Source organism: Patella vulgata, chromosome 2 (assembly GCF_932274485.2).
Source record: "Patella vulgata chromosome 2, xgPatVulg1.2, whole genome shotgun sequence".
Lineage (NCBI taxonomy): Eukaryota > Metazoa > Mollusca > Gastropoda > Patellidae > Patella > Patella vulgata.
The window spans coordinates 9,668,389-9,729,336 of NC_065880.2; the positions used below are offsets into that span (position 1 = coordinate 9,668,389).

General features: G+C 37.8%; 6 protein-coding genes across 6 annotated transcripts in view; 4 read left to right on the top strand and 2 right to left on the bottom strand.

Moving 5' to 3' along the window:
• LOC126809754 (sphingosine kinase 2) overlaps positions 1-2,258 on the bottom strand; it is a 9,879-nt gene extending 7,621 nt beyond the window's left edge. The window contains exons 1-2 of the mRNA XM_050534510.2: positions 1,718-2,258; positions 1-60 (exon numbers count right to left, since the gene is read on the bottom strand). The exon at positions 1-60 is cut by the window's left edge and continues 90 nt beyond it. Of these exons, the coding sequence (XP_050390467.1) occupies positions 1-60; positions 1,718-2,117 (460 nt within the window). The 5' untranslated portion in view covers positions 2,118-2,258. The remainder of the gene's footprint in view (positions 61-1,717) is intronic.
• Positions 2,259-2,562: 304 nt separating this feature from the next.
• On the top strand, positions 2,563-6,178 carry LOC126810641 (60S ribosomal protein L18; the record flags this gene model as incomplete). Its single annotated transcript, XM_050535821.1, has 5 exons — positions 2,563-2,646; positions 3,401-3,508; positions 4,206-4,304; positions 5,018-5,141; positions 5,994-6,178. Coding segments are annotated over 5 exons (561 nt in total), but the record flags the coding sequence as incomplete, so codon positions are not given.
• Positions 6,179-13,536: 7,358 nt separating this feature from the next.
• On the bottom strand, positions 13,537-22,754 carry LOC126810640 (putative ZDHHC-type palmitoyltransferase 6). The gene is made up of 9 exons (XM_050535820.2): positions 22,514-22,754; positions 21,223-21,469; positions 20,472-20,604; positions 19,755-19,933; positions 18,800-19,048; positions 18,407-18,489; positions 17,254-17,346; positions 15,840-15,946; positions 13,537-14,133 (listed from the first exon to the last, which is right to left on the bottom strand). The coding sequence occupies exons 1-9, from the start codon at positions 22,644-22,646 to the stop codon at positions 13,654-13,656; spliced, it is 1,704 nt and encodes a 567-aa protein (XP_050391777.1). The 5' UTR covers positions 22,647-22,754; the 3' UTR covers positions 13,537-13,653.
• Positions 22,755-22,866: 112 nt separating this feature from the next.
• LOC126809753 (la-related protein 7) lies at positions 22,867-41,830 on the top strand. Its single transcript, XM_050534509.2, has 12 exons — positions 22,867-22,939; positions 25,529-25,679; positions 26,610-26,688; positions 27,299-27,399; positions 29,600-29,686; positions 30,840-31,004; positions 35,338-35,437; positions 36,987-37,743; positions 38,532-38,742; positions 40,027-40,171; positions 40,676-40,770; positions 41,423-41,830. The coding sequence occupies exons 2-12, from the start codon at positions 25,542-25,544 to the stop codon at positions 41,489-41,491; spliced, it is 1,947 nt and encodes a 648-aa protein (XP_050390466.1). The 5' UTR covers positions 22,867-22,939; positions 25,529-25,541; the 3' UTR covers positions 41,492-41,830.
• Positions 41,831-45,082: 3,252 nt separating this feature from the next.
• LOC126809751 (tetratricopeptide repeat protein 22) lies at positions 45,083-52,131 on the top strand. The gene is made up of 2 exons (XM_050534503.2): positions 45,083-45,300; positions 48,681-52,131. The coding sequence occupies exon 2, from the start codon at positions 48,700-48,702 to the stop codon at positions 50,824-50,826; it is 2,127 nt and encodes a 708-aa protein (XP_050390460.1). The 5' UTR covers positions 45,083-45,300; positions 48,681-48,699; the 3' UTR covers positions 50,827-52,131.
• A 1,138-nt stretch (positions 52,132-53,269) lies between these two features.
• Positions 53,270-55,698, top strand: LOC126809756 (tubulin beta-4B chain). The gene is made up of 3 exons (XM_050534513.2): positions 53,270-53,326; positions 54,032-54,496; positions 54,883-55,698. The coding sequence occupies exons 1-3, from the start codon at positions 53,270-53,272 to the stop codon at positions 55,696-55,698; spliced, it is 1,338 nt and encodes a 445-aa protein (XP_050390470.1).
• The last annotated feature ends 5,250 nt before the right edge of the window (positions 55,699-60,948 follow it).

The window sequence follows — 60,948 nt, forward strand, 5'->3', positions numbered from 1 at the left end:
TCTTTGGATTCACCAATATCAGGAGCTTCTTTCTTAATGGTGGAACACATGATTCAAGATCTGGTGAGAAAAAAAATAAAACAGGAGTATTGTGTCTATTGACACTAGAAGATTTAAAATCATTCACTAGAATTCCTCAGAAAAAAATGTTTTAACAGATTAATTGGATGTCATTTATGTGTGGACAAGTCAAGCAATACGGTGTGGACAATAAGTCAACCAATACCGAGAGGATGACAACTATTATCGTGTGGACAAGTCAACCAATACCATGTGGACAAGTCAACCAATTCCATGTGGACAAGTCAACCATGTGGACAAGTCAACCATGTGGACAAGTCAACCAATACCGTGTGGACAAGTCAACCAATACAATGTTATTAGTTATTTATGCTCAATCTGCAATTTTCACTTGAGAAACATAGGTGCAATTCGTCATTTTCTGACAAATGAATCGGCAGCAATTTTAATCAGATCTTTGGTAATGTCACGATTAGATTACTGCAACAGCTTACTAACTGGTGTGTCATTGGAGCAGTTATCCAAATTACAAAAATTACAGAACAGAGCAGCCAGAATTGTGACCAGAACTAAACCGCGAGAACACATTACTCCAGTATTGAAATCGTTGCATTGGCTACAACTTCGTGAAAGGATTGATTATAAAATTCTGTCGCTCACCTACCAATCAGTCCACAAAACCTCTCCAGATTACATTCAAGATCTCACAGTACAATATGTGCCGAACAGAATGCTAAGATCTTCAAAGCAATCACGTTTATATAAACCTGACATCAATTTAAAAACATTGGTGCGCGATCGTTTGGTTATACATCAGCTGCTTTGTGGAATGAACTACCCGAAGATATCATAAGTTCCTCATCACTAGATATATTCAAATCAAGAATAAAAACTTACTTATTTAGACGCTATATATAACTCGTAGTGAGATAACTTTTTAATGCGCTTCGAGCATACTGAGGTGTGGTGTTACAGCGCTATATAAATATTATTATTATTATATTATATTATTATAATGTGGACAAGTCAACCAATACCATGTGAACAACCAATACTGAGTGGATGACAAGTCAACCAATACTGTGTGGACAAGTCAACCAATACCATGTGGATGACAACTATTATCATGTGGATGACTCATCCAATACTGCATGGACTACTCTGGAACTAATACCACGTGGCACGAGTCAATTTACCGATGAGTCAACCATGTGGATGACTTAACTAATACGGTATGTACGACTCATCTAATACTGTGTGGACAACTCAACCAATACTGTGTGGACAACACAACCAATACAGTGTGGACAACACAACCAATACCATGTGGATGGCTGAGGGGTCATGCAACCAATACCCTGTGGACGACTCAATCAATGCCATGTGGATGGACTATTCAACCAATACCTTTTGGACAACTCAACCAATGCCGTGTACACTCAACCAATGCCATGTGGGCAACATACACAACCAATATCATGTGGAGGACTCAACCAATGCCGTGTGGACGACTCAAACAATACCATGTGGGCAACATACTCAACCAATATATCATGTGGAGGACTTAACGAATGTGGACGACTAATTAACCATTACTGTGTAACGTATTTTGATATTTGTGGACGAGTTAGCCTGTGAACAAGTCTGCGTGTGGATGGATTTGCGTGCGGACGAGTTAACGTGCATTCTGTTATACCTGCAATGGTAACTGGAATTTCCCTGGCTAAACAATTAATTACATTCATCCATTTTTCTGCCAGTCTTGAATTTTCTTCAAAATCGTCACTGGTTTTAATCTGGAATGTAACTGTAACGCGGTGTCGTGTTCGTTTACCAGTGAAAACTTTTTTCCGAAACGGATAAGAAATGACAGTCAACCATGTGCCACAATTTTGTTCTCCAGAAGTTGGCCTTTCACATCGACTTCCAACACAATCGCTTATCTGAATAAAAGTCGTTTCTACGGAAGTTTCGGGGAACTGCACAGGGTGATAACCAATGCAATCTTTATTTACTGTCACTTTAAAAAGTCCGCCTTTCTTTGAAATTCGTACAAATTCACCGGATAATAATACTTCACTTTGACGGGTTGCCATTTTGACAGGTCCAGCGTCATGTGAGGTATAAAGTTTGTCACGTGACTTGGAAAACCAGTTCTTTTGTTTATTTTTTTGGTTTATTTTTTTTTTTTACCCTTTTCCCTTACTTCGAAAATAAAACATAATATTGCACTAACAATAATTGACAGATTTCCAGCTTGTATACATAAAACAAGACTTATATTTTACGTCTTCGTCCGAGAAATCGTTTCGATGTAAAGCGTGGTCAAAGGGAGGTAAGTCCATTTATACTTTCCAATATTTTACCCACAATCCCTCTATCCACTTCCTTTTCAAAATAAACCCAAAATGGTGAGCATGTTGATAAAGTACACCCAAATTAAATCCCATAACATCTTTCCCAAAATTAAAGAAAAATCAATTTTGAATAAATAATTTGAACGATAAATATTTATTGTGTGCATTTATTTTGTTTTAGGGTAAGGATATCTGCCATAAGTATGACCGAAAGGTCCACAGAACTGAACCCAGAAGCAATGATATCTATCTTCGTCTGTTGGTGAAAGTAAGTTGTCACGTTGACTGAATTCATAAATTTACATGTTCGTTTAAATAACAGGGTCAAGGTGTGTAAATCGTCCATTGGAAATATTCTAGGCTTATTCTCTAAATCGTTGAGCCTCAGAAATAAAAGAACTGTGTATTGGATCCGAATTATAATAAAATTGTCCAAAACTGAGTGGAGCATTGCATTCTGAATTATATTCAGAGGCAGGCACCAGAAAGGATTAGATAGTAATAGTAAGATCAGGAGAGTCGCACTTCACAAAAACTAAACAAAGTAGGACGCTAAACTCCCATTTGATAAACTAATCCGACAAGATAAATCTGCGAACAAGACATAAACGTGGACATTTTTTCAAACAATAAACAACAAATATGAAATTAAGTGGTTCTGATGGTTTTGAACTGGTAATTAGCCATACTTGAGTGCACAATTCTGATGTATCACAGAATGAAGTGATTTGAACGAAAAAAAAAAAAAGTTGCGGTATCATGAGACATGTGCGGGAATTCTGAAGTGCCTTGCCAGGAACAGTGTCTAGTTCCTCGGATTCTACAAAAAAATGAAGTCCAACCATTTACTACTGGTACGCATAGAGCATGGCTGTCTTTAATATAATCCCAGTTGCTGCTGGAATATTGGAATTTAAGTTTTGGAGTACTGATACCTGTGTACATGTAAGAATACCCTGGATCTCTACCCTTCAAGTCCCTTGTCTGTTGCCGATGGCTAATGTTATATATTTCTTTTCCAGCTTTACAGATTTCTGGCTCGAAGAACTAATGCAGGTTTTAACAAAGTTGTATTAAAACGTTTATTTATGAGTCGTATGCACAGACCACCAATTGCTCTCTCAAGATTGGTAAGTTTGATCTGTCATGAAAGTAAAACAATCCTGAATAATCTCTCGGAGAAAAAACAGGATGGATTACATATAAGAATATACGGTATAACAGTGGTCCACTGTCAGTGGATGAGAAAAGTGTAAATTCGTTATAATGGACTGAGGGGGAAAAGCAGCGACTCCATGCATCCGAGGCAAGGTGGTGTGGATATCGATTCATGTGTTGCCCAAGAAAGTTGGCATGCACTTAAAAGAACCCCTGATTGTTGACTTTCGACAAAGAGTAGCTGTAAATCATAAATGCGCATCTCCAGGCAAGATTTCTCCGACAGCACACTATATGGCTTATAGCCCTTTTCATTGACCCAATGGGTGCAGAAATGTACAATGTTAAGCCTCGTTTTATTAAAATTTAACCAGGCAGTTAAGATCCTTGTTAAGTAGCTTGTCGCAATCACTGCTCCTGCTCACATACTTTAACAATTCAGATATACCAGGGTATTCCAGGGATCAATACTTATTTTATAGCCCATTCTGGGGCCTATTTCACAAAATTTTAACTAAGATAAAATCCAAATTTTAGTAATTTAATTGGATAATATTAGATTGATTTTAGTGTTTAGCCAATCAAAATTGAAGTATAGATTTCGAGAAACCGGGCCCTGTTCCTTTCGATGTTTATAAAAATTGATAAGTAACATGATTATTATTTTAGGCCAAGTATGCTTCGAAACCAGGAAGAGAAGGTAAAATAGCTGTTGTCGTGGGAACAGTCACTGATGATGTTAGATTAATGGCCTGTCCTAAATTAACAGTAAGTTTGTTTTTCATTCAACATTATGGTAGCTAGTATGTATCAACCATTCATTTCTTAGATTAGTCGGGAGCCACGTTGGCTAAGTGAATAAGACGCTGGCTCACTAGCCTGGAGTTCACGGGTTTGATCCCAGTGTTGGCTGAGAAAGGTCATCGGGCATAGTTTCCCCCTTGTCAGTGGTGCAGGACAGAGGGCCTGGGAAGGACAGATGTCTAGTCGTTTGGATGGACAAAAAACTGAAGTCGTGTACACATTAGCGTGCACGTAAAAGATCCTTTGGCAGTATGAATTCGATAGGCTGTAGCTGTAGCGCCGCTTTCTGGGCAAAATTTCCCTCGTAGCACACTGCATGACATATTCCCGTATTCATTAGCCCAGTCGAAGCAGAACACCCGGAATATTCCATCCTGGTTTCTTTTTGTCCATGGTGTAGGACTTCACCCAGAAGGGATTTCAGTGTTTGAATGTAATTTGTATACAGTGTCTGCACAGCAAAGATCTCATGTCACTTGCAAAATTTCCATCAAAGCACAGTCAGCCTTATTGGTGTGAAAAAATTAAACAATCCACGAATGAAAGGTGTATACCAGCCTTATTAGCCCAGTTGGTGCAGAAAAGTAGGACATTAAATCCCAGTTCATTTCCTTGATGGTCTATGTTGAATTCTAATTTAAAGCGAATTATTATATTTTTGTTCTTTTATTCAATAGGTCTGTGCTCTTAGAATAACAGAAAGGGCACGTGCACGAATCCTGAAGGCTGGTGGTGAAATTATTACCTTTGATCAGTTGGCACTGAGATCACCGAAAGGTCAAAATACTGTCCTTATTCAAGGTAAGGAAGTATCTTAGTTCGTAGCGAGCTGAGGGGATGAGATATCTCACAGTGTATAGATTGATTAGGTTGATTCAAATTCACTTTTGCCTGTGAAAACGCAGCAAAATACATGTGTGCTGTATGAGCAAGTGTCACTTTTGATTCGAAAATTGTGCTACAGAGTAGGGTTGTCTGTCAAATACCATGGCTTTTCTTCTGGTTAATCTGTTTTTTCCATATTACAATTGATATTTTTCACAGACTTATGTTTTAAAGGGGAGTCGTGTGGCCGAATAGTTAGCGCATTTTCGTGTTGTATCATAAGGTCTTGTCATTGAGTCAACTGGCATGGTTTCGATTCCCTGGTTGTATGTGGCAAGGAGTAGGGTCGTCTCTCCAACCTCATGGCTTTTCTCCAGGTCCTCCAGTTTCCTCCCACTGTTAAAGACCCCTACGTATAAGCGAATTCTTGAAATAAAATTGAACCATGTGTTAGTCGCAAAATGACCTTGTTTATGTTGCGAGTGGATGTTGAACCCTCATTTCTCTGTGTCAGTTTTTGATAAGCAGCTACACAGATGTATCAGGAAGTACTGCCAATCCTGGTCATCTGTGGCTAAATCTATTTAAGGCCAGCTCAATTTTTGGCAAGGTCACCGAGATGTAAATATGGTTAGGGCAAGTGATTGTTGGCGAGATTGTAGGTTACGGTAAGCATTGTAGGTCCAGGGTTAGGGTTGGGATTAGCAACTAGCCCTGTTTACATCTTGTGACCCTAAGACGAAAAATTGAGCTGGCCTTATCATTTAGCACTATTCCGTCATCTGTATTCTATCCACCATCCATAACAATACTATTGATATTTTGCAGGAATTCGACAAGCTCGTGGAGCTAACAGACATTTTGGTCTTGCACCTGGTGTTCCTGGCAGCCACTCTAAACCATTAGTCAGAGCTAAGGGACGTAAATTTGAGAAAGCAAGAGGAAAGAGACATAGTCGTGGTTACAAGAACTAAGCTTCTGTTTATAATATCATTAAAATACAGACAGCTACATACTCGTGTTGCTTTATTTATTCACTCTCGGCATTAATTGTGTCATTCAGTCTTGTTCACTACAAATCGGCCTTTTGTGCCTGTCGGTTTGGAGTAAGACATTAATTGTTTCATTCAGTCTTGTTCACTACAAATCGGCCTTTTGTGCCTGTCGGTTTGGAGTAAGACGTTTGGTTCACTAATCTGGATGTCCCATTTTCGATCCCTTTGTTGGCCGAGAAAGAACATCAGGTTTTTCTGGCGTGGTTTCCCCCGTGTTGATGGTGCAGGAGAAGGGGCCTGGCAAGGGACAATGTAGTTGTTCAGATGGGGTTAAACATCAAGGCCCTGTGTATACATTGGCATGCACGAAAAAGATCCCTTGGCAGTTGGAATTCCATAAAAAGTAAGCGTTGTCTGGGCAAAATTTCTCTCATAGCACACTGTATGGCATAGGCTCGTCTTCATTAGCCCAGTCTCAGCAGGAATCTGTTTTACGAAATTTTGACTTAAGATAACATCCAAATTTTAGTAATTTGATTGGATAATATTAGATTGATTTTAGTGCTTAACCAATCAAAATTGAAGTATCTACTAAAGTTTGGATTTTATCTTAAGTTAAGATTTTGAGAAACAGGGCCCAGAGCAGTAGGATGTTAAGCCCCATTTCATTTTAATAAATATATATGCCAGTCACCCAAAACCAAGTCTTCGTTTCACTCATTTTTGCCAGTTCTTGACTGACAGTGGAATTGGCAGACTGGAGAAATAACCGGTCAGTCATTTTACAGGACAAAATTAGAATTTCAAATAATTGAACTTCAAAACAACGTAGTTGTTGGGTGTAAAATCACTTGAAAATTGAGATATAGAATTTAAATATATTTTGCTTATCCAAGGTCAGTGGCGGCGCCAAGGGGGGGCATTTGCCCCCCCATAAATCTGGTTTGCCCCCCCCCCCAATAATTTTAGAAAATAAAAAAAGTATTTGAGATACGTTTCGGTAATCAATACCTTCTACGGTGAATAAATCCCACATCCCCACTCAGTCATAAACTTGCATGTTGAAGAGCATTTCCGACAGTCTATTTTTCAAAATTTTCTTAGGGAGGTCCCCAATGGACTCGCTAGTTTGGCGCTCACAAGGGGAATTCGTTGAGGTTCGCAAGTCCGTTCGTTTGACATTTTGTTCTCTGGTCGGATAAACTAGTGATCAGGCGACGGACGGTATCTGGTCAGATCTATTTATCTCGACGATCTAACTGAATACTGACAGACAGCATTTCCAGCAGTCTATTTTTCTAAATTTTCTTGGGAGGTCCCCCATACCCTCTGTAAGGACTCCCTACTTTGACGATCAGTGCCTGAAATACTGCCAGGCTGCATTTCCAGCAACTTGTTTTTCAAAATTTTCTGGTGAGGCCCCCCTACCCGAGCAGGTAGGGCTCTCATATTTTCGTTACTAAATTAACTACCCCTACCCCTAGTTGAAGCTCGTGCCATTGCCCCCTGAACCTTGGACTTTGCCCCTCCAATCACACACGGCTGGCGCTGCCACTGTCCAAGGCAAACAAAAGGTCTTAATTTGAGCAACTGGCTAAATATTTGAAGGAAAAGCCTTGCCCCAACCCTAGAATTGTGTTCTATTATTACAAAGGAGATTGATAAAATGGGGTCGGTAGTTTATAGGGATGTGTGTGTACACATTTCAACAAGTTACTTGTAGAAATTACTCAGTCCACAAGTTGATGTATCTTTGCATCTTATATTGCTCAACAATTGTAAAACATAATGTAGCTCAAATTGTTTCAAATAACCCAAATATCTCACGTTGAGGGGAGATAACCAATACTATAAATATTGGATTTTTGTGTCCCCATGGGATGATGGGATGTTGTTCCTTGTAAAAATCGGCTGTGGCCACGCCCCTGTATTCAAGTAAAGGTTTTCATCTTCTCTGTTTCATGTGTTGAGTAAAACCAGAATAGTATTAATTCTACATGATTGGTGGAAATAAGTGATAAATAAACAGATGAACATGTTTTAATGCTTTAACTTTAATAAACAGATTTAAATGAAACACAAAATCCACAAATTTCTGGAGTTTTGTTTGTTCAATCGAAATACACTACAATAAGCTGATACGTGAAAACAAAATTAAAACCCGTAACATTGTTCATTAGCCGGTGTTACTTATATTTAAAATAAACAATAAATTTTGACCATAAAGTTTAAACTAGGCATATGTAATCTTTTAGAGGTATTAAGCAATTCTGTACTAAACTATTAACACATAATTACAGAAAACGGCCACAAATATATTTGGAAGAAAACGTTTGAGAGAATACTCTCACACAAATATTTTAGTAACTGTTTCTCATAAGTATGTATTATAATTTAATACATTTATAAATTTAAAAATCTACAAAATAAATATTAAATTTTATATGTACATCTACTTCTTACAAAAATAATTTCTGAATTTAAAGGAGCTAAATCGCTAACATTTGGGACCTAGAAATTGACAAAAGTGGGTCGCAACGCATATAATACTGTAATATGCAGGGCTTGCCACGAGCAAATTGGAGGCGAGTAGATGACTACTCACGCAAATATAGACTTGCGCGGGTGAGGCGAGTACATGTATTTACTCACGCAGAATGATGTGCGTGAGTAGCCATTTAAATTTCATTTGCCTAACGGCAATGCTCTTGTCACTTCGGTGGAAGCGGACGTTGAATAAAGCTATTTCACACACAATGGCAATGCGGGATCGAAGGAATTGCCATAGAAACGACAACATCCGCTCAATTTTTGATTATCCAGACACGGCAAAGGACATCCGCTTAAAAACCGCCTGGCAGTACGCGTCTCAAAGTATTTTTAGTAACAACAGGTGGCACTTGAAAGACACGCCGCATGCGCAAAAGTGCATCAATATGAAGGCATACAAATTGTTTACGGCTTTTTTATTACGATATTCCATTATTTCTGATTAAATTATTTTTTATATTTGCGCGAGTACTTAATCACTCACGTAAATTTGGTTTTACGCGAGCGTAGCGTGCGCGCGAGTAATTACTCGTGGCAAGCCCTGATATGAATGTGTATAAACTGAGTTATACACAATCGTTACCGTTTTTACTCAAATTTCAAATCAGTTATGTTCGGCGAAATAAGCCAGCAGTCTCAAGCGAGCGCAAATTTCTAGCGTCTGGTTATTCCAGTCTACATACGCCGTTTGATTTGGTGCAATGTGTCTAGCCTCGTCCCTCGAGTCTCTTGATGTAACTGGGGCTGATGCGCCTTATGGTACACGATTCGTGTACCAATGGTAAAATGTTTATTTTGTCTTAAATATTGGATATCAAAAGCCCATCTTTTCCCGGTAAGATCACAACATGAATGTTGATTTAATTTGACAAATAAATCGTGTTTTCAATGTTGAAGATTTTGGATGATATTGAGTTAGAGACTTAGCTACTTTAAAATCTACAAATCTGGCTAACTATGTTTGTATGGTATGATTTATTGATTAAGGTGAATGGTTGAGCAAGGGCAGTCATTTAAAAAAAAATTGCTTTATATTAATTGCCTTTAAGTAATATGGATGGATGAAACTAAAAAAAAACCCAAACATTATGCAAGGATTTCTTGTTCTATTAGTTAGCGTGGGGGTGGGGGGTGTACGGCCGAATGGTTCGCGTGTGCGCGCTGTATCATAAGGTCTGTCAATGAGTCAAATGGCGTTGTTTCGATTCCCTGGTTGTATGTGACAAGGGAGTAGGATTTTCTCCGGTTTCCTCCCACTGCTACAGACCCCCTACATGCAAGTGAATTAATGAAAAAAAAAATTGAACCATATGTTATAATAACAAGCCAACAGTGAGGCTGATGTCCCCCGCCGAAATCCCAAAATAAATATTAACAAGGCATTGACCTAATCAACACATACACCAAGTTTGAACATTCTAGCTCAATTAAAAGTTATCGTGTCCCAAAGCATCAACCAATCAAATTGCTTATCTCTGCTTACCCTAAGCGGAAAATGCTCATCTTCGAACTCCATCAAGGCATTGACCTAATCAACACATACACCAAGTTTGAACATTCTAGCCCAATTAGAAAGAGAGTTATCGTGTCCCAAAGCATCAACCAATCAAATTGCTTATCTCTGCTTACCCTAAGCGGAAAATGCTCATCTTCGAACTCCATCAAGGCATTGACCTAATAAACACATACACCAAGTTTGAACATTCTAGCTCAATTAGGAAGAGAGTTATTGTGTCCCAAAAAGTGTGACGGACAGACGGACAGACAGACGGACAGACGAACCCATTTTAATAGTCCCCTGCTTTCTTCGAAAGGCGGGGGACAATAATAATAATAATAATGTCCTAAAATCCAACCGAAGCTGCTCTTTGGTAACATTATGGTCAATTAAAACAAAATCAACAGTTAAAAGAAAACGTTTCTAAAAAGATGTGTTTTAAGATTCTTTTTAAAACGGTCAATTGATGCACAGTACTTTAGTTCTATAGGAAAATCATTAGAATTCCACAGTTCTGCTGCCGCAAAAGCAAAGGAGCGTCTACCGAAAGAAGAGTTTGCAGTTACTGATTTAATAAGGTACTTAGTTTCGGAACGAAGATTTCTGGTAGGGTTGAATTAATTCTTTAATATATAGATGAGAGTCATTACATGACAAAGCACAGAAAGTCAGCATGAGAATTTTAAAATCGATTCTGGTCTTAATCGGTAGACAGTGGAGTTCTTTCAAAACGGGGGTAATAATTTAGTTCTTGTAACAATTCTTGCGGCTTTGTTTTGAATCTTTTGTAGTCTATTAATTTGATATGCTGATAAGTTGTAGAGTAACGAGTTGCAGGTTAACTTTTAGGTTAACTTTCTATTACAAAAATTGTCCAGGCAAATTTTGGGCCCAGCTAAATCTATGCCGACCACAGTAAACATCACAATGACCAAAAGCGAATATTAATATGTGAGATAAACATCTGTAATGACTATCTAAAATTACACTCACATGATTATAAAAGTAATCGGAACACAAATTTTAATGGGAATCACAATTTGATTAAATTACATTTCGTTTTGTTATACTTTCGATGGCCTCTACAACATGAAGATCTGACCAGTTGTAGAGGGAGGTCACGCCAAGGGTTCATGCGAGCGGTCTTTGCCGTATGACGTCAGACATTGATTAATCAATCAGCGTTGCAAAGCACGCAAACAACTCCCCATAACAGACCGTTTCATTTGCTAATCCCTTACATCATCCAGAACACAGGTTATATAACAACTCTTCCAGATCCTAGTGTAGTAGAGACATATAAAACGAAATTTTGAACTATAAAAAACGAAACGAAATAGGATCTGTGTTTTAATCAGATGTGGGAATCAATCATGATACTGGTTTTATAAGCTGTAAATTGGATATTTGTTGAAACATATACAGTGCTTAAAAAATAATACCAAATTCCAGTAATACCAAATTCCAGTATACAGTGCTTGATAAGCCTAAAGAGGTTACTTGTTGAAATGTCGTGATTTTAGAATAAAACCAGTGATTGATTCCAATACAATTTGTGTTCTGTTAATGTGTTTCTCAATTACTAAATGTCACTTAAAGATCACAATATTACCGTACTCAAAATAAAATCTGAATTTTGATTATATAAATAAATATCACAGTACCAGTATTTTACATCAGATTATAAAAAAGGTAAAAAAAAAAACCTAATATAGGGAGAGACTGTTAATATACATGTACTGATAAGGAAGGGCCAAAAACCCTTGTGAAGTATCTATAAGTACTGGAAGCGACTATCGATATATATATACTGATAAGGTAAGGTGGAAAATACTGGTAATATACAGTTAGTTCTCAGCACCTGAACTGCGAGGGGTTAAATGTATCATTAGGTCTGTCATTGAGGCAACTGGTTTGGTTTCGGTTCCCCGGTTGTACGTGACAAGGAGTAGGGTCGCCAGTCCAACCTCGTGGGTTTTCTCCGGGTCCACCGGCTGCCTCCCACTGCTAAAGACCCCTACACCCCTCCAATAATTTGCTTGCACTTGAGATCTTTAGCAGTGGGGGAAAACTGGAGAACTCTGAGAAAACCCACAATGTTGGACAGGCAACCCTGCACCTTGTCAAGTATAAGCTGGGAATCGAAACCACACCATTTGATTCAATTAATGCAAAGGAGTTAAAGCATCTAGTCTCCCAGCCCCGAACTATTCAATAACCTTATAATTGGGTGGTTGGAAGCAGTCTACAGAGCAGTAGTTTCAAGCTGTTTTGAAAATGAGCTATAATTCTAAAAGTAAAAAATCACCAATTTTTCTCAAATTTTTCAAGGAACTGGAGGTAGTCAATATTGTACATGTATCAGGTGCTGAATGGTTACGGGCGGTTAAATTATCAAAAACATTAAATATAGATTGCTCATTAGTTATAATTAAACAGTTGTTTGATTGTTCTTGAATGTCATGAGTCACCAAGTCATATGAGCAAAATTATGACATAATCAAATATGGCAAACATGATACAGCTGTACTGATTGGTGGAGATATTTTCGAATTCAGTTGGTTCACCCAATCATCTTGATAGTCCCTCACTTTGAGATTCATGTCCCACTGTTCTACATCCACCACACTAATAAAGATGAGCATACGCCATGCAGTGTGATAAGAGGGAAATTTTTTCTGTACAGCATGGCATACTCTTATTTTAAAGGAGCTAAATCGCTAATATTTGGGACCTAGAAATGGACACAAATTGGTCACAACGCATATAATAATATAATATGAATGGGTAGCAACCCATATAATAATGTAATATGAATGTATATAAACTGATTTACATTCAATTGTTTCCGTTTTTATTGTAATTTCTAATCAGTTATGTTCGGCGAAATACGTCAGACTCAACCTAATGGCTATATCTAGTGTCTGGTTATTCCAGTCTACACCGATAGTATTTATTGTGCATGCTCTCCAGATGAGAATATGGCGTCACCGTTTAACATGACGTGTGGAATATGTATACAACAATTAAACATACATTATGCAAGAGCTAAATCTGCCTATTGCAGGTCTTTCTTTAGGCCTGAAGTGTTATCTAAATTATTAATTAGACATTAATTAACTCATCCACACCATAATCAACTCTCGATGGCATCGCTAGCCTGGGATATTTACTGGATTATGATCCCATTTGCTGCTCGACTTCCATTCATAACTTAATCATGAAATGGATAATTGAGACTATGTTTTGATCGAGGCTAGGCCGAAATTTCAATCGCTTAATTCTCGGTTCATAGTGGATCAATTTGACTGAAATTTTCAGTTTTTAACTATTATAGTGAGAACTGCCAGCTCTTTATCTAATCTCCTATAATGTATCTTTAAATGAAGCTCCCCCCCCACCCCCCGGTTACATTTGGTATCCAGGAATATGTGGTGTCAATTTCTCATACATGTATATGAGATTCTCTTTCTCCTTGGGGATTTTTAACAAATGGAGGTTTTCCCAGCATAAAATAAACAATGTTCAGCAGCTTTTCTTTAGCAGTGAGAACACTTTCATAACCAGCAGGTCGGAAATAATTTGTTAAACCTTCTGCTATCACGGTAAACTGAGTCCGCAGTAAATTCACGCCCCACACCATCGATAGAACATTCATTATCATCAAACTAAGCAGCCACGAATCGTGTAAAAACATCTGTCCGACCATCTCGTGGATCGGGAGTCTGTGATAAAAATTATGACAATGAAATAACGCGATGCAGACGAATATAAACATGGATAATAAGCAGACGCAGATGAACCAGACGAAATAGATCTGGTTATTTCCGGCAACACATCGCAATAAAAACAAACAATGATGATCCATATCCTGGTAGCATTCTCGACATAATTTACAGTGTTTCGTCAAACGTGGTTTCACAATCTGTAAAAGAGGAAATAAAATAAAACGGGGTTTAACGTCCTTCTGTTCTGCATAATTTACATTGTTCCGTCAAACGTGGTTTCACAATCTGTAAAAGAGGAAATGAAATGAAAAGAGGTTTAACGCCCTTCTGTTCGACATAATTTACAGTGTTTCGTCAAACGTGGTTTCACAATCTGTAAAAGAGGAAATGAAATAAAATGGGTTTTAATGTCCTTCTGTTCTGCACGATAGGGCTAATTAAGGCGGACATACGTCATACAGCCTACTCTTATTTGGATTTCCAATACTCGAGGATCTTTAACGTGCATATCTATATACAGCTGTTATTTGACTACACAGTAATGTCAGGGGTGTTCAAATTTGATAGTATTCAAAATTTCAGACAGTTGCTGAGATATGAAAGTTTTCAGATTCTGTCAAAAGGTCAACAGAGAGAGAGAGAGAGAGAGAGAGAGGTCAACTCGGAGAGAGAGAGAGAGATGGGGTTTAATGTCCACTCGACACAAACTAGGCCATTTCGGGATTAACATATGGGTCAATTTTATTTCAATAATTCGCTTTTGCATGGGGGTCCTACTCCTTGTCACGATCAACCAGGGAATCGAAAACCACGCCAGTTGACTCAATGACAGGCCTCACTTGACAGTCAATAGCAATAATATCGATGGCAGGTGGCGAGCTGGGTTTTTAAACTGGTTTATTTACCCCACATTTGCGTTCAGACGACAAAGTTAAACTGGTTTAACGATCCCCATGGTTTTTAAACCAGTTCAACTTAACATCGGAACAAATGAAATGAAATGAAATGAAATGGAGTTTAACGTCCTACTATTCTGCTCCTAACCTGGGCTAATGAAGACGGGCATACGCCATACAGTGTGCTATGAGGGAAATTTTGCCCGGGCAGCGGCACTACGGCCTACTCTTATATCGAATTCCAACTGCCAAGGGACCTTTTACGTGCACGCCAATGTGTACACGGGACCTCGGTTTTTCGTCCCATCCGAACGACTAGACAGCTTTCCTTGTCAGCCCCTCCGTCCTGCATCACTGACAAGGGAGAACCACGCCGGAAAATCAGGATGAACTTTCTCGGCCAATGCAGGGATCGAACACCCGACCTCCAGGCTAGCGAGCTAGCGTCTTACCCACTTAGCCACGTGATCCCCTAACATCATAACAGGCTCTATGTGTTATAGTTTATGCTCTATCCAGTTACTAAATGTTATTGAAGGATTTGGACTGTTCTCTTATCATTATCAGAGAGAGAGAGAGAGATGGGGTTTAACGTCCACTTGACACAAACTAGGTCATTTCGGAACTAACATGGTTCAATTTTATTTCAATAATTCGCTTGCGCATAGGCGTCTTTAGCAGTGGGAGGAAACCGTAGGACCCAGAGAAAACCCATGAGGTTGGACAGGCGATCCTATACCTTGTCACGTATCGAGACCACTCAAAGACAGACCTTATGATACATCGTGCATGCGCTAACCGTTTGGGCATTTTGAGATTCATTATTCTAGTCTGCATGAGATTCAAAATCATGCATTACCCTGGTCTTGCTTAAAACTTTAAAGACTGGCCTCCACTTGTCCACTAACATGCCTTGTATTTAAAAGAATAGGGGCAGAAAAAGGCGCTGTCCAGGGAAAATTCTTACCCTCACCCATTTTAGACCTTGTAATGGACAGTAAACTCACCTCGCATTCAATACAAAAATCTTCTACTTTTCTTGGTGGCTGGCACAGATCTAGAAGGGTTAACTCTCTTCTAAACTGGTAGTCATAACAACTACTCTTCACTACTCCTGTAACATTATCAGTCAAAATGATTAACATTCTAATTCACAGCCCTAGAGATTTAAAGGGACCATCCCAATTTAAACAGAGTCTCAGAAATAAATGCCTGTGTATGTATGAAATTTAAGCGCCAAAATATAGAGGAATGATGTATTTACCGAGTGTCAAAATGTCAGCTCAAAATATTGAGACCTTTGGACGTGAACGTCAAAACTGCTTATCCAGACACATAACACTTTTAAGATTTCGGGTCATTTTTTTTGCTGGGTGACCTTATAATTTATTGTCATTCTTTTAGAGGTCTATACAGTGCATGACCCACATGCTGTACTTGATATCGAAAGGTAAATTTCACCTACACATTATTTTTGTAAAATAAAAGTTTGGTTTTATCCAGACACCATATAATACAGCTTCGGACACTTTTCTCCATTTCCAGATGAAGGTTGACGGGTTTAAGTTGTTTGAAAATGTATCATGTATATTGATTTAGGTGCTCAGCCCTAAGGTAGAGGATTTTAAGGGATTTTAACACAAAAATAAGCAGTTTTATTCTAAAAAATATAATCGTAATTGACGATTTCAATATTACTACAAATTGGGATGTGACATTTGTAAGAGCTTAGAAATATCATGAATGATGATGATGATGATAGATGATGATGATTGATGATGATGGCTGTTAAGATGATGATGATGATGATGACGATGATGGTGGTGGTGGTGGTGGTTGTGGTGATGATGATGATGATGAATCAAACAAAATGTGGTTTAACATTCGAACAAGCTAATGAAGATCACGTGGGAAACTTTGCTTGGCTTGGACAGTGGCATTTCCAATCATTCTTCTAATTCTAACCTAATTCATGTTAATGGAACAATCAGTTGCCATGCAAGATACGCAAGAGATGGACATGTGGGCGTATAAAAACAGGAGCCATATTGGGGTTGGCAAATACTTCTAATTGTTTGGTAAGTAGAAAAGAAACAAGGTCTTGTGTAAAGATTGGTTCAGCGTTGGAATTATCCCCCCTTGCATTGCCATAGAGATAAAAAAAATCCCTGTATTTTAGTGTAGATGAAACTTTAAACTCCTCTTTATTGGTAGTGCATGGAAATGATTCCTCAGCAGTTGGAATTATTCCCCCTTGCATTGCACACGTAACCATAGAAATGAAAAAAAAATACTTTATATTAGCTTGGTGAGGAGACTTAAAAGTTTGCAGTCTCCTCACCAAGCTAATATAAAGTGATTTTTTAAAGTTTAAACCCCACTCCACTCGCTATCTTAATGTAAATAAAGCGTCTTGATTACCTGGGTCTATAGTCAGGACCTTCCAGTATAAATATAAAAGTACAGATAATAAAAGAGGAGACAATATTAATAATAGGCTATACTGTAAAACATCTGCACATTTTATTAAGGAAAATTTGTTAAAATAATATTTAAAACAAAAAAGAGAGAGAAAAATGAGGTTTAACGTCCACTCGACACAAACGTAGGCGTCTTTAGCAGTGGGAGGAAACCGGAGGACCCAGAGAAAACCTACGAGGTTGGACAGGCGACCCTACTCCTTGTCACATACAACCAGGGAATCAAAACCACGCCAGTTTACTCAATGAAAGACCTTATGATACAGCACGCTAATCATTCAATCATCCCTAACCCCTTCAAAACAAAACATTTTGGGTTGCAGGATGCAAGTCATTTTTCTTCTTTTCCTGCTTTATTTGTTAAAGCTAAATTTCGATATTTTGTGTTATATGATATTTTAAGTCTATTTTTATAACCAAGATGAAGAAGCCTATTGATTGTCATTTTAAACAACTTCTGGTCCTTAATCACTTTAATAGATAAAATCCTATGATCATTCTAGTTTTCTACGTTTCTTAAATTATCAGCTAGCGATGTCACTTAACACTGTAACCTGGGTATCATTTAATCTTGGGTATTTAACACTAATTTCTTTCACATTATACCGAGGTATTCTCCCTGGTCCATATTTTAAATACACTAAACTTGTGTAAATATGTTTGTTTTGTTAATTTATTGTTTATTAGTATCTGATATGTACATTTATTGACTTTGTTTCACTGACCACCTATAACAATTATATTGTATTGGAGAGGACTCTTTTGTAAGTTTTAGTAACTTTTGTCCGATCTGTTTACTTTAAAGTAATAAAAAATGTTTAAACATTCATCCAATATCAAATCTTTGTTTAAAGATAAAGTACAAATCATTTAAAATCACCACAAATCATCTAATTTGTACTTTTCTAGAGATTTTAAACGATAATTAGGAGTTTTAATCTGAATTTTATTTTTTTAAGTGAGATATTATTTAGGATGGGTTAGATTTATATACAGTGTATATAAATATCACACCTAACAACTGTCAATCAGGACTCTATCCGTCCAGGTAAACATATTTCAACAATCAAATATATGTATTTTAGAAAGGATACGAGGAAAGATTACAATAAAATAAGCCAGAAACGTATGAAATAAACCAGCTCCAAAAACACCAGCATACATCGGATTTGGCCACCTGCAAATAAACATATAATACATTAACTCTGTAGCATCTGTAAGGCACAAATTAAAGGGGAATTGGGGATTGGATGGCCAATGGTTAGCACGTGAGCGCTGTATCCAGTCCTCAAAAATTACACAGTAACAACAGTTCTGACCTTAAAATAGCACATACGAGGTACGAAATATATCCTGAGGACTGGACAAGGAACAGCGTCTAGTCGTTAGGATGGGACTAAAAATCTGAGGTCTTGCGTTCACAGAAAGGTTGACAGATTAAAATATGGAAGTATAAAAATGGTGAATCGAGTTTCAACATATCTTACCTACAGACATGTTGAAGACGATGAAGTTGTTTAGCCTGGGTAAACATGATGTAAAATAAACCAACGAGAAAAATAATTCCTTGAAACACAGGTGGGACGAAACGAGATAAAACTATTAATAGACCATAAATTCCTGCTGGCATCAATAGAAACCAGTACCATAGCAACACAGGGCCTTTAACTTGTATTGATCTGTTATACTTGGATAAATTGTAGAAATGTTGTAAAACTGGAGTTATCTCTCTATGCCTGAAATATAATGAAATGGAAATGAAAAAAAAATGAAATGGGGTTTAACATCCTACTGTTCTGCTGTGACTGGGCTGATGAAGACGGGCATACGCCATACAGTGTGCTATGAGGGAAATTTTGCCCGGCAGTGGCCTACTCTATATCGAATTCCAACTGTTAAGGGATCTTTTACGCGCACGCCAATGTAGCTCAGTTTTCTATCTCATCCAAATGACTAGACAACTGTCCAGAAATGAAATGAGGTTAGACGTCTGCTACTGGACTAATGAGGACTGGCATATGCCATACAGTGTGCTATGAGATATTATATGATCTAAATGAAAGGGTGTTTTAATGTCCTACTTTTTTGTTCTGGCTGCGATAATAAAGACATTGTGCGTGGACACATTGCTACAGCCTGCTTTTATTTCAAATTTAACATTATGCCAGTGGTATACATGGAATCTCACTGACATGGGGACACCACTCTATCAAGCACCATTGACATGGGCATGGGGACATCACTCCATGGAGCACCACTGACAAGGGAACATTCTGAGGAACCTCCACAACATCAGGATCAAATATTGGCATACATGTAAAGGAACTCCCCCCTTCTCCCACCTGGCATTGAACGTGTAACCATAGGAATAAAACTACCTTATGTTCGTCAAAAACTGATGAGACATTAAACTACTTTCATTTTAAGTTTTTAAAAACTTACCCAATTTTATCTCTTTGTTCAGCCAGATCCTTGGGATTATATCCAGCATTATTTACAGTGTGTAGAGCCTCACATCCAGTCTCACATAATAACAACCAACACAGATGACTGTGACCTTCTCTTGCCAGGATATGAAGGGGTGTGTCACCATCTATATTCATCTTTATGGCATTGTGTCGCTGAAACAGGAAATAAATGCAGTATGCTATGACTTATATTTTGCCTGATCTGCGGCACTAGGATCTACTTTTTCCGTATATTCCAATGAGGTTTAACGCCCACTCGACACTAACATATGGTTCCATTTTATTTCAATAATTCGCTTGAGCGTAGGGGTCTTTAGCAGTGGGAGGGAGTCAAACTGTAGGACCCAGAGAAAACCCACAAGGTTGAACAGGCGACCCTACTCCTTGTCACATACTCCTTGTCAGAATCGAAACCACGCCATGGTTTCACGCACACATTTTAAACCACTAGACTCCCTCCAACTGTCAAGGGTTCTTTCATGGACTATTCTTATTCCAATTTCAAAGTACTGCCAATGGTACATGGGACCATCTGAAAACTATACGCCTTTGCTTGTCAGGATCTCTGTAACACAGACAAGGGGAAATTTTCTAACCAATACCAGGATAAAACCCTCGGCCTCATGGTTAGTAGGCCAGCACCTTACTAGCTGAGCCACCCCGGCCACTCTCTATTAAATACTATAATTACCTGATTACGTAGGAAGTATTTTAACGTATCCATATGACCATACGTACACACAATATGAAATGGGGTCTGTAATCGTGAATCAACGACTTGAAATCCTAAATTACATACAGTATGTAGGTAATGAAGCAAACACCTGAAAAACAAAGATAGGTTGTCAGGCAATGAAATATACGTCCACAACAGGTAAGCCAGAGGCTGTCACATTTTTATTTTAAAAAGTCTATTGATAAAAATATGGAATCATAAATCAATCTAATTTCGATTCAATTACATGTACAAAAAGATAATTATAGCTTGTTGATTAAACATACATTATGCAAGAACTAAATCTGCCTATTGCAGGTCTTTATTTAGGCCTGAAATGTTATATAAACTATTAATTAGACATTAATTAACTTATCCAGACAATAATCAATTATTGATGCCAACGCTAGCCTGGGATGTTTACTGGATTAGAACCCCATTTGATGCTCCATCTTCATTCTTGATTTAATCATGAAATGGATAATCGAGACTATTTTTTTTATCGTACCGACTTTAGTAATGATGATCAAGGCTAGGCAAAAAAATCAATCGCTAAAATCTCAGTTCATAGTGGATCAATTTGACTGAAATTTTTAGCAAATACCCTTTACATTATCTAGTTTGTAACTACCATAGTGAAAACTGCCAGCTCTTTATCTAATCTCCCATATCTTTAAGTAGTCTGTAACAGTCACACCAAGATGGTCTTTAAAAGGTTTGAACTTACACACTGCCCGATTCTGCTGCATGATGAACAGCTCCACGACCTTGTCTGTCCACAGCAGTTATATCTCCAGCAAATTCTAAAATCAAATGTAATACGGACGCATTTCCACGCTTGCACGCAAAATGAGTCGATGTTTCACCGTTGTTATTTGGTATGTTTGGATCAGATCCTGCTCGTAATAGCAAATGGATTACGTCAAAGTTCCCTCCTAGACAAGCTCTGTGTAACACTGTCATACCATGCCAACCTGGATATACCAAAAAAAGATTTTCACATAAAAATAAATGAAATTTATTTATCAAATTGTTTAAAAAGTCTTGAAATTGTTTTGACAGAGGCTTTTAAATTAAGAAGTTATTGATCAAACAAGCTGAAATTATGTGTGCTGCCATAAATAGTCACCCTAAACATTTCAAGTGTTTACAAACACAGGAAGCTCAATGTGTATGTGATGTAGGATGGAGGGCCTGACAAGGACAGCTGTTTAGCAGTTCGGATGGGACGAAAAAAAGAGGTCCTGTGTACACATTGGCGTGCACGTTAAAGATCCCTAGGCAGTTGGAATTCAAGATAAGCGTCGGCTGTAGCGCCGCTACCCAGGCAAAATTTTCCTCATAGCACACTGTATGGTGTATGCCCATCTTCATTAGCCCAGGTTAGGAATAGAACAGTAGGATGTAAACCCCATTTCATTTCATTTTCAATGTGTATGAATAGATGTGACCTGTGACATCAAATTAATCGGAATATAATATTGAGCGAAGTTCTAAAGCAGCCCACGAAGCTCTAAAGCAGCATGCGAAACGCAGTGCTTTCACAAAGCTCTTTTCCGGTAACACAGGAGTGTAACTGAAACTGTCACTCACAGACTGTTGGCTTAAAAAAAATTCAGACCGGAACCAGATACACTGGGTAAAACTGGCAAGTGAGATTATGCGTCTCAAAGAAATGATGTGTCTAATCAATGACGTCACATTTTTTTATGTCAATGAAAATATACCTCACACTTTTTTTTAAACAAAATTAATCATACAATGTACATTAAAATCAATTTGGCAAATCAAAATTATTTAACATTTTTGTGAAATTTAATTATGAAGCCAATGAAGGTTTTATATTTGACAATAATCACATAGACAGTATAAAGTTCGCTTTATTTGCCAAATTTAACCCTTTACCTTTTGTGTTCTGTTATATTATTAAAGAGATATTTTAGACTATTTTAGTTTTTTTGTTCATATCGTAAAAGACTTGCTACTTCCGACACATTTTGCTATCACGGGCACGGTACCTTTAATGTGAATCAGGTCAGGGCTTCCAGCTAAGATTTGTTGAATTGCAAGACCATTGCTTGTTGTTATGGCCTGCATTAAAACATTGTATTCTGGAGAAAATACGTATCCATGGGGATTTGTCTGTGCCATTTTATTGTGTATTATGTCTCATCTGAAAACAGAACTTAGACTTATTCCGAAATTTGTTTTTCACAGACATAAAATTCAATAAAAATTTATCATTCGGTGCCATGACAGTTCCTGTTGTAGCCTAAATAGATATCGCTTCAAATGATTGGACGCGGGTTCTCTCCAACCAATCCTTGGATAGGTTACAAATGAACTTGAAGTTGATCAAACGTAACTTTAACGAAGAAGATTTCGGCGGAAGAAATCGAGCGCATTAGTAAATCCAACGTTTTGTCTGTGAAAACGTATAAAAGGTTGTTTTGATATAGATTTTTAGAACTTCTCATAGCAGTTTTTGTTTTAACGCCTGCAGTTATTAATATACCGACATGTTGTCCCTTTTCTTGAACAATTAAACTTATGTTATTAAATTACAAATTGATCCTACCGGCGAACGGAATACGTGTTTACCTCCCTTTTATGTTTGGTTATTTAGAGGCAGAATATCCCACCGAGAAAATAAATATGATTGATTATTCTAACTAACCAGAACCTCATAATAATTGAATATTCGATCAGAGTCACCTGGACGACAGGGAGAAAATTTTTTACTTTTACTTAAGGTACAGCTTACGACAAGTAGCTCTAATTTTTAACGTTTCAAGGCCTGGAGTCAAAGACCATTTGCACCAAGAACTCGGCACCAATCTCTAATCATCTAGTTCTTGGTGGTGACGTTCTTCGAAAAAGAAAAAAAAAAAACAAGGGCTCTGCTAATTAAAGTATCACTGACATAAACCTGGCATTCTTGTTTCTTGGACAGTTGTGTATCAATTGCAACCTGCATTGGCTGAGAAACTTCTACCAGATTTTCCGGCGTGGTTTCCCCTTGTCAGTGATGCAGGATGGAGGGCCTGACAAGGACAGCTGTCTAGTTGTTCAGATGGGACGAAAAACCGAGGTCCCGTGTACATATTGGCATGCACGTAAAAGATCCCTTGGCAGTTGGAATTCGATATAAGAGTAGGCCGTAGCGCCGCTGCCCGGGTAAAATTTCCCTCATAGCACACTGTATGGCGTATGCCCGTCTTCATTAGCCCAGGTTAGGAGTAGGACGTTAAACCCCATTTCATTTCATTGTATCAATTGACGGGTAGCACGATTTACCCAAGTCCACCCAAATCTACCCAAATCCACCATTATTTCAACTTATTAGACAATAATTTATATTGATTTTTGATAATATGACATTCTTTATGCTAAATTGTCATTTTTAATTTACAATTGTAAAGTTTTGGTGTCAAAATTTCCCATAAAATACGATTTCCAAGCAAGTTTAGAAGTTGTAACCAAGGGACATAGCTTGTGTATTGGATTTTGGATTTTGAATATTTTGATGGACATTCTTGAAACAAAAGTATTAAAAATGACAATTTGACATAAAGAAGCCTATATTATCAAATATAGATATAAATTTTTATTACCGGGGTATCAGAGTTGAAATAGTGGTGGTTTTGGAATAAATCGTGCTACCGTTGATTGACAGGCTTCGATTTTTGATATAACGCCACCATCCAAGATGGCTGAGATCATGACATGCTCGATTCCTATAGTGTACCATAGTACATTCGTACTTGTTATGACTTAAAATGTAGCACAGATTCCTATAGTGTACCATAGTACATTCGTACTTGTTATGACTTAAAATGTAGCACAGAATATTTTATGAGTATGCTTAATTCGGCTAGATCCTCGGGACTCGTAAATTTAATATGACAGGATACTATGAGGAATTAAACACACAACCCCAGGCATGAAATCCTGGGGGTATTTCCCTTGACTCACTCGGTTGAGGTGTATGGATAATAATCAATGCACCTGACCTATGTCGAGTGAGCCAAGGGAATTTTCCATGACCGGTATATTTAAACTCAAAGAACTCTAATTTGAGCAAGTCCTATTTAAACATGCATTATGCAAGAGCAAAATCTACTTATTACAAGTCTTTCTTTAGGCCTAAAATGTTATCTAAATTATCAATTAGACATTAATTAACTTATCCAGACCATAATAAACTCTCGATGTCAAGGCTAGCCTTCGATGTTGGCTGGATTAGATTCATATATGCCGCTAACGGCCATTGACAATTAAATCAGAAAAAGTGGATAATAATGATGACCGAGACTATGCAAAAATTTCACCCGCTTCTTTCTCGGCTCATAGTGGATCAATTTGACTGAAATTTTCAGCAAATTACCTTTACACTATCTAGTTTTTAACTATTATAGCGAGAACTGCCATCTCTTTATCTTATCTCCCATAATGTATCTTTAATTCAAAAATATTTATTTACTAATTGCAAACAACTCACTAATTAGTAATAAATACCTGTTTTAAAAAAGTCAAAAAAGTTTGTTTTACTAATCTGTATCCGTCACTGAAGAGATTGATTACTATTTATCTACAATCTGATTAAAACACAGATCCTATTTCGTTTTACTTTTTATAGTTCAAAATTTCGTTTTACTTGTCTTTTCTTAGACTAGGATCTGGAAGAGTTGTTATACTATGTATAATGGATGATGTGAGATGTGAGGGATTAGCCAACGAAATGGTCTGTTCCAGCGATATCTTGTCGTGCAATGCACAGAACTGTTGGTATCCTACTAGAAACATCAACGCTGATTGGTTAATCAAATGTCTCATGTCATAGCATCAAAAGCCTGGTGCGACCTTTTACTACAACTGGTCAGATCTTTATGTAGTGTAGGCCATCAAAAGTATAAAAAAAAAATGAAACGAAATTGTAATCAGATTGATTTATCTAAAACAAAGTTTACGAAAAATTTCTACTTTTTTTATAATGGAAATACATGTGTAAAATGATAGATTCTCTTCCTTAGTTTTAGCTTTAAGATGGATGAAGTGGAGATGATGAGTGAAGGAGTCGTGGAAGAGAAAAAAACAGATTCGAAAATAAAACCAACAAAAACGGTAAAAATAAAGAAAGTACGAAGAAGAACAAAAGGTCTTTTAAAAAATATACTGAGTCAGGTAAGACGATTTCATATATTTGGAGGTAAACTATATATCACATACATGTACATGTACTTACTGAAGAACAATTACTCTTTCATATTTTTGGAGATAAATTATATAACACATGATATACTTACAGAAAAAAACAGATTGAATCCTGGAGCCACGGTGGCTAAGTGAGTAAAACGTTGGCTCGCTAGCCTTGAGGTCAGGTGTTCGATCCCTGCATTGGCTGAGAAAGTTCATCTAGATTTTATGGTGTGGTTCCCCCTTATCGGTGATGCAGGATGGACAGCTGTCTATTCGTTTGGATGGGACGGAAAACTTGGGTCCCATGTACACATTGGCATGCATGTAAAAGATCCCTTGACAGTTGAAATTCGATATAAGAGTAGACAGTAGTGCCGCTGTCCAGGCAAAATGTTCCTCATAGCACACTATATGGCGTATGCCCGTCTTCATTAGCCAAGTTCATAGCAGAACAGTAGGACGTTAAACCCCATTTCATTTCATTTCATTTCATTTACTTACAGAAATGGAGGGGTCGGATGGCCGATTGGTTTGTGCATGCGCGCTGTATCATAAGGTCTTTCATTGAGTCAACTGGCATGGTTTTGATTCCAGGTTGTACGTGACAAAGAGTAGGGTCGCCTGTCAAACCTCATGGATTTCTCCGGTTCCACCAGTTTCCTCCCTCTGCTAAAGACCCCTACGCGCAAGCAATTATTAAAATAAAATTGAACCATATGTTAGTCCCAAAATGACCTAGATTGTGTCGAGTGTACATTAAACACCATCTCTCTCTATCTTTCTCTCTTGACAGTTGACATTCAATGAAGGGTGAACAGAAATGCCTAAGTCCTTCATACATGTAGCACACTGCCTGATGTATGTCTTTCTGTTATTTGGTGCAGGATTATAAACTGTTTTATTTTTTATTGACAGATGGAGTTTTATTTCAGTGATTCTAATCTACAGAAAGACAGATTTATAAAACATGAAATAGATAAAGATCAACAGGGATGTAAGTACAAATATCTGACTCCGAATTCTCAAAGCATTCTCAGACTTAAGTTAAGAATTTACTCAAAATTTTTAGCCTTATTTTAATTAAAATATAGCCCCTTATGAAACTTTTGTTGTTTTAATGTATCAAATACATCAATAAGAAAATATTTTGTTTCGTTTTTTATAGTTCAAAATTTTGTTTTACTTGTCTTTACTACACTTGGATCTTGCAGAGTTTTTATATAACCCGCGATCTGGATGATGTGAGGGAAAAGCCAGCGAAACGATATGTTACGGCGAGTTTTTGGCGCGAGGTGCACGGAACTGTGGGAAACCACTAGAAACATCATTGCTTATTGGTTAATCAAATGTCTGACGTCATAATGTCAAAAGCCATTCTTATGACCTCTGACGCAACCTTCCACTACAACTGGTTAGATCTTCATGTAGTAGAGACCATCTAAAGTATAAAAAAATGAAACGAAATACAGATTGAGTAAATTGAAATATTAAATTTATACAATTTATGATTATGGACGTTTGTAACCTTTTAATAACTTTTGTCCAATCCAATTGTATCGAAAGTTATTTCTTCTACAACTAGGATTTCTCAACTTTTATTTCAGATGTTGACCTTAGTTTATTTTTGAAGTTTAATAAAATCCAAAAAATGACGGAAGATTTGACTTTAATTTGTAAGGCTGTCAGTAAATCTGAAAAACTCAAGGTAATAATTACTTCATACATCTACAGATTAATGATTTAATGGATGCCACAGATTTCACTTCAGCTGTCCATTTTGACAATCGGCCCATTTTGACAGTCAGCCCATTTTGTTAATCTCAGATTAGCCGAATATTATTTGAAAGAATATGACAGTTTTTAGAGTTATCTCAATTTTATCCTCATCGCCATGGTTTTGTCTGTCTTTCTGTCCCCTTTAGTTTGTGAAGCAGAACTCAAAAACTATTCACGATTTTTGTGAGAATCTTTTTGTACGCATACTAGAGTGGTGCCTTATCAGCTAATTACATTTTTTTTGATATTTTTATTTTTTTCTGTTCTTCTCAATCGGTGTTGGGCAAACTTCTTAGGTGAAGGGCCAAACACAAAGTTTTGAAACAAAGCAATGACCAAACAAGGATTGTAGGACCTAGTCATGTGACGGTAACTAGGCAACGACATTGAGTACACTGCAAGCTATAAATAGACAGGGGGTTGGATGGCTGAATGGTTAGCGTGCGCGCTGTATCATAAAGTCTGTCATTGAGTCGACTGGCGTGGTTTCGAATCCCCGGTTGTACGTGACAAGGAGTAGGGTCGCCTGTCCAACCTCGTGGGTTTTCTCCGGGTCCTCCGGTTTCCTCCCACTGCTAAAGACCCCTACGCGCAAGTGAATTATGTAAATAAAATTAAACCATATGTTAGTCCCGAAATGACCTAGTTTGTGTCGAGTGGACGTTAAACCCCATTTCTCTCTATATAAATAGACCTACAAAGATTGTTGATCCTACAGAGAGTGGGCCAACAATGGGCTATTTTGATTTTTTTTTTTTTCATTTAGAGGTAAAATTACTCATAAATTTTCACATGTAGTTGAATGGTCTGGCGGGCCGGATGACAAAGCTTTGCAGGAAAAGTTTGCCCCACCACTGTTCTGCATAAAATAGAAATTAGTCTAATCAGGTGGTGGGTGTTGTTTCCAGAAATGAAATGAAATGGGGTTTAACGTCCTACTGTTCTGCTCCTAACCTTGGCTAATGAAGACGGACATACGCTATACAGTGTGCTATGAGGGAAATTTTGCCCGGGCAGCGGCGCTACGGCATACTCTTATATCGAATTCCAACTGCCAAGGGATCTTTTATGTGCACACCAATGTGTACACGGGACCTCGGTTTTTCGTCCCATCCGGAAAATCTGGATGAACTTTCTCGGCCAATGCAGGGATCGAACACCCGACCTCCAGGCTAGCGAGCCAGCGTCTTACCCACTTAGTGTTGTTTCCAAGGCAGATCTCAAGAACCATTCAATAAGTGTTTGGCGATGTTTTATTACCGGTGTGGTTCCCCCAAGTCAGTGGTGTAGGACAGAGGGACTGGCAAGGGACAACATATAGTCATTTAAATGGGAAAATAAACCGAAGTCCCTATTGGCATGCACGTAAAAGAACCCTTGACAGTTATAGTTCAGTATTTTGATGAAGGGGTAAAATTTCTCTCATGGCACACTGTATTCCTTAGCCCAGTTGGGGCTGTAAAGTAGGACGTTAAACCCCATAAATTTTTATATTGCAATGTTTCAAATTAGAGTGGTTTTCCTTTTAAAGGAGCTAAATCGCTAATATTCGGGACCTAGAAATTGACACAAATGGGTCGCAACGCACATAATAATGTAATAGGAATGTACATGTATATCTGATATACATTCAATCTTTTCCGTTTTTACTCTGATTTCAAAATCTCTGGTTGTACATGACAAGGAGTAGGGTCGCCTGTCCAACCTCGTGGGTTTTCTCCGGGTCCTCCGGTTTCCTCCCACTGCTAAAGACCCCTACGCGCAAGCAAATTATTGAAATAAAATTAAACCATATGTTGGTCCCGAAATGACCTAGTTTGTGTCGAGTGGACGTTAAACCCCATTTCTCTCTCTCTCTCTACTCTGATTTCAAATCAGTTATGTTCGGCGAAATATGCCAGAAGTCTCTAGCGTTCGGTTATTCCAGTCTACACTGATAGTATTTATTGCACATGCACTCCAAATAAGAATATGGAGTCACCATTTGACATGACTTGTGGAGTATGTCTAGTCCATTCATTTAGTCCCTTGAAAAGTATTATGGTACACGGTCAGTGACTTTGGATGATATTGTGGTATAGACTTAATTAGCTACTTTAACACGATGTTTATTTATTGTGTAATTTTAGTTAAATGAAGATCGTAGTAAAGTAAAAAGAGTCAGTCCATTTGTCGAGCGTGATATCGCCGATATTGACAGTAGAACAGTTTATGTGGTGAGTATTATACATGGTTAAAAAGACACTGGAATCCGGTTATCATTTAATCTTGTGTATTAAGCACCAATTTCTTTCACATTCACTCTATATCAAATCTTTGTTAAAAATTCGTAAAAATTGTTAAAATAACCAAAAATCATCTAATTTGTACTTGTGTTCAGTTTCAAGCTGATCATTCAATTTTGATAATGAGTGTCCAATTTACAAGCATTTAATTTCTTGATCACTGTTAAAAAATAAACAACCCAATTGATTGTTGATGTTTAATGATTAATTTTTAAACAGTGGTCAGGAAATTAAATACTTGTATAAATTGGACACTCATTATCAAAATTAATCAGTCAGCTTTAAACTGGAGAAATTAGTGCAAGATACACAAGATTAAATGATACCTGGGTTACAGTGAGAGAGAGAGAGAGAGAGAGAGAGAGAGAGATTAACGTCCACTCGACACAAACTAGGTTATTTCGGGACTAACATGGTTCAATTTTATTTCCATAATTCGCTTGCGCGTAGGAGTCTTTAGCAGTGGGAGGAAACTGGAGGACCCGGAGAAAACCCACGAGGTTGGTTAGGCGACCCTACTCCTTGTCGCACATCCGGGGAATCGAAACCATGTCAGTTGACTCAATGTCAGACTTTATGATACAGCGTGCACATGCTAACTATTCAGCCACAGCCATCCAACCCCCCTAAAATGATAAAAAGATGATTATAAACAATCCTACTTCCACTCAAAGGGACAATAACACTCTTGCTGGCTTGACAGCTCCAGAAAATAAAAAATAGCCTTATTCTAAGTACTAGATGTGTTAGTGTCCTACCTGTTGTGTAAATTATCCATTAAATCCTATTTTACTTGTCCAGAGGGTTCAAAAATATTTTGAAATCCAAGTCACATTTGAAAAGCTTTACGTCAGGCTTTTCAAATCATTTAGTTGAATTTTTCCAATTTTTTAAATTAGGTGTGTTAAGATGAAATTTGTATCAACAATTAATTTGAATATTGTAAAATAGTACAATTTGTTGACCAGTATAAAGATTGGGACATATTATTCAGTTAAACAAGAATGGTATTGAGCCTTTAATCTTTCCATAATAATTTTTTTATCAATTGAAATGAGAGATGTTTTATCTTTGTATTTTGTAGGAATGTTTACCAAGAAATGTTGATCATGAATGGATGAAGCGAGTGTTTTCAGAATGTGGCGTGGTTAATTACGTCAGTTTACCCAAGTTTAAATCTACTGGAGATACCAAAGGGTTTGGTTTTATAGAATTTGAAACACGAAAGGCAGCCGAAAAAGCTTGTGAGGTATGTATTTTAAAAATGCCATGTGGTTCGTGGGATTCTTACGAAACTTCACTTTTACCCGTCCTGAAATGGACAACTTTATGTCTGTCACAGTGACCGCCCTAGACTCTTAAAACCTTTAGCCAAATTTTTAGCCAATTCAAAATTTTATTAGCCAATTCAGAAAGTTTTAGCCAAATATTTTATATCATTTTTATTCATATGTTTGTTAATTAAAAATGAAAATAAATGTGTGTGTGTGTTTGTTGTATTTTACGTCCGCTTCCACCGAGGTGATATCGCGGACAAAATAAATGTTTAATATGTACTTTTATTTTATGATCAGTAGTGGAATATCGCGTTTTATCAGTGAAATAAAAGTGTTATTCCACTGGCTAGTTGTTTTTACCTAAAATGATTGTAAAATCATAAAATAAATAGAACATTTGTCGTTTTGTCGTGAATAACATATTTTATTTCATCTCTAAGCAAGAAAACGTTTATGTTTTCACTCATGCTACGCATTCGTGAAAATATAAGTTTTCTTGCTTCTCGATGAAATAAAATATGTTATTCACTCTAAAACGACAAATATCCTCTATATATAGTACACAAGAATATTATTTTATCTCCTTGTTCATGCAAAAGTTCACATTATTGAGAGAATGAATGCAGATAACAAAAAAATGTTTATAGGACGTACTTCACAGTCACATGATTTAATTTACTTCATCGTCATAACAGAAAAGACACGACGATTCTTTTTAAGACACCGCTGATTTGAAATTTATGTCCGGTCCATCCATTTTTATAAGCATGAGGTCATTGAGGGTTAGCTCGACGGTCTCGGTTAAAGGTCTAATTTTTGTCCACATGTTGATGAAGCCAACGAAGGACTTGCGTCCGAGATGACACGCTCACTCACGGAAGTAGATTCTGGACTAACAGTAGTCGTAGGAAGGAAAAAGGAATCTATCCTTATTTTGGGTTTACTAGTATTAGTTGTCATTAATGTGCGTTTTATTTATTTGCTGCGTAAGTAAAGAAAACTTGTAGTGAAGCGAATGTAAACAACGCAGTGCCACACAAAAGGGGCGTAACTGTGTTTTATAGTCTCCAGACTCGATCTTTCGGTCGTTTTAATGCGTAATATTGTAACATTGACTGATTTGCGACTTGTAAGATTGAGACTAGAGTAATTAATGTACTAAAAATAGACACTCCATCGAGTCGATCGAAAGAAGTGTTTAACGAGACGATTTCAAGTTTAATATTAGCAGATTTACGAAATAACACTCTCTAAAATTCATTCGCCAAATTTTTCGCCAGTATCATCACTTTATTCGCCAATAAAAATAATTGTCGCCATTGGCGAATTGGCGAATGTCTAGGGCGGTCACTGCTGTCAGATTTCAATCTGATTAAAATACAGACATATATTTCGTATCACTTTTTTTTTTACTTTCGATGACCTCTACTACATGAAGATCTAACCAGTGGATGGTTGCGTCAGAGGTCATATGAGCGGCTTTTTATACGTCCACATGGGAATGTGGTTGTATATTGCTGTCGCCCCCGTCTGTCCGTCCGTCCATCCGTCCGTCCATCGTCCACAATTTCTTGTGAACACTCTACAGGCTACATTTATCATCTGATTGTTTTGAAATTGATATATGTTGTTTGCATTAGTGAGATGAAGAAGCCTATTTAATTTCAATAACTTCTGTTAATTTCTTCTGGAGTTATGGCCCTTGTTTCACTTTGTTGCACCTTGTGAACGCTCAAACAACAAAAGTTATCAACCGATCTGTATGGAATTTATATGCATCATTAAAATTAGTAAAACGAAGAAGCCTATTGAATTTCAGCAATTTCCGTTAATTACATGAGTTATGGCCCTTGTTTCACTTTGTTGAATCTTGTGAACGCTCTAATGACAACAGTTATCATCCGATCTGTTTGAAATTGATATGCATCATTTAAATTAGTGAAATGAAGAAGCCTATTGAATTTCAGCAATTTCCGTTAATTACGCCTTGAGTTATGGCCTTTGTTTCACTTTGTTGTACCTTGTGAATGCTCTAACGACAAAAGTTATTATCCGATCTGTGTAAAATTTATATGCATCATTTAAATTAGTAAAACAAAGAAGCCTATTGAATTTCAGAAATTTCCGTTAATTACATCTAGAGTTATGGCCCTTGTTTCACTTTGTTGAATCTTGTGAATGCTCTAATGACAACAGTTATCATCCGATCTGTTTCTAATTGATATCTGGCATTTAAATTAGTGCAACGAAGAAGCCTATCTAATTTCAGCAATTTCCGTTAATTACGCTGTGAGTTATGGCCCTTGTTTCACTTTGTTGTACCTTGTGAATGCTCTAACGACAAAAGTTATTATCCGATCTGTATGAAATTTATATGTTTAAATTAGTAAAAGGAACAAGCCTATTGAGTTTCAGCAAATTTCTGTTAATTACATCTAGAGTTATGGCCCTTGTTTAACTTTGTTGAATCTTGAGAACGCTGAACAACAAAAGTTATCACCTAATCTGTATGAAATTCATATGCATCATTTGAATTAGTAAAATGAAGAAGCCTATTGAATGTCAGCAATTTCCGTCAATTACTTTTAGAGTAATGGCCCTTGTTTTACTTTGTTGAACCTTGTGAACGTTCGAACGACAAAAGTTATCATCCGATATGTATGAAATTTATATGCATTATTTGAATTAGTAAAACGAAAAAGCCTGTCGAATTTCAACAATTTCTGTAGATTACTTCCAGAGTTACGGCCCTTGTTTTAGTTTTTAGAACCTTGTGAACCCTCAAATGACGAAAATTATAATGTCATCTGTATGATATTGTCTATTAAATTCCCCTAATCACCTACAAAAGAATAATTATGTGACAACCCTTGTCGACTGCTCGGACGATTTAGCTGCTGTGGGCATGTTTTGTTGCCTGGCAACCTATCTTTACCCTATGAGGTCAGACATTTGATTAACCAGTCAGTGTTGATGTTTCTAGTGGGATCGCACGCCAAAACAAAAACTTGCTGCAACAGACCCTTTCACTGGCTAATCCTTCACATCATATAGAACGCGGGTAATATAACAACTCTTCCAGATCCTAGTGTAGTGAAGACAAGTAAAACGAAATTTTGAACTATAAAAAAACGAAACGAAATAGGATCTGTGTTTTAATCAGATTGGTCAAATTATGTGCATTGGTTTTAAATACATGTGGGGGAGCCATGGTGGCTAAGTGGGTAAGATGCTGGCTCGCTAGCCTGGAGATCGGGTGTTTGAGAAAATTCATCGGGATTTTCCGATGTGGTTTTGTCCTTGTCAGTGGGAAAGGGCCTGACAAGGACAGGTTTCTAGTCATTGAGATGGGATGATAAATCAAGGTTCTGTGTATACATTGGTATGCACGTAAAAGATCACTTGGCAGTTGGAATTCGATATAAGAGTAGGCCATAGGGCTGCAACGATTCACAACTACCTCGATTCGGTTCGATTATCGATTTTAACCATTCGATTCGATTATTTTCGATTCGATTATCAGCTACAATAGCCAGTAATTTTTCCTGTATATAATACATTAAAAACAATGAAAACACAAGACTAAAATTCTCTTGAACACTTTTATTGGTTTGACAGGTTTGTTTTTTTTCCTGTTTTATGGGATATGTCAGTGTAGCATACTCTACAAGTTGCCACATCTTTAGAGTTTTTTCTTACACCAAAATGATCCCAAACTTTAGATTTCAAATGACCAGGTGGTCGAGAAAGTACGTCGTCTGCCATAATTTTACCTTCCAGTCGTGTTTGCTTGACTACGGGTAATAATCGTTAAACACGAAAATATCCGAAGATAATGACCGGAATTATCAGCTAATGAGATCGTTTAGAATTTATATAACGATTACCGAAGCTATTGACCTAAATTAACATCCAATGAACATTCGGTACGTCACCAATTTTAAATAAATTAACTTTCGTCAGCATACGGAAATTGTTTTAAAGGGAGGTCACTCTGTTTTAGTTATGTTTTCGAGTGACATTCGTGTCTTGTTAAATAACGTAAATTAAAAGTTACGTAAAAACAAAGTTTTTTTAAATTTTAAGTGGACTTAATTGCTTCAGGTCTTTCATTTTTTTTCATATGGTAAGGTGTACGTTGTTTTTATTTGAAATTTAATTTGCAATTGAACCGAATCGAAATTTGAACGTTGTAGATCGTGGATCGAACCGAGGCGGCTAGAAGAGCCGAACTGAATCATGCCATAGTGCCGCAGCCCAGGCAAAATTTACCTCGTAAATAATTTGTTCATTTTTTTATCACAGTTATTAAATAATCCTCCATTAGAACTTGGCGCCAGACCAGGAAAATTTCCTAAAACGAACAAACAGTTGGAGCAGTTAAAGAAACAAGGCGTCGTAGAAGGTAGGAACTACTCGACTTAATGTCCATTATCATTTTAATACATGATTGTCCAGGTTCATTTTAATACTTGCATAAAATAGGTAGACCTATTGTCCAGGTTCATTTTAATGTGGTGTCCAGTTCTACGATAAACAGGCAAAAGAACAATTTTTTATACGCCCACATGTTCATGTGGACGTATATTGTCGTCGCCCCTCCCCGTCCGTCCACAATTGTTTGTGAACAGTCTACAGTCACAATTTTTATCCGATTTCAATGAAACTTGAAATATAGGTTTATCACCCTAAGATCTTGGTTCCTTTTGATATTGGCATGTATCGGACTGTAACTTTATGGATTATGGCCCCTGATTGTACGAAAAATCACGTTTTTAGCTTGTGAACACTGTAGAGGTCACAATTTTTATTCGATTTGGTTTAAACTTGAAATGTATGCTTGTAACCCAAAGATCTCGGTTCCTTTCCATATTCGCTTGTGCGTAGGGGTCTTTAGCAGTGGGAGGAAACCGGAGAAAACCCACGAGGTTGGACAGGCGACCCTTTTCCTTGTCACGTACAACTGGGGATTTGAAACCACACTAGTTGACTCAATGACAGACCTTATGATACAGTGCGCACGTGCTAACCATTCGGCCACCCAACGCCCCTACACATAACAGAATATGCAACTAAGGAAATGGACATCATAGATGATCAACTTAATGTTGATGGTACTTTAACTTCTCTTTCATTTTATTTCCATATTTGGGGGATCACGTGGCTAAGTGGGTAAGACGCTAGCTCGCTAGCCTGGAGGTCGGGTGTTCGATCCCTGCATTGGCCGAGAGAGTTCATCCAGATTTTCCGGCATGATTTCCCCTTGTCAGTGATGCACGATTGAGGGCCCGACAAGGACAGCTGTCTAGTCGTTCGCATGGGACGAGGGGATCACGTGGCTAAGTGGGTAAGACGCTAGCTCGCTAGCCTGGAGGTCGGGTGTTCGATCCCTGCATTGGCCGAGAGAGTTCATCCAGATTTTCCGGCATGATTTCCCCTTGTCAGTGATGCACGATTGAGGGCCCGACAAGGACAGCTGTCTAGTCGTTCACATGGGACGAGGGGATCACGTGGCTAAGTGGGTAAGACGCTAGCTCGCTAGCCTGGAGGTCGGGTGTTCGATCCCTGCATTGGCCGAGAAAGTTCATCCAGATTTTCCGGCGTGGTTCTCCCTTGTCAGTGATGCAGGAAGGAGGGGCTGACAAGGAAAGCTGTCTAGTCGTTCGGATGGGCCGAAAAACCGAGGTCCCGTGTACACATTGGCGTGCACGTAAAAGATCCCTTGGCAGTTGGAATTCGATATAAGAGTAGGCCGTAGTGCCGCTGTCCGGGCAAAATTTCCCTCATAGCACACTGTATGGCGTATGCCCGTCTTCATTAGCCCAGGTTAGGAGCAGAACAGTAGGATGTTAAACCCCATTTCATTTCATTTAATTTTATTTCCATATTTAGATTCAAAGCAAACAATTTTACACTTGTATAAATTTTTCATTTTTATTTTCCATCGCAATTAGAAGAGACAGAAATGGTGACAGAAATTCCAGAACAAAAATCTGAAACTATTTTAACGAAAGGAAAACGTAAGAGGCATAGGAATACAAGTGAAAGTAGTGTAGATTATTCAGATTCTACAACACCAAAAAAACTGAAGCAATCAACATCGGAGGATACCTTGGTAACGGAAACAAAAGATGATGGGCCAAGAAAGTCACTGGATGGTAAAGTAGAAGATGACGTTTCACGATCTAAGAAAAAAAAGAAAAAGAAGAAAAATCGCCGATCCGTAGAAGCTAATAAAACAGACGAGGAATCTGAATTTACAGATATTTGTCATGGAGATAATAAAACTGACACAGTGTGTAACCAAGGTGATAAAATTGAAAGTAAACAGGAAAGTGAAAGTAAAGATTCTAAAGGTGACTGTAAAAAAACTGATGGTGGTGTCGACAAAAGTAATGATAGTTCCAATTTAAAACGTAAACGTTTATCGGAAGACAATAAATGTGAAGAGCACAGTGATAGCAGTGATGTATCGCCACAGAAACGAAAGCGAAAAATGGAAGAAAGTGTGGACTGTAGTTCTGAGTCAGATATAAAATCTAAAAAGAAATCTCGGAGTAGTGTAGAATTCTCCGACCCGGTCGTTCAAACTGTGAAATTAGAAAAAAGTCAAGATACAGGTCCTGGAGAGAAGAAAAAGAAAAAACGGAGAAAGAGGAAGAAGAAAGAAATTAAAGAAGCTGAAACTTTACATCTACGAGTTTTACCAAAGTAAGATAAATAATATACACTACATGTTTGGTATTATCTATTTTTAGGGGGGTTGAATGGCCAAATAATTAGCACATGCATGCTGTATCATAAGGTCTGTCATTGAGTCAACTGGCGTTGTTTCGATTCCCCGGTTGTGTGTGACAAGGAGTAGGGTCATCTGTCCAGCCTCGTGGATTTTCTCCGGGTCCTCTGGTTTCTTCCCACTTCTAAAGACCCCTACGTGCAAGCGAATTATTGAAATAAAATTAAACCATATGTTAATCCCGAAATGACTTAGTTTGTGTTGAGTGGATGTTAAACTGGAGGACCCGGAGAAAACCCACGAGGTTGGACAGGAGACCCTACTCCTTGTCACAGACAACCGGGGAATCGAAACAACGCCAGTTGACTCAATGACAGACCTTATGATACAGCATGCACGTGTGACAAGGAGTAGGGTCATCTGTCCAGCCTCGTGGATTTTCTCCGGGTCCTCTGGTTTCTTCCCACTTCTAAAGACCCCTACGTGCAAGCGAATTATTGAAATAAAATTAAACCATATGTTAATCCCGAAATGACTTAGTTTGTGTTGAGTGGATGTTAAACTGGAGGACCCGGAGAAAACCCACGAGGTTGGACAGGAGACCCTACTCCTTGTCACGTACAAACAGGGAATCGAAACGACGCCAGTTGACTCAATGACAGACCTTAAGATACAGTACATCGCGCACACGCTAACCATTCGGACATGCCCCCCAACCCCCATTTCAATTGACAAAATACTAAATTGTGACATATCTTTATAGAACAGAGTGGTTACAACTACGAAAACAGTATCTAAACATACAGAAAACCAATATGTCTACCTTAAAGAAGAAATTACAGCAAATACAGAAAGAAAATAAAGCGGAAATGTTGGATAGCAGTAAAAAGGGAGATAATAAGACAATTGAATATATTCCTGGTGTTATCGTGCACATCGAATCACAGATACCATTAGAGAAAAAAGAAATGAGGGTAAAATTTTTGTTTATTTGTTCGGAGTTAGGTGGTGTTAGAGAGAGAGAGAAATGGGGTTTAACATCCACTCAACACAAACATGGTTCAATTTTATTTTAATAATTCGCTTGCATGTAGGGGTGTTTAGCAGTGGAAGAAACCAGAGGACCAGGAGGAAACACACAAGGTTGTACAGGCGACCCTACTCCCTGTCACATACAACCGGGGAATCGGGTGGTGTAAGAGGTTGGGCGGTGTGTAAGAGTTGGGTAGTGTAAGAGTTGGGCAGTGTAAGAGTACGAAAACCTTCAGAAATTTTCAGATCTGGTTATTACAGACATAGACAGGCTATGGAGGTTTAACTGTGTGCACATTGGTGTGCACAAAATACATTGTATAACCATTGTCATTTGATGTGCTAAGAAGTGATGGTTTCTGGGCAAATAGCAGCATGTACACCATCTCGTCAAAAAGTTGTAACTACCAAGGGGGGTTGGATGGCTGAATGGTTAGCGTGCGCGCGCTGTATCATAAAGTCTGTCATTGAGTCGACTGGCGTGGTTTCGAATCCCCGGTTGTACGTGGCAAGGAGTAGGGTCGCCTGTCCAACCTCGTGGGTTTTCTCCGGGTCCTCCGGTTTCCTCCCACTGCTAAAGACCCCTACGCGCAAGCGAATTATGTAAATAAAATTAAACCATATATTAGTCCCGAAATGACCTAGTTTGTGTCGAGTGGACGTTAAACCCCATTTCTCTCTTTCTCTCTGTAACTACCAACGTGTATGTATACAGGACATCAGGCTTTTTTTTGTCCACTTCCGAACTACTCAACACTTTTCTTTGCCTGCACCACTCCTTCCTGTATCAGTGACAAGGGTACACAACTCTGTCATGTATCAGTGACAAGGGTACACATCTCCATCCTGCACCAGTGACGAGGGTACTCCACTTCATCCAGTATCAGTGACAAAGGTCCATCCTGTATCAGGGTACTCAACTCTGTCCTGTATCAGTGACAAGGCTACAGCCTTAAATTGTTTTAGTTTAAGTTTTTGTTAATTGGCTCCTGTTCATTAAAATCCCATGTTAATTAGGTCCCTGGTCAATCTCATGTTAATTTGGTCCCTTCCCTGGTCTATCTCATGTTAATTTGGTCCCTGGTCTATCTCATGTTAATTTGGTCCCTGGTCTATCTCATGTTAATTTGGTCCCTTCCCTGGTCTATCTCATGTTAATTTGGTCCCAGGTCTATCTCATGTTATTTAGGTCCCTGGTCATTAAATCCCATGTTAATATATTACAGGAGATATTTAATGAAGATATAAAGATAGCATATATTGATGTAACCGATGGTAACAAGTCAGGATATATCAGATGTAAAGATGTCTATAGTGCCATGATGGTTGTCAATAGCAACATAGAATACTATAAACTAGATCTTTTATCAGGTGAGAAGCACTGGGGTCATGAGAGGACGAACCCTAATGATATTCAGCGTTCTGCGACTTTTAGTTCCAAAGTTATGCCCCTTTTTCTGAAAACCTTGTGAACGCAATTTGCATGGAGGAGCAATTTGTTAAATTGGAGGTTTATTCATCCATTGAAGAATAGAACAAACAAATAAATCAACCTCAGTATGGCCTGCACTACATGAAGATCTGACCAGTTGTTTTTGGAGGTCACGTCAGGGGTCATACAAGCGACTTTAGACCCTGTGACGTTGATGTTTCTACTGGGATACCCACAGTTCCATGCAACGCACACCAAGAACGCGAGTTATATAACGAAATTGTATAAGTAAAACGAAATTTTGAACTGTAATAAAACGAAACGAAATAGGATCTGTGTTTTAATCAGATTGTTATTTACGACCCTCGGAAAGGATTTGAAAATTTTAACATACAAACTTTCATTGTTCTATAATTAATTGGTTAAATATATTTTTTATCTAGGAGAAGAAGAAGAAAATTATTGGAAGAAATTGAAATCTGATCGAGAGAACAAACTCAACAATAAACAAAGACCTAAAAAACGTGGAATGCAGAAGGTAGAGTTACAGAGGCATTACATGTATTCAGGTTCACCCGCGTGTACAGATTGCCGTGCATGTCAGAGAACACATGACACTTGGAAGTCGAAGATGGTTAGGCAGAAAAAAACATTCTCTAAGCAACATTATTCCCCCATTTCACATTGCACAAGGGGGGGTTGGATTGCCGAATGGTTAGTGCGTGCTTGTTGTATCATAAGGTCTGTTATTGAGTCAACTGGCGTGGTTTCGATTCTACGCTTGTACATGACAAGTAGTAGGGTCGCCTGTCCAACATCATGGGTTTTCTCTGGGTCCTCCGTTTTCCTCGCATGCTAAAGACCCCTATGCAAGCGAATTAATGAAATAAAATTGAACCATATGTTAGTCCCAAAATGACCTAGTTGTGGCCGTTAACCCCCCCTCTCTCTCTCTCTCTCTCTCTCTCTCTCTCTCTCTCTCTCTCTCTCATTGCAGGCATATTTACCAGACTGATAAATTCTGAATAACTTTTATCCCAACCTACCCAGTCTATACTCTATATCTTTTATCCCAACCCATCTGGTCTATATTCTTTATCTTTTATCCCAACCAACCCAGTCTATAATCTATATCTGTTATTCCACACAGCCCAACCAACCCAGTCTATATTCTATATCTTTTATTCCAGCTGATTGATAAAGCCCAGAAAATAAATGCAGAAGTTTTGGATAAGAAACATGTGTTTTTTGAAGATTGAGTTGATTCAGTGTTACTAAACAGATTGTTGGCGTGACCGCTGCTTGTACTGTTTGTTTTGATGGTGCTGAACGTCCACTTCCACCAAGGATGATATCCCTGACTAGAATCACTCCCAGACGAACTACTATTACTACTTGTACTGATTGGGATCCCAGCTGAATGAAAGAAATTGTTTGGTTGTAATTATTAACTAATCAACTGTTTAAATAACATTTATAAACACAACTGGATTGACTGAACACCAAAGTTGTATGAGGGCCCTACACTGTTAGAAATCATTGTAATTTTACAATTGTAAAAGGGTTTACAATAAATATCTTGTTATCTATATGTTAAACATACATTATGCAAGAGCTAAATCTGTCTATTGCAGGTCTTTCTTTAGGCCTGAAATGTTATCTAACTATTAATTAGACATCAGTTAACTTAACCAGACCATAATTAACTCTCGATGGCATCGCTAGTCTGCGATATTTTCTGGATTGGAATCCTATCTGCTGCTTAATGCTCATTTATAATTAAATCAAAAAATGGATAATCGAGACTATGTTTTTTATCGTACAGACGTTAGTAAAGATGATTGAGGCAAGACCTAAATTTCAATCGCTAAAATCTCGGTTCAGAGTGAATCAATTTCATTGAAATTTTCAGCAAATTCCCTTTTACATTATCTAGTTTTTTACTATTAAAGTGAGAACTGCCATCTCATTATCTAATCTCCCATAATGTATCTTTAATTAATAAATTATATCAAAGTTGTATGGGCCACTCCACTGTTACAAAACATTGTAATATAGTATAAATGTACTACGTGTTATTTACTATGTTTACAATAATTATCATGTTATCTATGTCATTTAATGGGGATCACGGTGGCTAAGTGGGTAAGACGCTGGCTCGCTAGCCTGGAGGTTGGGTGTTCGATCCCTGCATTGGCCGAAAAGTTCATCCAGATTTTCCGGCGTGGTTTCCCCTTGTCAGTGATGCATGATGGAGGGTCTGACAAGGACAGCTGTCTAGTCGTTCGGATGAGACGAAAAACCGAGGTCAGTGTACACATTGGCATGCACGTAAAAGATCCCTTGTCAGTTGGAATTCGATATTAGAGTAGGCCGTAGCGCCGCTGCCAGGGCAAAATTTCCCTCATGGCACACTGTATGGCGTATGCCCGTCTTCATTAGCCCAGGTTAGGAGCAGAACAGTAGGACGTTAAACCCCATTTCATTTCATTTCATTTCATTCATTCATGTCATTTAATAATCGCCAATGATATTCCTGATGCAATGGCCCGAGAAATCCCTCTCTTTCCATCGCTGGATTCAGTGAATTGCCTTCTGATACTTGAGCTTTCTTCTTAGTCAATCAAATCTATCCCAAGTACATCAGCATGACAGCCCTTCGTTTTATCTGGGGTCTTCGATAAGACTTTGGACAGTGATTTAAGATATTAAAAATGGCAAAAATATTGTTCGTCTCCAAACAGTATTGTTTACATTGTAGCGGTTGATAGTCTTGTTTGTCACGAAATTAGTTTTTCTGAAATATTCACTGGTTAATTGGGCGTATTAAATTTCGTAAGTCATGACGTAACGTTATTAGTAAGTGCAGAAGGACCACACTACACGCTAAACAAAAATCTAAACAAATTTGATCCAATTTGGAGCTCTGCTTAAAGCTGAATGATATTAGTACGCAGTTAGGTATTGGTTGTTAATCGGCCTATTGATCAGTCATAATTTGGAACAGAAATTTGCTTCCATTACAGCAATGTTAAGTGGGATTAGGTCTAATCAAACGAAATACTGCGAGGAGTCATGTTCCTGAAGCAATGACTGCGAGTTTTACAACATCTGGACGTTGCTAGATTACTTTACAATTCACAAACTTATAGCTACGTTATCTGCAGACACGTGAACAGTAGCATCCAATCAAAGGTTGCGACATAGCGACCTCCACGGAAACCTTGACATTGAACGAACCTTGTACTTTGCAACTTGATTATCACAGGTAGACATTTTAGCTAGAAAGCGTGAGACATGGTATTCGCGATTATCGAGGAATCTGATAGTTTGGTGAATACCGAATCGAAACTAGTGCCGAAAAATGCAGGGTATTACGTGAAGGCCTTGATAAGATGTACGTTGTTAAAGCGAGACCTAGCCTTCTATTGAAGATGACCAGGAGTATGAATGATACGACTATGATATAAATAGACTTGTTGAATCCAGGATACACAGCATATTATTTTACTTCTACTTTCTACAATCATTAACATAATGTTGAAAAAACAAAAATGTAAAGTCAAGCACACTCGGCAAACCATAGCAGATCCCAGTACCCTACTGTCTAGCCTCGGATATATGACGAAATATGCTATTGGAACTACTTTCAAATTCCCGAATTACCAACGGCGAACCCTTTGAAGAATGTTTTATCATACAAATATTTCAATGTCTGAAGCTTTGAAATATTTCAAGTTTATCCGATTTTCTTCAAACAAGGACAACTTTGCACTAAAAATTCTACACACACTTCAAAGTTCGAACTACACAATTTTGATAACTTCTTTTTAGAAGCGGCAAGTTTTTCTATAACTAAACCGGCGCCACAAGTATGCAATTATATAGGCGGAGGTACATATCACTTACGGTCATACAGCCGACACTAGATATAGAGTAACGGAATCTGGCGAGGTTTGCCGAGTGAGTAAAGCATTGATGCCGATTTGGCTTCACTCAACTCCGATTCTAAACCTGTGCACCTAAATGAGAAATACGTGGCTGTTGTTTTCTACGCTGTCTTTACTAGCCTAGTTGGTTTACAACAGTAGGATATTAAACCGTTTCAATTGTTTTCTACATGAACACTTAACGCATGAAGACGGTGGGTAATAATCACAAAATGAAGTGGGGTTTAACCAGAAAGATGGTGGGTAATAATCACAAAATGAAGTGGAGTTTAACGCATGCCTATAAAATTTAGAGAGCAAAATGTTGATTTAGATCAACTAATGGTCACCATATTGAATTGAATATGAATGTGAAAATAATCACAATAGACTGTAGTTCGCCTCCTGCTTCCGAAATGAACACATTTCTTGATAGCTTTGATCAGCGTCGAATGTTTGGTATTTCAAAATTTCGAATTTTGCCGTTGACGTTTATCGTGCCGAAATTTCCAAAATTTACAAATATGACCTATATATTCGAACAACTGAGATCAATCTGATTCCAAGAATATAAGTTCCATTCAAAGTTATTTATTTTATTTTTCGATATTTTCCCGCCATTTTCAATTCATTTTCTGATCCGCCCCGTTTTTAAACGGTTTGATTGATTTTTCTGAAACTTCTGGAGCAGGCAGTCAATCCGATTACAACAATACAAGTCTCAGTTATTTCCTAGATTATTTTTCCGCCCGGGTGCAATATTTCTCGCTACATTTAAGCTTATACCTTAGCGAGCTTTTGACCGATTTTAATAATTATTTTTTCTCATTGAGTTTCTTTAAATAACCCATGACATGTAACAGGAAATGACCGTGAATATGAAAGCTTTCACATCTGTCTGTCAGATCTAGTTATTATTATTATTATTATTGATTTGTGCAATGGGTGACGTGTCGCTTTAGTCTTCCATTATTTAACATTGAAAAGGACGAGGCGTGGCTGAAATAGAACACCATAGCCTACCGGAGGGAGTCAAATCGTGTGGCGCTACCAGTTCAAACCGAGATAATCGACTGCTGGTTAACCGTGATCGACTCAAGACCAGTGGCTACATAAATAGGCCTACGCAGGATACTTAGGTGAGTAGCCTAATATAAATGATGTAAGGTAGTCCATTAAGTGGAAACTGATAATGATATCGGCATTTCTCTTCAGCGGGTATTTCCAGATGTATTCTACACACTGGGTATTCCCAACATAGGAGATAGCTACATTCATATTAAGTTTGTAGAACCTCGTGGACCCGCAAATTGTCTTGTAGCCTATTTGCCCAGAACCGCAAATTGTCCTGTAAATGCCCCCAATACCAACCTACAAAAGAATAAATATTCGACAACCCTTGTCAACCTGTCGGACGATTTAGCTGTTGTGGGTGTATGTTTAGTTGTCTGGCAACCTATATTTTCATGTGAATATATATTTTATGTGTCAAAACAATGAATAACTTCATTTACTAATGGATAATTAAATTGGTCCTTCAAATTACGAAAGTAAAAGTAGAATTTTCTAAGAAACATTTTACTTTCAGTTTTCAATTCACTTGAAATAATTCGGTTATCAAGTCTGCAACATTAATATCCATTCGTCATTCTCGGTTATGGAAGCCTATAACTACCATTCATAATTTCTACTTTGTTCGGTTAACAAAAGTTTTGTGTAGCTATCGCGTCGATACTAGGTCAGATCTATCTGCCAAGGCCACCTGCTATGGCAAGCCAAAGCGGAATTAATTGCAAGACCGTTTTTATACGCCCACATAGAAATGTGGACGTATATTGCCGTCGCCCCCGTCCGTCGTCCACAATTTCTTGTGAACGCTCTAACACCAAAGGTTATCATCCAATTGTTTTAAAATTGATATATGTTGTTTACATTAGTGAGATGAAGAAGCCTATTTAATTTCAATAATTTCCGTTTATAACGTCTAGAGTTATGGCCCTTGTTTCACTTTGTTGAACCTTGTGAACGCTCTAATGCCAAAAGTTAACATCCGATCTTTGTGAAATTTATATGCAATATTTAAATTGGGGAAACGAAGAAGCCTATTGAATTTCAGCAATTTCCGTTTATTACTTTTAGAGTTATGGTCCTTGTTTCACTTTTTTAACCTTGTGAACACTCTAACCCCAAAAATTATTATCCTATCTTTCTGAAATTTATATGCATTATTTACATTAGCGAAACGAAGAAGCCTATTGAATTTCAGCAATTTCTGTGTATTACGTCTAGAGTTATGGCCATTGTTTCACTTTATTGAACCTTGTGAACGCTCTAACACCAAAAGTTATCACCCGATCTTTCTGAAATGTATATGCATTATTTAAATAAGTGAAACGAAGAAGCTTATTGAATTTCGCCTAGAGTTATGGCCCTTGTTTCACTTTATTGAACTTTGTGAATGCTCTAACATCAAAAGCTATCTGCCGATCTATATGAAATTTACATGCATCATTTAAATTAGTAAAGAGAAGAATCCTATTGAATTTCAGCAATTTCCTTTTATTACTTCTAGAGTTATTGCCCTTGTTTAACTTTGTTCAACCTTGTTAATGCTCGATTGATGAAAGTTATCATCCGATATGTATGAAATTTATATGCATCATTTAAATTTGTGAAACGAAAAAGCCTGTCAAATTTCAACAATTTCTGTAGATTACTTCCACAGAGTTGAGACCCTTGTTTCAATTTGTAGAACCGTGTAAACCCTCAAACGGCAAAAATTGTAATCTGATCTGTATAATAATAATAATAATAATAAAAACTTTATTTAATGAGGCAACGTATTTAGTTTGCAAAAAAACTAATCTTCCATGGGTCCCTCCTAAGCTACAAAGACATATATACATGTAATATCAGGATAAATTTAAAATCATTAGAAATGCAATAGCATTTTAAAGTGGGAACTTTGATAAGTCACTCCCAAACTCCCAAACTACAAAACATATACATTATACGAGTAGAATATAGGAAGAACACTATAATTACACACAAAATAAAATAGAATTCAATTGCAAGTTAAAAATAATAAGTATGTCATCAGTTGAATATTATGGTTCCTTCAGTGTGCAAAATAAATGACTTTTCAGTTTAATCTTAAAATTTTCAACATTTTTACACATCTTTATATCAAAAGGCAGATTGTTCCATACAAGACATGCAGAATAATGAAAAGTACGTTTCATGGATTCCGTTTTGCATTTTTGAAGAAAAAGAGATTTACTGGTCCGTGAACGGAGTAAGATATCCGTTTTGGAAACAAGAGATTTTTCAATAAAATAGAAATTTAGATAAAGTGGAGTATTAAATGTAATAATTCTGAATGATAAGACAATTTTATTGTAAAGAATCCTCTGTCTTGTAAAGGCCCCAATTATCTACAAAGGAATAAATATGCGACAACCCTTGTCGACCGCACGGACGATTTAGCCGCTGTGGGCGTATGTTTCGTTGCCTGGCAACCTATCTTTCTGTATGGAAAGAGAAAAAATCAAGTATATAACAATTTTTCATCACCTTCCAAGCATTTTTTTTTCTGTACAAAACGACGTATATCAATAAAGATTATTTTTTTTCCACTGCTGCTCTTGTATTTTGTTAAAATCAAGTCAATTTATACTGTTCTCGGAAATATTTTACCACTATATTCGGTTTTTATAAACAATTCAACAAAATTATTTCTCACATGTCAAGACAAAAAAAAAACGGTCTTGCAATTAATTCCGCTTTGGCTTGCCATAACCTGCAGATTTCCTCAAGGTCACGACTTTAGTAATAATGTCGGAGGCTAGGCCTAAAAATCAATCGTTAATATCTCGGTTCAAAGGGGAGCAATTTGACTGAATTTTTCAGCATATTCCCTGTACATTTTCGAGTTTTTAACTATTATAGTGAGAACTGAGAGCTCTTTATTTGATCTTCCTAGTGTCCCCGGAAGCGAATTTGCCCACTGCAAGATACTATCGACATGGTATTCACCATAAGCCATTAAAATAAGTATGACCAATCTATTTGCTTTGTTGCATCTAGTAACAATTTGTTAAAGATACATTATGGTAGTTCTCACTATAATAGTTAAAAACTAGATAATGTAAAGGGAATATGCTGAAATTTCAGTCAAATTGATCCACTATGAACCGAGATTTTAGAGATTGAATGTTCGGTCTAGCCTCGATCATCATTACTAAAGTCGATAGGATAAAAAAACATAGTCTGGATTATCCATTTCATGATTTAATTATGAATGGAAGTCGAACAGCAAATCGGAACCTAATCCAATAAACATCACAGGCTAACGATGGCATCGAGAGTTGATTATGGTTTGGATAAGTTAATTAATGTCTAATTAATAATTCATATAACATTTCAGGCCTAAAGAAAGACCTGCAATTGGCAGATTTAGCTCTTGCATAATGTATGTTTAATCTAACAATTGATGGTTTATCAATTATTCTTTTTTCAGGATTCCACGTTGAAGCAAGATGGAGGATGCTAGATGTCATTTTGATTTGGATCTAAATGTCAAGACAGCTAGGGACAGACAAGAGGTCGAGACAAGGATAACTATTTTGAAAGGTTATATCAACGGAGGCATTGAACCACTTAAATTAGCCAATAAACATCTACTTGGTTTGCTGTATTATTACATTAATAAGCTTGACGAATCATATGATACTTTTAAATCTATTGTAGATGAAGATCCAACAAATTTGAACGCCTTGGCTAATCTAGCGCATGTCTGTCGTGGGATTTTAAGCACAAAAGAAGCTGCCGAGTATGAGAGTTGTCGAAACCAGGTTTATGACAATGCGGATGAGTTAATTTTAGCGCGCTTTAAAGCAGAACATGCGTATGCGCTTGCTTTTGAAATCTACCATAGTACGCATGAATCACGAAGGTATCACAGATCCAATGAAATGTATGATGAATGTCTGAGCAAGATTTCTGAAAAGGCAGATGCACAAATTGAGAGAGCTGCATGGATGATTTGTAAAATTTGGAACTTTAAAAAACTATTCAATAGGAACTACTTAAAAGAGCAAGAAAAATTCAAAAATAAGGCAATGTATGATGACATCATGCATTTATTGCTCCAGATTCAGAACAATGTTCCGGAAGATTCGACACTGGCCGCTTTAGCATGGGCAAATTTTGGTTATTTTTTCTGGAAGAAGCCTTGCATGCCATCTCATAAAAAGGGTTGCGATGATATGACTGGTATTCAAATGCCAAGTGAGATTAAAGGCACGGAAATGGAAAAATTCTATGATGACCCAAAGAGCTGCTTTGAAAGGGCGTTGCAGATTAAAGAACACAAGGAAGTGCTGGAATTGTATGGAAGTTGGCTTCTGCACAAGACCGACTTCGATACATCTGTGAAAATATTTTCGCGGTCCATCAAACTAGATTCTTCAGACAGTAGCTATTTTTCTTACTGTAAACGTGCAGAATGCCGGTTAACAAAATGTCAAAAAGCGAATACAGCTCTTAATGAACTCATGAAAGCCGCTGAAAGATCGGTTGATATAACCCATGATTTGGAACTTGCTGTAGAAGATTTTGAGCTTGTTGTTCGAGTAAACCCTACTGCTTACACTTATCGACAACTAGGACGCTGTTTTCTTTTGCTCTCCAAACGTGGCAAAGATAAAAGAATACGGGCAAAGGCCCTTGCAGCATACCAGAAAGGCCTAGCATGTTTGGATGGTAAAAAAGATCCATGTCTTCATTTTAAACATGCTGAATGTTTAAAGGCACTAGGAGAGGATACGCAGGCCAGGGTGAGCATGCAGAGATCTGTAGAAAACCAAAATCCACAATCTACCTTTGTTCTGGATATAGAATTCTTAATGACATGGTACATGGAGTTGTGCAACGATGGAAGCACAGAGATTATTCCAGAAGCAGCTTTTTGGTTTAAAATGGCTTTCTCCAAATACAGCAGGAAAGAATTTAAAACAATGACCGTGGCATTGATAAATACAGATATCGACTTCTTTATAAAACTTTTTGGGTGTTTATGGAAAGATGCTAGCCCACAGTTGGAAGAATTTATCATGGATGTCTTGAAAGACATCGAAGATTCCCTTTCTAATTCTCGCCTTCACCAGTTTTTATCGTCTTCTCGGTCTACAGGAAGTGAAACGTCTACTAAGGAAATTAGAGATTCCGGTGCCATGCGACCGCGGAATAAGAAGGGTTTCGAGTATGATTTTTTTATTGTACATAGTAACCGAGACGGGAACTGGGTTAAATTTAGTTTGTTGCATCACATGGAGATCATTCGAAATTTTAAGGGGTTAATTGATATGAGGGATTTTAAACCTGGAAAGACTATTTTGGAAAATATCGAAGAGGCTATACGTGATAGTTACAAGGTTATTTTGTATATTACTGATAACTTTACGCAGAGCGACTGGTGCAATCACGAAGCCCAAACGGCTCTAACGCGTGCGCTAACTAATCGCCAGAAAGGTAGTATTATACCAATTCGAGAAGGTACGACAAAAGTTCCCGACTTCTTGTCGAATGTAACCAATCTCAATATAGAAGAAGGTGTCATAGGTGAAACTGATTTGGAGAGACTAGTTCAAGCTCTTGACGAATGAGTACTATTCCTAATAGTACAGGTGTGCGAGGGGGGAGGGACTTTTAATTTTATGCACCGTTACTTTGGAACAAATTACCTTATTTTATTCGGAAATCTCCATCAATTATTACATTCAAATCGCATTTCAAAACTCATTTAAAATATTCATTTTGTCTTAAATATTGGTTATCAGAAGCGCAACTTTTTACGGTAAGATAACAACATTAATGTTGATTTAAATTGACCAATAAGTCGTGTTTGCAATGTCGATATAGAGTTAAAGACTTCGTTCCTTTAATGCGTATCTCTTAACCGAGAATTACAATCACCCATTTCGTTACAGTATATTACTGTATTTGTTATGACAATCACCCATTACGTCACAGTATATTACTGTATTTGTTATGAATTGTAGCACAAAATTAAAATGTTCTTGGTTGTGATTAGTTGGAATTCCTTCACCATTGGACAATAACATCTGTCTAAATTCGGGGAATTTCAATGCGAAATGATATCATTCAATCGTAGCATTGAAATCGCCGAATTTGGGAGTTACTTTAAATATTGCCCTAATATATATAACAATAATCGTTGGATTTTAACCATTGAAAAGACGGACCACATAGCTTTTTGAATTTCGTCAAATCTTCACAAATATTAATTGCCAAACTATAAAAAAATTAAATTTTAAGTATCTTTTTTTTGTTATTTATGAATATTTCATAGCAGTTCATCTTTAAATATTTATTTATGAATATTTTTTATGGCAGTTCATTTTTTTTCTCCAATTAGCTTAAAACAAGACTCATTTGATCATAGGTGCAAAATATCAAAAAGAACTATATTATTAATACAATGTTCTCTGCCTAGAAAGTGACGCTATTTTGACAAAAACTCAGTTTTGACAAGTCTTTTCTTTCCTTCTTTATTTAGATATAGGGAGAAAGTATGGTCGAATGGTTAGCGCGTGCGCGCTGTATCGTTAAGCCTGTCATTGAGTCAACTGGCATGGTTTCGATTCCCCGGTTGTACGTGACAAAGTGTAGTGTCGCCTGTCCAACCTCGTGTGTTTTTTCCAGGTCGTCCGGTTTCCTCCCACTGCTAAAGACCCCTACGCGCAAGCGAATTATTGAAATATAATTGACCTGGTTTGTGTCGAGTGGATGTTAAACCCCATCTCTCTCTCTCTCTCTCTCTCTCTCTCTTTCTCTCATTTTGTTTATCGGAAGTTTCAGATTAGGTTATGGGTTTAAAATGAGATATTTAGATGAAACAGAACAACATATTGCACACTGTATATGTTATTATTAAAATCAGAAGTTTGTCAATTTGTTGTTCGTTATATTGTCTGAAATGGACATTGATCTATGGTCAACACATTTTATAATAATCCGACAAGGGGAACGAAATAATATAGTTTTATTTAAATTGTGAAGCGCATGGTTTACCCTGGTCAGTGAGCCAGAACTTCGGATCTGGCAAGGAACAAAGTCTAGTCGTTCGGATGGGACGAAAAAAGGAGATCAAACGTAGCGTGCACATTGTCGTATCCGTGATGCCGGTAGTTTGAATCCGAAATAAGATTATGCCGCAGTGCCGCTTTCCGGGCAAAACTCCCCCATACCACATTGTATGGCGTATGGTCATCTCTATTAGCCCATTTTATATTAATTTAAGACGTATTATGAACCGAGGTCCTGACAAAGGACAACGTATAGTCATTCGGATGGGACGAAAAATCTTGTCGTCCTAGTTGAATATTGCACAGCTATTTCCTCATACTGTCATCGGGGAGCCATGGTGGCTCAGTGAGTAAGACGTTGGCTCGCTAACTTGGAGGTCACGAGTTCGATCCCTGAGTTGGCCGAGAAAGTTCATCGAGATTTTCCGACGTGGTTTCTCCTTGTCAGTGGTGCAGGACCGAGGTCCTGGCAATGTTTAGTCGTTCGGATGGGACACACTGGCATTCACGTAAAAGATCCCTTGGCAGTCGGAATTCGATATAAGAGTAGGCTGTAGCGCCGCTGTCCGGGCAAAATTTCTCTCAGAGCACACTGTATGACGTATGCGCATCTTCATTAGCCCATTCGGAGCACAATAGTAGGACGTTAAATCCCCTTTCATTGCATTTATACTGTCATTGAATAAAACGCTCCCTTGAATATTTAAAAACAAAAATTTTAATGTCCAAATGCAATTCGTTTAAAAACTTTATTTTTGAAAGATCTTGCAGTTCTACCCATTGGATAGATTAATTAACTGTCGCATTACGCATTCTATCAATGTTAATCGGGTTGTTGTGATTCATAATTAGATTAATGGATTAATGCTAATCCATTTATTTACATGGAAACAAAATTACCAGGGAGACACGTGACACGGTGTATATAAGTCAAGGTTCATCTATCTTAAACATTCACCCTGTCTTCTAGTTTTCACTGTTAACCTTGTTACCTTCCAACATGAGAGAAATCGTCCATATGCAAACTGGCCAATGTGGCAACCAGATTGGAGCTAAGGTATGTTTAAATAATATATAACTTGTTGAGCTATGCTTTCCTAGGTTTTGAGGTGGATGGGTGGCCGAATGGTTAACGCGTGTGCATTGCATCATAAGGTCTGCCATTGATTCAAGTGGCGTGGTTCCGATTTTTCGCTTCTACATGACAAGGAGTAAGGTCACCTGACCAACCTCATGGGTTTACTCCGGATTCTTCGGCTTCCTCCCACGGCTAAAGACCTTACGCGCAAGCGTATTATTGAAATAAAATTGAACCATTTTTTAGTTCCGAAATGACCTAGTTTGTGTGAAGTGGGGGTTAACTTTCTCTCTCTTGTCTCTTATTTGGGGCTATTAGCCATCAGGGATCACAGGAGTCACATTCTGTTTGTCCAGTTAAAGTATCCACAGGAGGTGCAGGTTTAATTATATTTTAATATAGAATTGGTTGTAGCTATGGATAAATACCATAAATCGATCCTGACATTACGATAACTCCGATAATTAAATTGAGACGAAAAACCGAGGTCCTATGTACACATTGGCGTGCACGTAAAAGATCCCTTGACAGTTGGAATTCGATATAAGAGTAGGCCATAGTGCCGCTGTCAGGGCGAAATTTTCCCTCATAGCACACTATGGCGTATGCCCGTCTTCATTAGCCCAGTTCGGAGCAAAACAGTAGGACGTTAAACCCCATTTCATTTCATTTATTTTCTTTCAGTTCTGGGAAGTAATCTCTGATGAACATGGTATCGACCCAACTGGGACTTACCACGGCGATTCTGATCTTCAGTTGGAGAGAATCAACGTTTATTATAATGAAGCTACAGGAGGAAAATATGTACCTAGAGCTGTTCTCGTCGATTTGGAACCTGGTACCATGGATTCTGTACGATCAGGACCTTTTGGTCAGATCTTCCGTCCAGATAATTTTGTCTTTGGTCAGAGTGGTGCTGGCAATAACTGGGCTAAAGGTCATTATACAGAAGGTGCCGAGTTGGTCGATTCTGTTCTAGATGTGGTCCGTAAAGAGGCTGAAAGCTGTGATTGTCTACAAGGATTCCAGCTAACCCATTCTCTTGGTGGTGGAACTGGTTCTGGTATGGGAACTCTCCTCATCAGTAAAATCCGGGAAGAATATCCAGATAGAATCATGAATACCTTCTCTGTCTGTCCGTCACCTAAGGTAAGAAAGTTTATATACGTTGAAAGTACACGCATCAGTAATCTTAAAATACCATTTCAGTTTAAACATTCATTATGCAAGAGCTAAACCTTTGCACGTCTTTCTTTGCACGTTTTTATCGTACCGACTTTTGTAATGAGGATCGAGGCTATCCTAAAATTCAAACACTAATATCTCGGTTCAGAGTGGATCAATTTGACTGGAATTTTGCGCACATTCCTTTCACATTATCTAGTTTTTACCTATTTTAGTGAGAACTGCCAACTCTTTATCTAATCTTCCATAATGCCCCTTTAATTAAAAGCAGTTCAAAGGGTAGTGAACATGTCTTATCAAATCCAGATCTTTGTTTTAATATTTATTTGTATTTACATTTATAATTTCAGGTATCAGATACAGTTGTTGAACCGTACAACGCTACCCTTTCCGTTCATCAACTGGTAGAAAATACAGACGAGACCTATTGTATTGATAACGAAGCTCTCTATGATATCTGTTTCCGTACCCTCAAACTAACCACACCCACATACGGTGACCTCAACCATCTAGTTTCGGCCACCATGTCTGGTGTGACTACCTGTTTAAGATTCCCAGGTCAGCTGAATGCTGATCTACGTAAACTCGCAGTCAACATGGTTCCCTTCCCACGTCTACATTTCTTTATGCCCGGTTTTGCTCCTCTCACATCTCGTGGTTCCCAACAGTACCGAGCTCTCACTGTACCCGAACTCACCCAGCAGATGTTTGATGCTAAGAACATGATGGCTGCCTGTGATCCTCGTCATGGACGTTACCTCACAGTAGCTACCATGTTCAGGGGTCGTATGTCCATGAAGGAGGTGGATGAACAGATGTTGAACGTCCAGAACAAGAACAGTAGCTACTTTGTTGAATGGATACCCAACAATGTTAAAACAGCCGTCTGTGATATTCCACCAAGAGGCTTGAAGATGTCCGGAACATTTATTGGTAACAGTACTGCCATCCAGGAGCTTTTTAAAAGGATATCTGAACAATTTACGGCTATGTTCAGGAGAAAGGCTTTCCTCCATTGGTATACCGGTGAAGGCATGGATGAGATGGAATTTACAGAAGCTGAATCTAACATGAATGATCTGGTATCTGAATATCAACAATACCAGGATGCTACAGCTGAAGAGGAGGGAGAATTTGATGAAGAAGAAGGCGAAGAAGAAACGTAAATAAATATACGCAAATCAAATAGTTCAACTATATATTTAAATTAATTTATTGATGGCTATGTTCATTGCCATCATGTAAATTACAATAAATCACAATCTGATTAAAATACAGATCTTTATTTCGTTTTGTTCTTTTATACTTTCGATGGCCTCTACTACATGAAGATCTGACCAGACGTAGTGGAAGGTCGCGTCAGCGGTCATACGAGCGGCTTTTGACCTATGACGTTAGACATATAATCAATCAGCGTTGACAATTCTAGTGGTTTACCCACAGTTCCGCTGCACAGCACGCCAAGAACTCGCCGTAACAGACTGTTTCATTGGCTAATTCCTCACATCAACCAGAAAGCCAGTTATATAACAACTCTTCCAGATCCTAGTGTTGTAAAGACAAGTAAAATGAAATTTTGAACTATAAAAAACGAAACGAAATAGGATCTGTGTTTTAATCAGATTGAATAAATAACATACAATATATCTAGCACGGAGTTTGCTATTAACATGTAGCATTTTCATTGACACGTTCGGGAGTATTAATAACCAAGTTGATTGATTTATAGTAATGCCGCCACGCACTCGTGATTGACACTCAACATAAAATGGTTAGATTTTTTTTCGCCACTTCTGAAAAAGAATCGCCAGTACCCCAAAACTTTATCGCCAAAATCAAAATTTAGTCGCCACTTTCATTTTTTTTATCGCAAATTGCGACTTTGGGGAACCACAGCGTGAACCCTGGTGACGCATACTGTTTGTTTGCAGCAAGGGAAATGAAATAAAATGAAATCGGGTTTAACGTCCTACTGTTATGCTCCAACTGGGATAATGAAGACGGGTGTACGCCATACAGTGTGCTAAGTGGGGGAATTTTACTGCCAAGGGATCTTTTACGTGCATGCCACTGTGTACACGCACCTCAGTTTTTCGTCGTCCCATCCGAACGACTGGACAGCTGTAATTGTCAGCCCCCTTCCTCTTCCCGCACCACTGACAAGGGAAGGGGAAACCTCGCGGGAAAATCGCGATGAATTTTCTTGGCTAAGACCGGGAGCGAACTCGTGACCTCAAGGTGAGCTAGACGTGTCTTACTTAGGCACCGTGGCTCCAATACGGAAGCTTTCATTATGATGATTTATTTGGGAACTTTCATTAGAATTGAAATGAGATTGAACGTCATAAGGCCTGTCATTGAGTCACGTGGTCTGGTTTGAATTCCCCGCATCTTCATTAATTGCCCTGTCCAAATTTATAAATCTCGGGTTTATCACTATGCTTATCGGACTCTGTCCTGTATCCGTTACTGCCTGATCCTATACACAACTAATATGAAAATAAAGCTTTTTACCCGACCTCGGTTCTAAGGCTATTTTGGAACCCTTACTGTTTATTTTTCATCGTGATTCTTCTTTGTTTGCCAAAAGGAATCATTTCTTGCCACATCTGACACCAATTTATAATAATCCAACAATATTTTCATGTATAATTCAGCGATCCAAAATTAGAAGTAATAGTAAAAACAGAAACGATTGAATGTAAATCAGTTTGTATACATTCATATAACATTATTATATGCGTTGTGGCCCATTTGTGTCCATGGGATTTAACGTCTAGGTCCAACTAGGTCCCATTTTTTTTTTCAATAATTCGCTTGCGCATAGGGGTCTTTAGCAGTGGGGGGAAACCGGAGGACCCTGAGAAAACCCACGAGGTTGGACAGGCGACCCTACTCCTTGTCACGTACAACCGGTCAATCGACACCACGCCAGTTTAATCAATAATAGACTTTATGATACAGTGCGCTCACACAATAACATTCGGTATTGGTTTCTAGCCATCCTTACACCATACACCTGACGTTGACAATAGAAGGTTGTTATAAAAAAAACATAGTCACTGTGACCAATGCCATTGTTTAACTTGAAAAGATAATAAAAATATATATTCTTTGGGATTATAGTTGCATGACCATACGTCATAAAGACCATCCCCTGGGACAGTTCACCATGGCATACTAACCGGTAAATAGCCCATGGCGGCCATTTGGGACATTAAAACATAACCAACAATGAGCTACTTGCAAAGGTAACAAAAATATATAATCTTTGCTAATCTCATAGTTTCAAGACAAGGCATCGTAGTTTCAAGATGGTAGCTCGGTTCTATCTCTTCATTCCAGTATTTCAGTTGTTCAGGATTGTGTCTGGAAGTTTCGATTCTAAATTTCGCCGAACAGGAGTTTTGGAGGAACTTGAATCGTGTAAATATGCGGATTATAATTTTCCAATATCGGAAACAACAAGCTTTTCTCTGATTGGCTGTGGTGAACGTTGTCTGAATGATGGAGACTGTCGAAGATTTATGTATGATACAGAAACCAAACTGTGTTCATTGTATGAATCCGGTGAAGACTGCATCACACATGAAGATGTGAATCGGAAAATTTGTTTTCGGCTGGTAAGTACGGTGGAAAATTACATTGAAATGGGGTTTAACGGCGTACTTTTCTTCGCCCATTAATGAGAGAGGGGGAGGGATTAACGTCCACTCCACACAAACTATGTCATTTCGGGACTAACACATGGTCCAATTTTATTTTAATAATTCGCTTGCGCGTAGGTGTCTTTAGCAGTGGGAGGAAACCGGAGGAGCCGGAGAAAACCCACGAGATTGGACTGGCGACCCTACTCCTTATCACGTACAACCGGGGAATCGAAACCCCGCCAGTTGACTCAATGACAGACCGTATGATACAGCGTGCATGTGCTAACGCCCATAAATGAAGAATGGCATACGCCATATAGTTCCTGGACAGCGGAGCTAAGGTCAACTCTTATATCAAATCCAAGCTGCCAAACAGCAATCGCCTGTCCAACCTCGTGGGTTTTCTCCGGGTCCTCCGGTTTCCTCCCACTGCTAAAGACCCCTACGCGCAAGCGAATTATTGAAAAAAATTAAACCATATGTTAGTCCCGAAATGACCTAGTTTGTGTCGAATGGACGTTAAACCCCATTTCTCTCTCTCTCTCGCCAAACAGCAAAACATGTATTTTACCAATAAGATAAATTTCAAACTTTAGTTAACAAAAGAAAGCAAGGGACAACAAATAGTCGTTCGGATGGGACGAAAAACCGAGACCTCATGTACACATTTGCACGCACGTAAAAGAACCATTGAAGTTGGAATATGATATAAGAGCAGACCGTAGCGCCGCCCATTCCGGGCAAAAATTTCCCTCATAGCACACTGTATGGCATATGCCCGTTTTCATTAGCCCTGTCGGAGCAGAACAGTAGGACGTTAAACCCCATTTCATTTCATTTCATTTAACAGACAAAAAAGGTGACCTCGTGAATAGGTATTTTTCTTTTCGCCATGGGTATTGTTTCACGAAATTTTAACTAAAGATAAAATCCAAATTTTAGTAGATACTTATATTTTGATTGGCTAAGCGCTAAAATCAGTCTAATATTATCCAGTCAAATTACTAAAATTTGGATTTTATCTTAGTTAAATTTCGTGAAACAGGCCCCAGGACTCTGGCCTTCGTATAACATGTAGGTACTATTTTCTAAGTAATTGAATTCACTAGATCGGAGAACACGAGAAAAATAGAAACAGTCCGTATATTCCCTTGTTTTTATTCATTCTGTCCGTAATAAAAACATGGTAACGCACGGACTTTTTCTATTTTTCTTACAATTTTTTTTTTATGAATTGTCAGATATCCTCTAACAGTCTCACACAACAACTTTTGGTCTTCGAAGGATCAGTTATATGGAGGGATAAATCGCGTTTTTCTTTTGCGTTCGTCACTTCCATTTCTTGAAATCTTCACTACACATCTATCGTAAAAATGATCTCTGTGTTAAAATTATATTTGGAACTTGTTTAACGAGTTATATCACATATGTGATAATGACTGACACCGAAATTTTCCTTTAATGAACAAAGTTATCTCCCTTATTTTAGGTCAACTATTATATTTTTTTAATTACAGATATCTATGTGTAATGAAATAAACTGTACCAGATGTCCTATTGGTTACTATGGTGATCAATGTCAAGATATCATACAAGGTAAATGTTTATGATCTCAAAAGTACTACCATTAAAAGCCAAGTAAAGTTGTCTTCCCGGAAGTAGATTTGTTTCGGTTTCTTGATTTTGTAACGGTATAATCCTTTAGTGGCATTTACTGATTGGAAACATAACAAAACTACCAAAGTTATATGGGACAACAATCACTGGTTTATTATACACGAGAGCAACGTTTCGATAAGTATCCTCTTATCGTTATCAAGCACAATTTCACAAAGTTTATATAGTCGATTTCAGAATAAAAATCTTCAAACCAATCGCGAAAATTTACTTTTGCAAGGCGCGGCGATAGATTTCTGGACGCATGCGGTACATGGCTAGACTCCTTCCAGCACGCTTGAACTCATGTGCGTCACACATGAGCAGGTCGGGGTAGGGGGGTTGTTGTTGTGTTAGTTGTGTTTTACGTCAGACATTTGATTAACCAATCAGCATTGATGTTACTAGTGGATTACCCAAAGTTCGTGTAAAACACGCCTAAAGCTCGCCGTAACAGACCGTTTCATTGGCTAAGCCCTTACATCATTCAGAACACGTCAATGATAACAACTCTTCCAGATCCTAGTGTAGTAAAGACAAGTAAAACGAAATTTTGAACTGTAAAACGAAATGAAATAGGATCTGTGTCTTAACCAGATTGCAGACCTTATGATCAGAAGCGTTAGATCACTCAACCCAGCAAACCACCATAAATAAGAAGACCTTTAACTATGATTTCAGATTGTTCGGATGGCTATCAAAAGTCAGTGACTCCACAGAAAGGTCTACTGTCCTTCATACAACCAAAGGTAGATGGCACAGTACTGGAGGTCATCTGTTCATTCAAACATGTCGGATTAACATACATTATTCACAGAGATGGACGCTGTAAGGAAACAGATTTTAACAAAACATGGAATGAATATTCTACTGGATTTGGAAATGCACATGGTAGTTATTGGCTGGGCCTTGAAAACATCTTCAATATTCTTCAGAATCATAACAGATTTAAGTTGAGCGTACTGTTCATATTCGATGGTTATGTCAGCCAGGCGCAGGGCTACTACCGTGATTTCAATATATCCAATGTCAACGATAATTACTCAATTAGTCTAGGTCAATTTACAAATCATCCAATGGGTGAATCTGGCGATAGCTTAACAAATGGCA

Excerpts from the sequence above, each read along its gene's own strand:
- LOC126809753 (XM_050534509.2), top strand. The coding sequence starts at position 25,542 with ATGGATGAAGTGGAGATGATGAGTGAAGGAGTCGTGGAAGAGAAAAAA. Across the intron at positions 26,689-27,298 it reads AGATAAAGATCAACAGGGAT|ATGTTGACCTTAGTTTATTT; the intron begins GTAAGTACAAAT and ends CTTTTATTTCAG. Across the intron at positions 40,172-40,675 it reads TAAACTAGATCTTTTATCAG|GAGAAGAAGAAGAAAATTAT; the intron begins GTGAGAAGCACT and ends TTTTTTATCTAG.
- LOC126810640 (XM_050535820.2), bottom strand. The coding sequence starts at position 22,646 with ATGGCACAGACAAATCCCCATGGATACGTATTTTCTCCAGAATACAAT. Across the intron at positions 21,470-22,513 it reads TGACCTGATTCACATTAAAG|GTTGGCATGGTATGACAGTG; the intron begins GTACCGTGCCCG and ends TGGTATATCCAG. Across the intron at positions 19,934-20,471 it reads AATACTTCCTACGTAATCAG|CGACACAATGCCATAAAGAT; the intron begins GTAATTATAGTA and ends TTCCTGTTTCAG.
- LOC126809751 (XM_050534503.2), top strand. The coding sequence starts at position 48,700 with ATGGAGGATGCTAGATGTCATTTTGATTTGGATCTAAATGTCAAGACA.
- LOC126809756 (XM_050534513.2), top strand. The coding sequence starts at position 53,270 with ATGAGAGAAATCGTCCATATGCAAACTGGCCAATGTGGCAACCAGATT. Across the intron at positions 53,327-54,031 it reads GCAACCAGATTGGAGCTAAG|TTCTGGGAAGTAATCTCTGA; the intron begins GTATGTTTAAAT and ends ATTTTCTTTCAG. Across the intron at positions 54,497-54,882 it reads CTGTCTGTCCGTCACCTAAG|GTATCAGATACAGTTGTTGA; the intron begins GTAAGAAAGTTT and ends TTATAATTTCAG.